Below are 72089 nucleotides of genomic sequence, written 5' to 3' on the forward strand. Positions count from 1 at the left end.
AATGAATCCCAAAAAAACCCCAGCTATTTCTTATCAAAAATAATAGACACAAAAAGGCAAAGAGAGTCCCAGCTAAATAAAAGCTGAGAGATTTTGTAACTAGCAGATCCACCCTACAAGAAACACTAAATGAAGTTCTTCAGATTAAAAACGAGTCACCCCCTGGGGCCAGCCCAGTGGTGGTGCTTGAAATTAAATGCTCTTCTTTGGCTGCCAGGGGTGCATGGGTTAGGATCCAGGGTGCAGACCCACACACCACTCATCAAGCCATGCCGTGGCAGCATCCACACATAAGATAGAGGAAGATTGGCACAGATGTTAGCTCAGGGCCGATCTTCCACAGCAAAAAATTAACAAATACACAAAAATTTTAAAAAAGATAAAGTAAAAGAAAGTCACCCCTGAAAAACCCAAACACAAAAAAACAAACAGCACCAGTAAAAATAAGCACGTGATTATAAAAGATAGTACAAATGCATATTTCTTCTCCTTTCTTTTCTGAACTGATTTAACAAGCAATTGTATAAAACAATATGTATATAATTGTAGAGTTAGGCCTAAAACATATAGAAATGTAACGTATTTGATAATAGTAATACAACACAGTTGGATGGGATCAAAACTATATTGAAGTAAAGAAATGACACCAGTTGGTAATTAGAATCCATAGTAAAATAAAGAGAGCCAGATATGATAAATACGAAGGTTAATATAGCAAGCTCTGTAAACATGCATTTGCTCTCCCCTTCAAAAAAAATTTGGAAAAATTAGTAGCCAAAATCTCATGACTTTAGAGTTGAGAGGTACAGGCCAGAAAAAAAACAAACAAAAATGAAAAAGAAAATAGTAAAAAAATAAAAGAAAAACTCAAAGAACACTGATCACAATTTTTCTCTATCCCCAATTGCTCATTCATGCAGAAGGGACTTACTGACTTGGCTAATTCCAGATTCCAGCTCTTCCACCAGCCAAAGCATGAATGACTATGGAGATTGGCTCGTGTTTTCTATACGGAAGGTTGATTGAAGCACAGCCACTGAAATCAGAAAAGAAGCATCTTACCCACAGTGGAAAATCGTTCTTTTAGGGCTATTCTGAGGAACTGAGATGTAAGTGAGATTTCTTCTGGCACACTATTTTCACACCTCAAACCCCAATGGGTGCTTCTGTGCACACAGAGCAAAGGCAACTAACTCTGCCTGGATTAGGGCTGGAAGGCTTCCCGGACAAGACGACACACGAGTCAAGTGTGGAAGGATGCACAAGAGCCAAGCAGGATGGAAATACTCTTTCTAGGCATGCGAGCACAACGGGCAAAACATCAGAGACATGAACAAACATATGCAAAAGATAAGATATGGGATTGGCAGACTAGTTTGTCTTTGCACATTCCTCAAATTTAGAATATCAACACCAAATTAATGATCCTTTAAGCTGGAGACTGACATTATCAGATTTAAATTGTAGAAGATCATACAAGCAGCATTATCAGGCCTAAAATGGAAGATGGAAGAAAAGTCATTCAGGAGCCTGTGACAATGATCCCGATGACTTGATGCCATGCTCCCAAAGCTCCACACCCTGTGCAGGAGTGATCCTGCCGGTGTTTACCTAGAGCCTCCTGTCTCTGGTGACTAGGAGCAACCTGGGCTTGATAACTTGGGAAATGCAAATAAATCTTCATTTCATTAAGTTTGTGTATCCTATGTTATATGAGTTATATATTATGTATTATTTCTGTTGACGGTTTAGTACTACAAAAAAATTAAATGTTATTTTACATTTCAATTACTGACTATTAATAGAGTTCAAATTTTTTATTTAAATTAAACCTATTAAAAAGAAATACGAGAGACTAAGTGGAAAAGTACACCTACCACAATTAGTGCAAGGAAAACAAAAATCTATCTTCAAGAATAATTCTACTAATGTAAATAAGAAAGAGCTTCAGGCTTACCAACAAATTTTTTCATGTTTGAGTCCTTTATGTGACTCACCTTCCAGCTTAGCTACTGAGAATTATGTGAATGATTCTTACAATTTATGGAGTGATTTTACTGAATAAATTCAGATATAGAAATATAATGGACTTAGAATTTTCTGTTATTTCCTACATCCCAAGCAAAAAGAACAGCTGCTAATAAAAAATTTTCAAAGTTTTGTTTTAAAATGTTTGTAGTAATACGCAGAAATTCATTTCAAATAATGCTGGAAATACAATTCATGGATATTTAACAATCTGTAAGAGCGGTTGTTGCTCTAGAAAATTATGTTTCATAACATTTAGAAGATTTCTGCTTGATGCTTGTTTCCAGTTTGTTTCTTTCTTTGTTATAGTGTAAATATTTTGGAAAAGAACACATTTCATAAATTGTTTGTATTCCTTAATTTAGAGACACTAATGTATTCATTGTAAAATATGTCATAACTAAAGAAAGACCAAGACACTTTAATTTTTATAATTTCCAGTGAAAACTCTTGTAATTTATGTTATCAGAAATTTACTATTGTGTTTCAATAAACTACTATTTACATGCAGCCATTAAGATACCACTAAAATGTTAATATCTGTCTAAATTTTAGAGTCCATAGTAAATCCTTTGTTGAATCTTGCTATGAAAACACATTAATTTAGGATTCAACTATTATACAGTAGGTTATAAAAAGTAGAGTAGGTTGTAAAAATTGAATGTGAGCACATAGGAGAGAGCTGTACAAATCACAATTAGAAAGCCAGGTTCAATTTGTCTATTGCATAAAATAATGGAGCAGTAATTCAAGCTATGCAGATTCCACTCCAAAAACTAAAAAGAACAGAATTTTTTTTCAAGTGGAAGCAAAATGTATAGCTTTTGAAACATAGTCTTAAGAAAATATTTCGAACAATGGCTTGAACATTAATATATTTAGGTAGCATGTTTTTTTAGTTTCAGAAATACAAAAGGACATCTGTTTTATCAAAGAAAGGTAACTGTAAGGTTTAAGGAACATGGCTAAATAGATTAATTGTGTGTGCTGAATAGAGTTGATTGGTCCTTGACATCTGGTCTCAAAATTATATTTTTGAACAAATCTAAGATTTTCTCCCCCTTCAGTATGTATTCAGAAGGGATCATTGGTTAGATAAAAAATGTCTTTCATACAAGATGTGTTGTATGTCAAGATTTTAATATACAAATCTTGTATATTCGATATGATCCACCAGTATAACTATTATTAAGATTCCTTTGGGAAAAGACACTACTGAAGTCAGCAGTGGTCATGAGGACAAGTCTTATTCTCATGATGTGTTTTGTTGTTATAGATCCAATTATATTTGTTCACAGATTTGCTAGAGGCTAGTCTTATTTATCCCCAAATTGTTATTTGCTCAGAAAAGGACGAAGTCCTGTTAACCGTGACACATTTCAACCAGAATGGCCACCGTTTTTGCCTTATTCAGTACAAGGTTCTATTTACTGATTTCCTCCTTCTTTAAAAAAAGAAAAGGAAAAGAGAATATAGACTATAAATGTATGTTAATATTAACTAGTAAACATCCAGCTCTCAACAATAACTGATATTTTTAAATTGATGCATTATGTTCTAAACATAATCAAGAAATAGTTGAGAAAATCTGAACCCATCATATGGAATGAATTTTAAATAGCCCTATACAGTTATCATAAATCTGTATGTATAGACAGACATTAAGAATTGCTAATTTATTCCAATGTGTAACTGATTAAAGCAACATTCACTCATAATTACTGTATTTTTAGATTATCTTTTTCTAGCACATTTTTTTCATCACATTCCAGAGGCAAGGAAAGGATAAACTGCCATTCCTATGAACCAAAAAGTTGAAGTGAAGTACTTACTTCCTTTAAACTAACATGGGTTGTGAATTGTATTATGTATATAACGTTCATCTATGAACTCAAGCCTTTTAAATAGTAACAAGTGCAGCAACAGTTCATACAGACACTACCTCATCTCCAGAATGCTGAGATAAATGGTCTATCCATTTTCCCGATCTCTACTTTGGCTCTACCGACCACGCTTTCTCAGCTTGAAGTAGCTGGACAGTGACTTTGTCCTAATTGTGCTTAGACATCCTCTTTCACCCCTCTGGCTCTACCCTGTTTGCTTCTATAGCTTCTACAGTCCACACCAGGACACAGCAGATTTGTCATGTTCTTGGTTTAGTGCCAACCTAGTGATAACAAAGGGTATCCTGTATACATGTTATTCAACAGGCATTGGACATACCACTCTTCCTACATGGGTCTCAGCCCAGATCCACTTTCTGCAGGACACCTTCTCCTCCAGGAAGAGACAATTGAGTGGGCTTCCTATAGTTGCCATGACAACCTATACTTAACCCCATCTAAGCCAGCAATATAGTGTCTAATAACTGTAACCATACTTTATTGTCGCATCTTCAATGAAGAGCCTGGGTATTTTATCATTACATGGCTAGTGACTTGCACAGTATATGGACTGGAGCAGTTCTGAGCAAATATTTGTAGATGATTTCATGAATAGAGTGAAATAACACAACCACTAATCTCAAAATGTTTAGCCTCTGGAGTTGACAGACAAGATCGATAACAGTGGTGAGTCCCGATGGAAATATGCACAGATAGGAGCACAAAGACTGGGCACCTAACTCAGTCTGAGGGACACAAGGAAAGCTTCTTGGAGGAGAGAAGGCGTGCACTGAATCTTGAAGGATTAATGAGCTACTCAGGCTGAGAAAACAGCAAAGTTTCCAGGTAGAAGGGTAATAACTGAAAAGGCATGGAAGCTGAGAAATCACAGAGAGTGGGCGAACTTGAGATGTTCAAATATGCCTTTTTGCCCTATGTCAAGCAGTTTGAATGTAGCCCTTCAATCAGGGGGGAATCATAATGTTATTTTTAGTCACAGAATGCTATTATCAGATTTTATGTTAATTAATTTTAATGAAATGTATTTAGCCAGCAAGGTTGAAGCCTGTGTTGGAGGGAGGATGAGATGAGGATGGGGAGATCACATTTTAAGCAGATAAGCAGGTACCAGAGGCCAAGTGGGAAATAATCAGGGTCTTGTAGTAAGATGGTGGTGTTAGCAAGCTTGATCTACTTGATGCAAAATAAAAGGCCAAACAGGTGGTGTTAGAGAAAGAACTTGAATAAGCGATAAGCTAGCAGATTGGAAGATGGTGGACTATTTTGCTGAAAAAAACCATCTTAAAGGGAACTGATTTGGAAATAAATCATATAAGGCAAACAGGATTGGGGAGGGGGCACAGAAATGTCAGGTGATGGATGATGGCAGAATGTTGGATGCCTCTCCATAGCAGGTCTCCTGAATGCAACATTCCTGAGGAATCTAAGAAAACTTCAGTTACCTTCTTATCTGAGGCAAAAGGAACAGTTTGGGCAGAGGACATAAATTTCCTGCTAACAAGTTATTTTTTCTACTGGTCATAGATTAATTTGTCTATGTGCAGTTCTAAGCACTTTTCAAAAGCACATTGTGAGAATAAGATGGGGAGGAGGAGCATTTGGCTTTAAGGGCTGAAGTTCTGAGTCTTCTGTGTAGGGGTTACTGTCTTTCATATTTCTTTGTGGGTTGCATGTGCAAATTCAGGGGGCTTCTAGGTGTTGCATGTGGTGGATTTTTACTCTGTGACGTGTAAAGCTTACAATCAGTCATTTTAGCTTCTCAAGTCTCCTGCAAGATGCTTATTCAGGTAGGGAGCAAGCTACTCTCTTATCAGCCATCCTCCTGCTGCTCTGTAAGGGGAGCTCAGAAGCTTTGGTTACTTTGTTTCCCACGTTAACCTTGTGGGTACAGGCACGGTTTCATCCTAATCCAGGGAAACTTTGGATCATTCAACCTCAACTTCCATAGCATGAGGAACCAATGATATTAAAATGAAGTCAAATGGTGGCACTGGGAATCAAGATACTAAAATGAAAGAATTGATATTAACCTGTAATCAGATACAATAACTACAAGTCTGAACACTTACCCCTCCCCCCAAAATTTGTGGATCCTAGGTCAAGAGTACAAAGCAAGGTCTGTATACCCCATGTCCAAATATTTAAAAGTTTTAAATCAAGGTACAAAACCATTAAATACAGTATATCTTGACTTCTGCCTTGGAAACATACCTTCGTAATGACCTAGAAGACCAGGTTTAAGATTGAAATTCTAGCAGTCTTTCAAGTTCCATGCTGGAACCTGACAGCCCAAGGAGATCTTATCCCACCTATGACTCCATCCTACGTGGTGTAAGGCCTCAAGCATTCACATGTGGACATCCAATCTCTATCCAATCCCCATTCCCCCAAGAAAGACCCCTTTGGATCATCACTTGGGCCTCGGAGGTCTACCCTCTGGAGGACTGATCTGGGAAAGAGGACTGCACAAGCCCTGAAAGATGACTCAGGGCCAAATGGGGTGAGGTTTTGGGATTCCAGGTACTCAGCACAGGGTCTGCAAGTGGGCTACAGTCTCTAAGGGGTCACATCCCTTTACCCTGCAGACCTCTCGTCCTGACCCTGCACATCACTTGTACTGTGGAGTAGTCTTGGAATTGGTTCAAATGGAGTGTTTTAACGTAGAGAACTTCTTAATAGTATTACATGGATTTCAGAGAATACGTTTCTCTTTCTGGCTGTTCATGTCCTATTTTCTGTCCTATTAAATCCTGGAGGTGAGGCTAAGTGTTCTCTTTGAATATGTGTTCCCTGTTAATGCTTTCTACAACATTCCTTAATCAAAAAGACTGCATCTCATAAGAGTGCCGGCCACGGCTGGCATGAAAAGGGTGGAAAACTAGCCTCTTTTAAGCAGGTAAATATGATCTTGCAGTCTGTGTTTGTCCTTTTAATTCATTCCTGAGATTCACTACCAAATGCCACAGCTGCATAAACTGGGGTTAAAAGCCCTCTGTGTGCTTTCTCATTGTGTTTTTCTCATTTAACTGTCTTCTAGTCAATTACATGTGTGTTACATTAGCCCAAAGATTTTTGTTTCTATTCTGGTCTCCACTATTAATTATCTAGATGACCTTGGACAAGTTACTTAATCACTCTGTTTCTACCTTGTTCTCTTATTATCTCCTTTAGCCATTTGAAAGAGCTACTGTGCTAGCGGAAAGTGAGGAATAAAACCTTACTTTTAGAAGTTGGATGAGGTATGTACAAACGCTGTGAAAATTATAATACATTATGCAAAAAAAAAGATTATTTTAAAAGAAGAGTTATTTCTATTGTGAAGAATGTAAATCAGAGATTGTAAAAATCAAAATTGATGTTCCATACTTTATGTTAGTTTTTTAAATTTTTATTATTTATTTATTTTTTTTTTGACGAAGATTAGCCCTGAGCTAACTACCACCAATCCTATTCTTTTTGCTGAGGAAGACTGGCCCTGAGCTAACATCCATGCCCATCTTCTTCTACTTTATACCTGGGACGCCTACCACAGCATAGCGTTTGCCAAGTGGTGCCATGTCCACACCCAGGATCCAAATCGGCGAACCCTGTGCCGCAGAGAAGCAGGACGTGCGAACTTAAACCACTGCGCCACTGGGTCGGCCCCCTATGTTAGTTTTCATGACATATTATACGGAACTTTATGTACTATCATATTAACTATTTCATCAATATTGATTCAACTTATCAGAGAGCTAAGTAGACAAAGTTAGCTATAACTATCCTAATCTATCTAAAAATATAAAAACTCTGTAGGTACATAACACGTGATGTCATTTAAATTTTACTTATGTAATCTCTTCTCCTTTTCCTAAAATACGTTTTTTACAGTTTCTGAAATTCTTGCTAATGGTGATTTCATGTTGTTTGAAATTAAAGGGAAGAATCTTGCTTGATAGAAGTGGGGCCAGGGGTGAAGCAAAAGTTCCAAAATGTAATTCTCAAACATTTCAAGAAGCAAGATCACACTTTGTCAAGAAAAGAAAAGAGCTTGCACCAATAAGACTCATGATAACACTTATACTTTTAATATATATATTGATTTAAAAAAAACAGAGAGGCAAAAAAATATTTTTGTGAGGTCTGAATTTAACACGGTCACTGAGATGAACCATATATAATTGAATGAAAGAATGACATAATTAAAGAAAATTTTTTCACCTATAATTAAGCTCATCTCTCATTGAATTCACAAATGGCCCTGGTGGGAAACCTTGTTCTTACTATTTTTCTTTTTTTAGGGTAAATGTTCAATCTTTCATGATTTCTCTCAAATAGCCTTTCTCCTTGTGTGGCATCCTGGTATAGTGAGAAGTTTCTGCAAAATCATAGTGGTGTTGAAGGGTATCTGGTCTAAATGTTGTCATCTGATGTCTCCCTCAGATAGTCAGTGATGAAGAAAGCTCATCTCACCTGGCTTTGCGCATTGGTCTCTGTCCCGTAAGCATCTACTGGGAAGGGCCTGTGGCTAGTGTACTTGAATGTTCTCTTGGAAGGAAAAACACACCAGGATTACTCACAGGGAGCTTGGCCATTACCCACTGCTGACTCTACTTATTTAAAAGCCACATATAGTATTTACCGTGTACCGGGTACTATTCTAAATGTGCTACAGTTATAATCAATTTAGTTTAATAACAGCCCTAAAAGGAAGGCACTATTGATAATCTCACAGAGATGACAGAATGGAAATCCAGTGAGGTTCAGTAATTTACCCAAAGTCACACAGCTAGTAAGAGGCAAGGCTGGATTTAAACCCAAGAAGTCAGTCTCTTGCGTCCACGTTTAGTGCTCTGCTATGATGGCTCTAGGCTTCTTTTCACAACCTTCTGGTACTGCTAAACCAGAGACTCCACTGTGTTCTTCCTCTCACTATGGCTTAGACCCCAGACCAACGCCTCTGTTACAGGGACACCTCTCCTCCACCTTCAGCTGAGCCCTAGGCTGGACCACCCGCTCAATCCTCAGATACCTAAATGTGACGCAAAAATTTGTGTGTTTATTCAATACCACATGCAGTCTGTTTGGAAACAGGACACTTGTCTCAGGTCTTCTTTCTGCCCAAACATATCTTGTTCTCACTGCTGTTGTAATGCAGTTGCTTTCATGAGCTACAAAGAGTAAATAGGACAGTCTCTCTCTATTTTAGGCTTCCCCTTCCACCCACAAGGAAGGGTAATGGGTAGCTGGCTGCAGCTAGAACTCTTCTAGCACAGACTTCACCCAGTATCATCTCCTTCAATCCTCTCATTTAGGTTTACCTTCTCAGGAGTTTTAAGGACTCCATGCTCCTTCTTCTTGGGAAGAAACATTCCTTATATTCATATTCTTCAAATAATGACTTATATTAAGCTTTGTTGTTGAAGATTTTGAAATTTAAAACGAAAACTCTCTCTACAAATAGTCTATTTTGGGGACCTATTATTTTTCAATTGATTCAAAAAATCTAATTGAAATTCAAAGATGAGCAATTCTCTGCTTTTAGTTCTAGCCAACTCTTTCAATAGCATTTACTCAGTGGGTGGGGGAATGTGAAATTATGAGAATAAAAATGTGGCTTTATATCTCAGATATCTCTATAACGCTATTGCATATTACATGTCTCTTTTAAATGTATTTGTATGTTATTGTTCAAAAAGCATGTTTTGTAGTTGAGAGGCGTTGGTACTACATGAATGCAATGTTATTCCTTTAGTTTAGGGGCAATGTTTGATGGACGTAGATACTAGAAGCCTCCTTATAATAACCCATTGCTCAGAGAGTCTGGCTCACAGGTATGGAAAACTGGAATGTCTGGGCCTGAGTGGTACAAGGCGGTTTCACACTGTGGGCAATTTGGCTCCTGTAACAAAGGACAAAATGAGGGCAAATGATCGCATCCTTAAAGAAAAGGTAGAAGGAGAATGAACTAAAGTTTATTTTTTTCTACAATTAAGAAGCTATATTTTCGGATCAGGTGCTCTAAAATTAGCCAATACATACATTAGAAAACTAATTGACTTGGCCAAGAAAGAATGTAGAAATCATAGTTTTGTATTGTCAGAAGGACCCTGGAAAGTGACAGCAGAGACAATAGCAGCAACAATTTGATGGCACTTCTCCAAAGATCTTGCTTTCCTGTTTAGAGCTCTCAGAAGGTTCCAAATGGTATGAATGCTTTATTAACATTGAGACCTCACGAGGTGGCTTCTTTCTGTGGATAAAAAACAAAAGCACTCAGGGATTCCAGTTCCACTCACATCTGTAGCTTCTGCTTTTGTCTAAATTTGATATTTTTGACAATGCACCCTTCAGCATAAAGCTTCAACAGCTTGTGTAATTATTAACATGAGTGCTGCAAACCTTTTGTACTGTACTTAGAGTTGCCAACCTTCACTGTCAGGAAAATCATGGAAAATTAAATTAGGACAATAGATGAAATAATGGATGTGAGGGAGTGAAATCCCTAAGTGCTTTGGTCATGCTGCTAATGAAGAAAGACTTCTCCCTCCACTTTCCTCTCAGTTGTGAATGTCAGAGCTCAGCCATAAAAGTGTACCTTACATGCTATTTTCTTTTTTATATAAGCAGCTAATGATTTCTTGAGTGGCTCCTTTAAAATGGTTTCTTTTAATACGGTGTTTCAAAACCACTGTTGCATTAACAGAACTGCTTTAAAATAAGCCTAGTTTCAAATTAAAAAACAAAAAAGGAGGAATAGAGAGAAGGAGGAAGATGAAAAGGAAGCTATCAGATCTGGCCTGTCTTTAGAGCATGTGTCTAAAAGCATTTTTATATGGCCTTCTATCAAAATCACACAAAGTGACCCAAACACAACTATGGTCCTACAAGAACCTATTGCACCGGGCAATATATTACTGATTCAGTCAGGAATGAAAACAGAGCTTCCAACAGGAACACTGCAGGAAATAATTCACGTCACATTAAGCATGAGGATCAACGACTACTATAGTTCTTGTAGAGCTTGCCTTATTTACTTTTCTAATTTTGTGTGACCCTTTGTATCAACTTTATCAGTTTCTAATTAATCGTGAAATAGCATAAACATAAGGGGAAATGTTATCATTTTAGAATTAAATGTGAACCATCAATGAAAGACAAATGAATTCAGTCGGTTGTTAATATTAATAATAAAGCCAGACACATAAATGGAGATTTCAAAGAAAATAATATGGAAAAATAGTTGAGGAAAGGGATAATATTCAAGTTTGCGAAAAACAGACCCATTCCTGTCCATCACCAGCATGAATTGAATTAACATAATGTCCTACTAAGTGTCCTTGATACTACTTCCAGGGGGCTTACATACATCCACATACACACACACACACACACACACACACACACAGACTCACACACATTTATAGTCATCATGAAATCCTGCTAACAATGCATAGTGGCACAGGAATGTTGTACTGAGAACTCAAGTACCATAATTATTGTTGACGTCAAAGATGCAATTTCTTGAAATGAACACTAATCCTTGGTTGCTCTGAAAAATAACAACAAAAAATATGTTCTTCATTCAATGTATATCGTAGTATCCCACCCTGGAAATTTTAGTACATATTAAAAACTCTGAAAAAGAATACTTTATGTTTGAGTGCAAAGCATGTTTTGTATCAGATAAGTGTTTAAGTAGGCTTTCCAAATAAGTGATTAGCTGAGGGGATATTTTAGATTTTGTGAAATTCAGAGTACTTCTTCATTATGAACCTTTGTCTCAGACATTTCAGAATGTCTACCATACCTGGCCTTTATCCACCCAAGGCCTTTAGCACCAGACACCTCTCTCCTCGGTCGCTGTGACAAACACAACAGTCCCCACAAATGTCCAAAGCTTTCTTTAGAAGGTGGTGTCATCCCTCTGGAGAAGCAATGCTCCAGAAAAATTTGCAAAATACTTTCATTTGGGTTTCAGTTCTTTATTCCAAACGATATGAAATCTATAGTGAGTAAAGACTCTGGAGCTGTTAGGCAGCTTTTCTTGGCAGAAGTTGACTGCAATGTGGCACGTCTATTGCTCCAATCAGGGTCTCTGACTACACTTAATCTGAGATCCTCAAATTCAGGAGGAAGACTGGATCTCTGTCTGCTGGTTATAGCAAAACCCCTGGGAATTCTTATTTGTTGTTATTGTTCCATGCTCCTGTGTGGTACAACCAGTGAGGATATTTGACCTTGTTCTTTAGCTCCACTATGTGCTACTGTTCTAACACACAGTGAAGTGCCCTCCAATTAAGGGGAGTGATTACTCCTATCCAGGAGTGCCCTTTTGCTTTTGCCTCCTTCCTCTCCCTGATTCCTGGCAATCAGTGAAGTGGATGCTAAATTCAGAAACACGTCAGCTGTGACATACTTGACCCAGCTCTCTTTTCTTCCCAGCTGCTAGTTTACACACCAAAACATAAATGAGAAGCATGGTTGAACAATATACCAGAGGCTATGGGTAAAGCAGCAAATTCAAAACTTAAAATAGTTATACTTGTTTCCCTGAGGCTGGACACATAATACATGTAACCATTATTTCTAACAACATTGCAAATTTCTCTATAAATTTCAGGGTCATATCATAAGTACACAAGTATAAGAGTAACACCATTTAGTTTATCTGAAGCAAAGGATATCTTCCATAGAATGACTGAATAAGAGCAATTCTGTGTGGTCTCAACATTCACCAGGCATCAGGGAAGTGTGTGTGCTGGGGGATGGGGCAGGAGAAATACTGTGTTCTATACCTGCTATATTCTACATACCTAGATTTTCACCATTTCTCAACATTTAGAAAAATTTCCCTAAGGAAATGTAATTCACCATTCTTTGTACATCAATATTAAAATGCAGGATGCTCTTACTAAGGAGGCCCATGCACCCCAAATATGTCTTAGATTTAGATTTCTTACTAGCTTTTTCAAGACTGACCTGCTCTCTAAGGCTACTTCTCTTCTGTTATGAGGATATTAGTTTGTTTCCCTGTCCTACTTCTTTCTTGATCTTGAGCTTGTTCTTCCCTTAATAAAATTATTTATATCAATAGGGAAACTGACTATAAATCAGTCTGGCATAAGAAGTGGTGCAATCTTGAATTCCAACACATTACAACTTCAAAGTCAAGAGCCTTCAAATTTTACATCACCCCTGTGTTTCTCAGTGTCCAAGATATTCCATTGTTACCTTTGACTTTATTCAATAAAGACTCTAATTCCTTTTCCCTTGGCACTGATCTGAGTTCTCCAAAATAATAGTAATTACTAATATCTGTCAATGAATCATAAGCATAAACGGTAAGAGAATCAAAAATGTTTATTTGTGGTCTTAAGAATTGCAATTCAGGAGACAGATTCCAGGAGAAACTCAAATGTGCTCCAAGGAGAACAAGAGAGGCAAGGATTTATTAAGGCAAAAGAGGTAAATTCCAGCACAGTTACATAGATTGTTTTGCCTGATTTGTGATTGGTGCTGGCAACAACTGTTACTTCTTGGCTATATGTGATTGGTTGCTAAGGCAGTCTTTAAGGCAGAAAGTTCTTATCTATGGGAGTAAGCATATTTCTTGGAAAGAGATCAGATGGTAACAGTGAAGAACAGTTCACAAGCTTACATTCCACCTGAGTAGAGACGTTCACAAGCTCCACTTCTCTAATGGCCTCTCTGCTCCAGTTCAGGTGCCCTTCATGTGTGTGACTCCATTTTGTGATCATCTTCCACATATCCAACAAGGACTGTATCATTTGTCTTGTCACCTGCCCAAGGCCATCTGCAATTCGAGTGAAGAGGCTGATGTCAGATTTAATACTGGTTGGATCATCTTACTACCTCTTCTCTTTTGTTCAGTTGTCTGCCTTCCATTTCCACAGCTATTTAACTACATATCAAATTCTGGAACCCATGGTGCTGGCATATCTGCTATCTCCCATCAGCCATCTTATCACAGCATTTTCAGTGGGAAGTCATCTGTAAAACTTAACCATGTCATATTGCCAGACAACTGATTAAAACCCATGTTTTCCAATGCTAGATAACTTATATTCCATAGTGGAGGAACTTTGACTTAGTTCTATGGCATCATTTGGTTCGGGCACAGCCAGAATGATGTCTAGACCAGAATGTCCACTTTATTCCTTAAACTAACACTAGCAATATGCCAGTTCCTAGGAGAAGGTAAGGAAATTGTACAGGCAAACTCCTAATTACTTCACCAAGCATAATTTCCAAGTTTTGAAGGATGTGCAAAAGAGTTCTTATGTTACATTCATGACTTGTATTGCATCTTTCTTGAGCCCCAACTCTGCCAGAATACTTAGCTCCTCAGAGGTTTGGCACCTTAGGTAGTCTACATAACTACACTTTTCCAGTGCAACTAACATCTCCCTTATTTGGGTCAATTCAATATTCTTGCCCTTCTCCAGCCTGTTCAGTTTCTTTTCCACTTCCTGTTATGATATAGACTTTGTGAATTGTTAAGATGTCTCTCTACTTGCCTGCTGAAAAGTTAGTGTGCCACAGTTTATGAATGCTGACAGAAGATACAGGATTCCTGGATCAGAGAGAAAAGACTTTATTATTCATAGCACAACAAATTTCATGCTTGTGTTTGTTCCCTTGACCCTCAAGTCCCAGGGCCCAATGTGGAGGAATCCAGGTGAATGCTGTACACAGAGTGGAATTGTGTCACTGCTGAAGAACCTCAGGCTTGGGGAACACAAATCCTTTATAATAGGCTGTACACCTGCTTGCCCTCTGCCCTGGAGAGAGACCTTATCTTTATTATATTGGACAATAAGCATATTTGGTGTTTAGTCCAGATGTAGGCACTACAAGGATCACTGAAAAGATAGTCCAGAGCAAATACCATCAAGGCATCTGCTAGCAAGACATAGAGAAATGCAAAAGACCCATGGAAACTTGTCTCCCAAAAGACTGTCCTTGAACTAGCCCTTCAATACTTCTTTCTGTAGCCCTTCCCTGCTTAAAGATGGGGAAATTATTTGGATTCTGTAAATAACAAATATCATTCTGCCCAGATTTCCTGACAATTAGTATATTCCTATTTGATGTTTCTCCAAAAAAAAGTTACTTTTTTTCACATCCTTAAGGAATGGCAAATAATTTTGGAAACGTTTTATATATGCCAAATAAATTAATAGGAGTGAATAATGAGTAAATGAGATGAAATGACTCTAAGATCCTAGAAGGCAAGATCATATCTGCTTTGATCACAATGACTATCTAGTTTGTACCAAAGTGCCTGGACGCTGAAAACAATAAGGCGCATAGGATGGGCTTTAAATACTATAAAACTCCACCTAACAACCCCTTTATCCGCATTCAACAACTTCTAAAATGTAATAGTTTCAATGTCACTTCTTTCTAAGAAATTTTAATTTCTACTATGATTAGTTCTTCCAGTTTACAGAAGTATTTTGTTTATTTTGTTTATATCTTATTTAATTTTTTACTGCTTTACTACTTAATTGCATTACGGTCACTAATCTTGTTCTGTATAACTGATTCTATGATGTTTATTGAGACGCTTAAATAAAGCCGACCAGCCAAAAACCATCAAAAGCAAATTTATGGTCAAGGTAATTTAGAACTTCCAGTTTGATACAGCAAAGGAGAAAACACACATCTCATATTTTTATAAATATAATTTGAGGAAACAACAATGATAGCCTATTGCATACATTAAACTAATATATTAATCCAGAAAATTTAAATCACATGAAATCTCGCAAACATTAAAGAAATGATACTAATTCAAGAAAAACCCTTTCAGAAAATAAAGAAGGAGGCTATGAAGGCTGGTTGAAACCTCATACCACAGAAAGATGACAGAGAAATGAAGCATTACGCGACAGAGAGAGAAAATAAATGAATCACAACCAAGGGGGTTTGTCCCAGGATTTCAAGATTGGTTTATTATTTGAAAAATCAATCAGTGAAATTCATCACATTAAGAGGATAAGGGATAAAACACATCTTAACAATGTGGAAAAAGTTACTGACAAAATTCAACACTCTTTCTTGATAAAAGCTTTCAGCAAACTAAGAATATAAGAGAACTTCCATAATTAGAAAATATCTACAAAAATCCTACAGCTAATACCATACTTAATGGTACAATACTACCATAAAGTGAGGAAGATGTTTGCCATCACTGATTCTATTCAAAATTGCTTTAAAAGTATTGGCCAATGCAATAATGCAAAAATAAAAAATTAATTACATAAAGATTAGAAAGGAAAAATTGAAAGTCTTTATTCACATGTTGAACGATTGTCTGCTTAGAAAATCCTTAGAAATCTACCAGGAAAACTACCATAATAAGCTAATTTAGTAAGGTTACAAAGGCAATACACAATTTTAGTCATAGTTCTAAATACTAACATAGAAGATTTACTCAAGACCTATTAAATATACTCATTTTACTCAGGACAATTTAAAGATAGATTTATAATAGCCAAAAATTTTAAGCAATGCAAATGTCTGACAACAGGGAATGAAAATGTATTGTGTTTTATTCATAACAATGGATCAACACTCAGCATGAACAACAAATGAATTTAGAGACATATATTGCAACATGCATGCATCTCAAAGGTGTTATGTTAAACAAAAGAAGAAAGCATAAAAGATTACATTCTGAATGATTCCATTTATAGGAAGTCAAGTTCAGACAAATTAACATATGGTGATAGAAATCAGAGAGTGGTTGCCCCAGATGGTGGAAAGGTGGTAGAAATTGGCTGGAATGGGGAATGAGGGAACGTCCTTTGGTGATGGAAAAGTTAAAGTGACAGTTACAAAACTGTATAAAACTTCCACAACTCATTGAACTGAACTCTTAATATTCATGCATTTTATTGAAGGTAAATTATAGCTCATTTTAACAAAGGAATAAATCTCTGAGTTGGTGGAAGTTTAAGTGACTCATTCAGTGCCAGAACTAGAATCCATCATTCTAACTCTATTTTCCAGAACAGTTTGAACAAACTACAAATTTATTACGCTCATTACCGTGGGATTTAAAATATGAAATATTAGCACATATGTTAAATGGCAATATCATCCTTCAAAAGATGTCAAGTGGCTGTACTTGATTACTTTATTACTTGTCTAATAAGAGGATAAGTGCTGTGATTTCAGAACAGAAGTCACCATGGATGAAAAAATCTGAAATAGCTTCATGCTGGAATAGGACCTGCAGTTGAGCTTTGAAAGTTAAGCATGTATTTCAGTTACTATCCAAGCTTTTAACTATTGTTACTGTTATATAGATTTTACTTGTTATAAACATAAGTTTGCCATTTAAATTGGTCAAAAATGAACAAAGCTGGTCCACCCTAGATTAAAGAGAGTTTATCTCATAAAATTTCAGTGAATGACAAGAAATATTGTTAGAAAGACTTGAAATAAAAATCTCAGCTTTCAATACTTGACTGCAAGTGATGCCAACACACTGTCTGCTAGCGTCCACGAAAGTACCATGATTAAAAATGTAGCACAAACCTGCAGGTGCCCAGAAATAACTTGACTCTCTTGATAGCTATATAGAGAAAACATAAAAGGTGAACAATAACACAAACATGAACGCCTTCGGTTTGTTCAGATGCAGAACGCTGCATGAGATTTCACTATTTCTCTTTTCCTGACGTCTGACTGTTATTATAGTATTACGTTTAACAACTGACTAAACACAAAACTCACAAGCTGACGGATGATAGGTAGTAATTGTTGAAGCAAAGCTTCAGAGCAACATGTTTTACAGGGTACAGTATCCAATTTCCTGAACTGACAGTTTTCAGTGTCTTAATAGCTAGAGGATAGTAAATTGTGCACTTCATGAGCATTTTTGGCACAAACTTTTAGAAGCAATTTTCAAGGGCGTCATCTAGGATGAATGATATGGTACTTAGTGCAGCGTTGGAGTAAAGCCTTAAACAATCCCCGTGCGCAGAATATGATATGATATGACCCTAATTGCAGCTTCTGTGCAAGGAGAGCAAGAGACGCTCATGTTACATGACATATAGTTTACCCTTGTAACAAGAGAAAAGAACTTGCAGCCACTGAACCCTTCTAAATGATAAGGCCCATATTTACTTAAAAGCTTAACTTCGTATGACAGGAGTTTTTGAATTATTTTTCTTATTGCTAACCAAAGAAAGCTTCGTATCACGCAAAAGTATAGGTGAAACGTGTTGCAACTGAGATGAATCTCAATCCTCGCTTTTGCCTTAAACTCACTCAGCCATGGGGCTGCGGTGCTGAAGGACTCATTTTTCGTACACATTCTCTCTAGGAAGCTTTTCCCTTTACTAACCACTTCAGCCTCCAAGGAGAATTTCTTTAAAAGAGTGTAAATTGTGGGTCATAAACCCATCTTAGCTTGTCAGATGTATAATTCAGAGCCAATGGGCTCAATTTTTTCTTTGAGCTAACAACAACAGTATATTAATACTTGATCATAGAATAACTCTCTCTTTTACTTAACTTCCAGTTTATGTTACACAAAAGTAGCTCCCTTGCAAGACTACTTTCTATGCAACATGAAATACCTTGAGAAATATAGGCATTTGGTAATCTTTAGAATGAGGTGATATGCGTGGTTAAGAATTGAGCATCTGGAGCAATACAACTAACTTAAAATCCTAGGTCTGCCAGATGTTACGTCTGTGATTTTGAGCAAAGTTATTTAACCTTTCTGTGCCTCCATTTCCTCATTTGTAAAATTAAAATACGATTAGTATATATGCCACAAGCTACTAAAAAATTGCATATACTAGCATATGTAAAGCACGTTCAAGTGAGACTATCACACAGGAAGAAGTAATAAACCTGCGCATTTTTTAACTAATATTTAGACTTTTTCTCATGTGTCGTGTATCAGACAGGTTGTCATGGAAATTGAAATTTAAGAAATAGAGTAAGTAATAATGCTCACTTTTATTACGTTAATATTATAGATTGGTGTTGCTATTATAATAGTACGCAAATGGCAAAAATGTAAACTGCAATGCCATTGATAATTGATCCTAAAATTCTAAAAGTAGTTTTGAAACAAATTAAGCTGTAAATTAAGACATAGAGAATGGGGTAAGGGAAGGGGACCAGAAACCAGGAGGTATTTCTTATCACTTAGAAACCCTCACTCACTCTAAGAGTCTAGAAAGCATCACAAGAATCTGTGCAAAGATTTTTTGATAGAGTGCTGATGCTTTTCATTCCCTTACAGAAGGAAGGAGAGGTACTGGTAGTAAAAACATCAAGGAAAGTCCCTTGGACAGCTCGTTAGAGTCTCCCCTAGAATTACCAGGATATACTGGATGGGTACATAAAGGATGGCTAAAGAATCTCAAGATATGAGGGTATGGCTATCAGCCTGAGACAGCTGGGCAGAGAGAGCAGTGGCTCACACTTGGAAAGTAACCCCCCTTCCAACAATGGCAAGGTAAAACATGTAACATTGTGTCTCTCGTGTGTGGGCCAAACAGGGAAGTCAACCTACACTCATTTAAAGTAGGATTTAACCAAAGAGAATTTCTGTCAGAGAGTGTGAGGAAAACCCTTGAGAACAAGAAGCTGAGGAAGATGGAAGAGCCAGTTAAAAGCGAGAAATCTTCTATCTCGTAGGTGTTTTAGTCAGAGAGATCCAGCAAGAAACTTCTGAAGATTTTATGAATTCACCAAAGGCCACAGAGTGAGCTTCAAATACGAGCCATTTCAAAGAGCCAAAGCCATCTTAAGATAGTTTCAGTTAGTTGAGAACATTCCTTTTCCTCTCTCTAGGTATTCCAACCCTAGAGGGTTCACTCACTGCACTGAGTGAATGGGTGAGTACGGGATAAGGTCAACCACATGTCCTTCTAAAAGTCAGGCAGCCCACCAGCAAGATCTAGATGAACAGAGGGTTTGGGGAAAGACTTGCTCTTGAATAAAGATTGATGTGTTAAATACATTGGACTCAACATTCTACCTTTGGAATCAAGACTTCATTTTGTGAATAAAATAATGCTGGGTGAGGCCAGCCCAGTGGTGCAGCGGTTAAGTTCCCACATTCCACTTCTCGGCGGGCAGGGGTTCGCGCGTTCAGATCCCGGGTGCGAACATGGCACCCCTTGGCAGGCCATGCTGTGGTAGCCGTCCCGCATAGAAAGCAGAGGAAGATGGGCATGGATATTAGCTCAGGGCCAGTCTTCCTCAGCAAAAAGAGGAGGATTGGCAGTAGTTAGCTCAGGGCTAATCTTCCTCAAAAAACAAACAAACAAAAATAATGCTGGGATTCTTTATTACCTAAGAGTCACAGAAAAATTGTTAAGCTTGCCAGAGTTATCATTTAGTGGCAGAAGAAAAATGTTTCCCCAACTGAGGGGCAGTGGGAGACAAAATTATAGTTGCCTTTTGGTTACGTCATACTGCTTGCACTTGTCCAAATCTACCAGTCCCACTAATATTAATAGTATTGTTTGTCAGACAGAAATGTTCCTTGGCTTTCCTTTTTCCTCTTTTCCTACCCACATGATCCTGATTTTTTTAAGGAAATATACACCTCTCCCATTCTTAGCCATGTTATTATTGTGAAAGCTATTCTATTCTCAGCTCCAAGAATGTGCCATCATTGGCTTAAACCATTCAGTATATCATATCTCTCTGATCACTAAGAAACAGGGACAATTCGGGATTGGAGTTTTAAGGAGGTGCACCTATGCCACAGGTGTTCAGTTAAAGAGACCCAGCTCTTTCCTCCAGCTAACTGATGACATGGGAGAATGTGGAGTACAAAACGGCTGTAGTCACTTAACTAACACAGTGGAGAGCCCTTAGCTGGGTGACATGGGATGTGAGGATAAAGGCGACCAAAGAAGGCAGGCCTTTGTTTGAGCTACTGTATAGAGGTTAAGTGAAGCTGGTTCTCTCGACTCTTTAGTTGATTGAGCAGTAAATTTTATTTCTTGTTTAATTCAATTTAAGTTATTTTTGTGTCATTGTATCATAAAATGTCCTGATAAAGAATTTTATATTTTTTGTACCTCAATATGAACTTAATAATTTTTTATAACAAATATATTCTAGCAAGTCTAATTTTTTTTGGCCAAATGGATACTATTAAAGTAAAAGCCTAGTTTCTCAGTGTACATTTGGATGTATATGTCTTGAATTATCTATTTCACTGCAAATACTCCAGTTATATTAGAGCAATACCTTTTACATAAATTTTTAAGAATTAAAACAAGAACATTATGATTTTAGTCTCGTCAATAATCTTGCATAAAATCAACTCTCTGAGAAAAAGTGAGAAGAGAAGCAGCCATGTTCATAATAAATTAAAATTTGGCTTATGTTAAACTAACTCAAATAAACTTTAAAAAGCAAAAACAAATTTGTGCAGATTAAATATATCTGCAAAACTATGGAGAGTTGAAGGGAGAACCTACTTTGACTCCACCCTCCCCCAAGTCTTGTATATTTTACAGCTGTTAGATTTGTCACTTGCATCCTCTAGTCATTTATTTCTTCTTCATTACAAATTAACATAATTGGTAAATGTTTCTCAATTTTGACCTCAGACTTGATCTCTAAAGGTACTGTTTTCTCAATCATAATATGCAACAAATTAATATTAATCCTCAGAAATTGTACTGTATTTCCTTACACCTTCTTTTCAGCCCTATTTCTGACCCCCAGCTCCTACAGCTTCAGAAAAATAACACATTTTCTACTCTGCTCTGATAGTTGTTTTGTTCTGCTCTGCTTTCTGGAGCAAATATTAGGCTGCAGCTTATGGGCCTTGAGGGGTAACTTCTTCCAATTTCATGTCTGAATAAATAATGTTGTATAGAGAACTTTAGCTTTTTTTAAGATTAACTTTTATATAGACCATATTTCAATGGAAAGATATGAATAATATAGCAACCCCCCACTAGTTTAATGAATCCATAAAAATGGCAATATCCTTTTTCTTAGGCTAGTAAGGTGTAAATAACTGTATTTGAGAGAGTGTATTCTTAGGTTATTTACAAGGATTCTTATTTATCAGGAAACTGAAATTCATTCAAACTTGTAAAGCAAAATGACCTATACATACCAATATCATTAGCTGGGAAAATGGTATAGTGAGTTATTTTCCTGTCACAGCCCACAAGCTGGGGGGAGATGAGGTGCAGAAACGTCTGATTAGGAGATTGTTCAAGAAAAGGATTTGTGAAATGGCCTTTGTTTAAAACAATATAGCTACTTGCACAGAAGTTTTAAAAATATATTGTTTCAATTTTCATCCCTCTGTATTTCAATATTTAGACATGAAAGTAAATCTAAAACATAGCTAAATTAAATATTGGAGAACTCTTTGCTCTCTCTCCTTAAAGTCAAAGTTATCAATTCCTGGTTAAAAAATAGCCCAGGTTCATGACTGAAGAACAGACTGATGGAAGTCAGAATTTTAGCTGGTCTGATATTTAGAAGGTGATAAATGATCCCATGGGTCATGACATCAATATGGCTTTCAGGACCACCCAATATTGGGCTGCCTCTGACAAGAAGTAATCAAATAGTTGCCACTATTTCTGGGGTTTTTTGTCATCTCCATATAGATTCTACAGTTGATGTCATATTTTCTAATTTTGAAACTTCTAACCAAGAATCTTTCAATCGTCACATGCAATGTTCCCCATAATAAAAATTAATAGATATCAAATAATTGGCTACAACACGTTTATTAATCAAATGGTATTTTTCATTTCTTCTATTATAACATTAAAAATAAAATACTGATAATAAGAAAAAGGTTAAATTATTAATGGTAAATTAAATCTAATGTCCTCAATGTTTATCCATGTAGTAGCATGTGACAGGATTTCCTTCCTTTTTAAGACCAAGTAATATTCCATTGTATACATACCACGTTTTTTATCCATGTGAATATAATTTATACTACTTAAATGTACAGTTAAAAATGGTTAAGGTCATGAATTTTACGTGATGTATTTTTTACCACGATAAAAGACTCAAAAAATAAATTAATTAGTTAAATCTAAAAATAAAGAAGAAAGTCCTTAATAGTAAAATGGCAGAAATGTGAACAGCAGTTACTTTATTCACACACAAAAATAAAGGATAGCATCATAAAAATGTTAAAACTTATAGATAACTCTTTCAGTTTCTTCTTAAAGAGGTGCTATTGTTACACAATGAGATAATATATGCAAGTCCTTAGCAGAGTGACTGGCCTGTTAAAGCTGTCCATCAAGATCAGATGGTATTGTTAGAAATAGGAATAGGAAGAGAAGGAGAATGAAAAGAAAACATAGAGTGTTATACTCACACAAGCAAAGATTTAAAAAGTCATGCTGATCATTGTAGAAAAGCATGAATCCTAAAACATTGCTGGAAAGATGAAAATTTGCATATCATTCTTAGAAATTAATTTGGTAATGTGTTCCCAAACCCTTAAAGAAGTTCCTTCCCCTTCACCTAGAAATCCCACTGCAAAGAATCAGTCTTAAAGAATTACAAAATATGTAAGAAAATGTTCATTGCTATTGCATTTATATCATTAAAAACCTTAGAAGACAATTATATCCTATTAAGAATAAAAATCTTTTATTTCACTTTTTTATACCTAATGCAGTCTAGCTGTCTGTCCAGGAAAAAATAAAAAAGAATGAATGGAGATAGTGATCAAATCATGGATCTTGCCATTTATTCATATTTAATGATGGTGGTCCCTTAGTGTATTTAATAATATTACTTCTTAGTATGTCAAAACAACTGATTAAAATTGGATTGAGTATAATTTAAAATAAAAATAAAGAGAAAAAAACAACTAAATGAAATATAGTAACAGTTCAATAAGGGGTGCCAGAATTACGGAAGATTTATTTTCTAAATGGTTATAAATTTTTAACATTTTAACCAGGAGGATGAGTTTGGTACTTTATTTTTCCAAAAACAAATAATTTCACAAAGGTACATGTGATATTTCTAATTAATTAATTATCTCTTATGAGCTCCAAAACTTAAAAGCTTAGAGCCATGAGAGAGATCTTCTTATTTTAATCTAAGTAATTATTTAATGAAGTTTTCACTCTGCTTCTAATTATTTAAAGGGTAAGTACTGTGCTATGCTATTTCTTAAGGGAAATTAAAAACAAAATCCATGACTTGCTGATTTTGTGTTTTCCTGATAAAATCATTATCATTTTTCAAATCATGTTGGTGGTTTTTAATAGAACGGTTGGGCAATTTCATATTCACTCATTCAACATTTATTGATTTCCTTGGTGCCAGAAACTCCTCAAGGTGCAGATGATGAGTTAAGTCCTCAGGCGAGTCAAGGAAATTCGTAAATAAATTGATAAATATGTTGGATGTGTTATAATATAGGTATAAAGTACTTTGGGAATCCACAGTAATTATTATTTAGCCTAGATTGAGTGAGACGGGCTGTGAGTTTTTAATAGAACCTGGTAGGATGTGAGGCAGGCTTTAAAATTTTAGTTGAACATTTTAGGAAAAGGAAGTTGAAAGAACAATCCATGCTGAGGAAAGAACATGAAATTGTACATATTATAAAATTATATATACGAATTATATATGTCTGTACACATATAATACAATGAAATACAACGTCATTTCTATTGAGTAGTCGGGCTGGTATGACTGGAACATAAAGCAGGTGGTTGGGAAAGATGATGGATAGATGTGGTCACAGATGGATTTAAACCAAGTAGTTGGAAATTTGAAGGCAAAATTTTTTGCATGGTATATTTAGAAGTCCAGATATTATTCTGCATGCCAAAGTTATCCAGCAATCCAACAAATACTTTTTCTGAAGAAGAAGAAGAAGAATTAGAAAATTTGGTTGATGATGAAAAATTGGAGACTGATATAGAGATGAGAAGAAACTAGAAGCACAGATACCATTTAGAAGGCAGCCATGAGAACTGTAATAAATATATGAGGTCCTGAACCAAGTTATGTTGGCAAGCATAGGATGAAGAAGGTATTTCTAAGGTACGTAGGGTTCAGTCTCTGGCTTTATGGAGGTGGTAAATGATTTAGAAAAAATAAGAATGTTTCTGAGGGTATCTGACCCTATTTTAAGCTTTGGGTGGATGATTGTGTTTGTAATTCAGAAATGAAATACTAGATGAAGATTATGTTTCTGTTGGCTCACTAACAATGATATAGATAGATAGATAAACTAGCAAATTTACTTTCTGTAAGATACATTTGTAAACAGAATATAATTGTTGCTCAGACTTAACATGCTCATTATATTCACCTAGACTTGAATTGTTTACATCTGCAATGTAAAAAGTTCAGCTAATATTCAAACTGAGAATTAAAAGGGGAAAATATTGAATAAATTACTGATCCAACAATAGTATTAAGATTTGCAATTGAAAACTGAATGACCATTTTTCATTTGCCCAATTTGATTGGAGGTTTATTATGTGAAGCTGGCTTTGAAATACAGAGAGAATGAAGCATTCTAATACTTAGGCAATAGGTTAGAATTATAAGATTTTAAGACATAATTTGATATTTTGTACTCTCTGGAGCAGAATATTTCCTTTGCTTTTAAGATTTAGTTTTTTGACTAATCCATCAAGTATTCAATGGAGGACAAGAACCTACCAAAAACAAAACCTTAGTAAATATTTAGTTATAGAACAACCTCTCGTCTTTATAACTATTATTTCATTTTTTCTGCTTCTGGTGATTTGTTTGTAAACTATGAGAAATGGCTGTAAACAAATGAAGCAAGTTTTCTTTTTGGCTTGTGCAGCTGGAGAAATTAAATTTGGTGAGACATATGCATAAATGACAAATGGTATATGTATATGCGAAATAGATTTTGAGAATACATAGGCATAGCACTTTACAAACCGGATGGCCCTTTCCTCTGTTTTGTATGTGGGATGCCTCAGCAGCACGGCTGATGAATGCAGTAGGTCCAAGCCTGGGATCCGAACCCGTGAAGCTGGGCTGGAGAAGCGAGTGGGCGGAACTTTACCCACCCAGCCACGGGGCCAGGCCCCTGAATAGCCTTCTTAAAAAACTTACTAAAGAAGACCTATAAAGAAATATGACTTAATTTGTGACTAGGGAATAAAATCTAGTCAAACTTGATTAGTTTTAAGGAATTGGGTAAGTAGATTTGACTACCAAATGCTAATTATTAATACTAAAAAAGAAGTGCACACTTGAGCGGAAATAGGCCAGGCAGAGTGAAGTAGGGAAGGGAACTTTGATCTTGAAGCTAAGGGTCAAGTTTATTTTCAGAGGGCACACTGGACTTTACTTTCTATAGGCATAATTCAAGTAAAACAGCTAAGTGATATTGTTTTAATACCCATGATATAATTAGCATCATTCTAGACTCAACAGTAGTGAAGTATTACCATTTTTAAATGATTTAAATTCTCAGGATAATAAGAAATAATGTGAGGTGCCAGCGAAAAATACCCTCTTATTTACTTGAAAAGGTTATACAGTCTCTTTCCTTTAAACTTTCACCACTTTCTAACTGATTTTCCATGGAATTATCATTGCTTTCCCCAAGTAACGCCTCCATATAAAAGGACAAATCCATAACGAATGTATCTTTGAAAAGCATTGTTAGAAAATGTGGACAAGCATTGAGACAATTTGTATGTTATCCAACTAATGAGGAGCAATTGTGTAAAAATATATGGAAATGCTTCTCCAAATCCAGTTATCATCAATATTTGGGACTATGTGCTGAGACCATGGCACTGGGACAGAAATGAGGATGTCAGTGGAAGAAAACAAGTTTTCTACTTAAATGAGATTCCAGGATTTTTTTAAAATATGGAATATATGCTTTTAAAAGTATAAAAATTTTACAAGGCCAAAAAAATATGCAATTAAACAAAAAATTACCAATTAAGTAGAAATACATACACTGAAATGCACCAATAGGAGACAATTTGAATACACCTTTTCAATATTAATGAAATGTTTAATTAAAGGATATTTATATAAAAAGAACACAGCCTTACTTTTTCCAATTATTTGCAATATCCCAAAGGATGTAGCCACATACAGTTGCCCAATAAATGGGCTTAAATTACATTTATGAACATATTTTGTGTCTAATCAGCATACAATTATTTTCAAACTGATCCTGAAACTTTTAAAGATATTTGAGACCTATTTTCTTTTTTTTTTTCAAGATTTTATTTTTTTTCCTTTTTCTCCCCAAAGCCCCCCGGTACATAGTTGTATATTCTTTGTTGTGGGTCCTTCTAGTTGTGGCATGTGGGACGCCGCCCCAGTGTGGCCCGACGAGCAGCTCATGTCTGCGCCCAGGATTCGAACCAATGAAACACTGGGCTGCCTGCAGTGGAGCACGCGAACCCAACCACTCGGCCATGGGGTCAGCCCCGAGACCTATTTTCTTTTATGATTCAAATATTCCCCTGGCCCCCAAAAACATCTTACTTAGATTCTTAATTTACTTAGCAAATCCTTTCCTAATATGTAAAAGAAAGTAAGCATCATCCCAACACTTATCAAAATTAGCAAAAATCAAATTTTAGAGTTCAAATGTATAATATTTCCTTCTAGGATCTGAACCTGCTTACTAAGGAAATGCAGAGAAAAGGGGCACTGATAGTGAGGTTTATATTCAGGGAGAGCTTCTGCATGGAGCGAGTTTAGACTGGATTTCTAAGGAGATTGCAGTGGTAAATAAATACAGTTCCCAAGATCTGGCGGGAGGAGGCAAAAATGAAAGAACCAAGGACCTGCAGAGTTTGTATTTTGTAGATCAGTATCTCACTAGCCTCTTAAAATGGAAGTTCTTGAATTAATCGCACCAACTGAGGCACGTGTTACAGTCCTAGTGTGGAGATCCCTGGGAATCCACGCTCAAAACTAAGATACAGTATATTCACTTCAATTTCAGTGTAAATGCTTGGTATCCCCACGAAAGAAGGAAAAAATTACAAAATAAAGCGTCTAAAGATATTTAAAATACTGAAAAATTTTGGACTCACTGGATAAAGATTGAAAAAGGTAAAGTGAGAGCAGCCATTCCACAAGCACCTACTATGTGTCAGACACCGTGCAGGTGCTTTGTGTATATTGTGGTATTTATGCCTTATAACAATTTGTGAGGTTGGTTTGATTGTCTTCATTGCTCAGAAGATACTGAAGTTTCAAGGTTGAACAACCTTCCCAAACTGACCCAAAGAAGCAGCACTGGAATCTCCATCTGAGTCTGTCTCCTGAAGCTTGCTGGTTCCTCTCCACAACTTGTTGCAAATACTGCATTTTACACGTTACCTTTGCTTACTTAATTAATTACTTTGTTACTTTCTACATGAAAAATGACTAGCCATTATATTGATACCATTTATGTGTAGTGATTCACAGTATGACATGTGTAATTTTTATTACAAATCTTATTTTGGATTTTTATTTAAAATTCCAGCAATCTTTTAGCTGATAACATTTCTTAGGACAGAATGGTTGTAAATAGGGGTGAACTAGATACGTTATTAACAAGAAACATTATTAGTCATCCATCTCACACGTTTTAGTTCACATAGCTTGAAACATTCTTTACCTCCAGGTACTTTACACTCAGCGTGAAATTATTCAATCACTTTGAAAACATCAAAGAAGTAAAGAATTGCTCCCAATCTGCAACTTACAACCCTGTCCCTTGATCAGTGAGGGAAGGTCAAAGGGGCTAATGCATTCACCACATACAGGAAAGGGCGTAATGAAGGGGATGTGCTTAATCCTCAGAGCCAGATAATCGTTAGCAGTGGTGATAGATAAAGTCGGATATGCAATAGCTACAGGGTGAGTGCTACATTTATTCAAATAACGCAAGGAGTAATATGGCTCTGAGCCGGTAACCCGAATGAAGGATAAAACGCCTAATCCCATAAACTCTGATGATCATGGTCAAATCACATACAGCTATACAATTCTAATTTTTGTGCTTTCATGTTTTTATTTAGTATTGGTATTTCATGTGAAACAGCATCTAGATAGGATATTTTCAGTTAGCAATTATGTATAATGTCATTCAATAAATATTTATCGAGTACATTCTATGGACACGTGAAGTTTAAATTACATTGGTATTAAGTTAACTTTAAAAAGTACTATGTTTGCTTTCAAAATCTAGTTTTGCTATTCCCTACCAAAATGTACAAATAACCACATTTATAAAGTATGCTGATCTATTAAAACTATATTATTGACATTACAACTTAAAACTGCAATTAAAAAAGTAATAGCACTGTGAAAAATTCTCTTTGAAGTTCTGTGAAAGACAACCTACATTTTCTGTTCCTTTTTAATATCGAGAATTTCATATTAGTTAATATATTATTCAATAATACACTGCTAAATAAATTGGATTTCAAACTGCCATTGCACAGTAAAATTGCAACTGATATATTTTCTTTTATTTCAAAAATACATATCTGGTTTACATAAAAGTCCTTTTTAAAATCTAATGTATATCATATTGTATAATGAGATTATCTGTACTTTGAATTGAATAAATGATCAGTAAATCTCTTTCAGACAATGTATAAATATTTAATAACATAAAGATGGTCAATAATTTAAATTCAAAGAGATTTGTACATTGATATTCCAGATAAAATGCTATTAAGCCAAATGATTTCCCACAGGTTCAGTTTTCTCTATGACCCTATGTGTTACACCTCCAAGTAATATATTTACAAGGATAAGAGAGGAACCAGGCCTGCTCAGTAGGTGAAGCAAATTAACTGAATGTTACAGATTACTTCTAGTTCAACAATGATGGGAACACACTTCCCGCTACTTAAGGTCGAGCCCTGCCTTAGGCAAAATCATGAAATAGGCCCGGATAATCACTATCCCTCTTCCGTGCTCCTACAGCTCTCCTGGCCTGTGTCATTGACCCTTGTTTCCATTCCCGCGGGGGGGACGGCTCTTCCTTGTGCATTTTGGGTGCACAGCGCCTAACCAGGGAAACCTCCTTTGGGCAACGTTTTATACTTCAAGCTTATTACTCTCCTCTGTGTCAAAACTACTATGCATTAGATACTAGTTGTTAGCTGGAATGCAAGTCGATAACTAAATGATAATAACACAGTTATTAAATGGTGACAAAATGATAGGGTTTCCTCTTCTGATGATATTGATGGTCTAGGTGCAAATACTTTTTAGAATGCAAGAAATGACTCGAGCAGTGAAATATTAAGTGACAGTATGAAAATATCTTCAGAAAGGTGAGCCTTTCCCTATGTCTCTAGATCATAAGATCTATCTATACACCAGTCTGTTCAAAATCATCTCAATTCATATTCTCCAAAATTCAAGATTCTATTTAATCCCTAGGTGTCTTGACATTGAAACGATGAGCCAATATAATGAGATTCAACAGCTGTATTATTAAATATGTATTTATGTAGCTTTATATAAATTTTGAAAATTTGGCTTCCAAATTAAGAATAAGATAGAATTCTGAGGTCTTTGTTATTTTTAATTGTTTTTTCATTTTTATTGAGATATGATTGACGTATAACACTGTATTAGTTTAGCATATACAACATAATGATTTGACATATGTATATATTGTGAAATTATTCCCACAATAAATTTAGTGAACATGTATCACCTCACATAGTTACAGCTTTTTCCCTCATGATAAGAACTTTTACAATCTACTCTCTTAGCAGTGTCCAAATACACAATACAGTATTGTTAACTATAGTCACCATGCCGTTCATTACACCCCAGAACTTATCTATCTTATAACTTGGTATTGGTTATTTTTAACCATTTTTTAAAATTTTTAGCATTAACGCAATGAATATAATACAAGAAATCCATGCAGTTCAATATGTTCATTGATGGTTTTATAGATACAACCAAATTACAATATAATTGGGCCTGAAATTTATATTTCATAGAAAATATATTCCTAAGATAATATTTTATAATGTTAGAAAATGTATTTTTTATTATTAATTTCTAAGAACATAGGGTGGAGGTATGGATTGAGAAATACATTTTACAGAGACCAGTATCATTATAAATTCCCTAGTACTTTCCTACATCTGATGCTAGGAAAACACATGGTTAAGTTTCTTGTAATAATCATAATTTAATATCCCATGTTTGTCCAACTTCTTCAGTTATTCTTGATAGATAAAATTGAGACCAAATCAAATTTTTTAACCAATACAATGGGACCTTTTTCTTCTCTTTAGGAAAACAAATTGGTAAAAGTCTAATTCACTATATAGATCTTAAATAATGTTATTTTTAAAATTAGAAATGGTTGCATCCAATAGACTCTCTCTATATTCCTGATTTACAAACCTAGTAACTAAGGTGTTAAACATTTCCCCTTTGCCGTTGAGACTGTACACATCCCGTAGTACACGCCCTCAATCTTCACTTGTCAAGATAAGGGTAATCAATCTCAATTCCCCATAAAATGTAATTTCCATTAGAGACAAGCAATAAACACTACCAATTTCTTGGTAGCACTGGACTTCTACAAAATAATCCCCTTTAAAAGAGACCAGGGGAAAAATACTTCATTTTACCACTGAGATACTGGTAGGTAGAAGCAGAAAAGTCAATTCATCATCTTATCTTACTGCCATACCTATAATTAATGTTTGTTTAGTTTTTGTTTTTTAAAAAAATGGCTAAAATAGAAGTCAGTGAAACCGATTGTTCCTGAAGGAAAGGAATGGCAGCATCCACAAAGAAGAGACCATTTACTATTTGAACCCCATTCCACGTCATGTGGCATGCATCCCAACATCCCCAAAGAAGGGGGACGCTGTCAATCAATTCAAAACCTGGTCATTAATCTCTTATTATGTAAAAAACTGGGTAGAATAAAAGTTATGGCCTCCATCCTCCAGAAGTTTATATTTTACTAGAGTGTAAAAAACATTACAATTCAAGGCAATGTATTTTCCTATTTTCCAAAATTCCAACAAGCAAGATGTACATCGAAAAATTCAATGCTGCTAACATAGAGACATATTGACATTTATGATTGTTCACTGTGTTTATTGCTGGTGACTTTTCTAAAACATAAGTCTGGTTATCACTTCCTTGTTGCAATTTTTCAGAGGTTCTGCATTGTTTTCAGGATAAACTTCCAAGGATGTTATCAAATGACCTTTACTTAAACATTTACTTAATTTTAACACAACTGTAATTCCGGTGTCCTCTCAGTGTCCTCTTTCCCTTTATTCTGGATCTGCAGACATCTTGCTCTCCCTCTCACTCAATCTCTTCTCCCCAGCACTGTTCTTTTCACCCTAGTAATTTATATATCTTGCAGTACTCATCTTACATGAAGAGGGCTCTGACTCTCTTTCAGACCTCCACCAAGGATTTATCTGTCTTCCAAAATTCCTCCATTATATGTTTCATATTGTGCGTTTGGTGTTGTTGTGGCCTGTTCGTTGGCAATAGCTCCTCCTATCTTGTTAATTTCTTAATGACAAGGTTGTATTTTAATCATTATCATATTATGCAATGCCTAATGTGATACTTATCATATTTGCATGCAATAAATTTGTGCTTATTGAATGAAAACTCAAACTTTGTAGAAATGCCAAAAAAAGATACTAACAACAAATAGATTTAAACTTTGTGTCAGATATTGACATTGGTATTATTTAATACAGATTTTAAAGATAGAGATTTATCCTATAGTTTATTTTCAGTGTCTTGATTTCTACCCATTTGTTCCAATGTTCTCATTTAAAATGAATTCCATTGTTACTAAAATAGTAAGAGTTTTGCAAAAATGTTTAATTGTGTAATTTTAAAATAAACTCATCAACACATACGTGAAAATATTTCTTTCAATAGAATGTGTAATGTGAATGTTATATACTACTGTTAAGTTTTCGATTATTTTTGTATTAGTTCAGCATTCACCATCAACATTATAAAAACGAACAAAATGCAAGATTATCATAAACCAGCTACTATTGAATATTATAGAAATGGTGAAAATCAAGATGGTCTCAGATTTAGGAAGTAGAATATATAGCAAAGTGCTGAGGAAAAAAATGAAACACAGTTTCTGGGATCTTAGAGAACAACATACATAGTTTGTTAAATCTTACAATGTTCTATTGAAACTTTTCTATTTAAATATTTCTCTTTTCCATTAAATATATACCCTTTAATGTCTTAAATCTTATATCTTTTTCATTTTTTTATTGCTAGGACAATAGGTTGTAAACAATGAGTCTTCAAATAGTATTAATTATGTTAATCAAAATTCTGTATATGTATATTCTGATAGTAGCATTATATCAAAAAAGTAAGAAAAAAGTCAATTCAATTGTAGCAATAATATATTCGTATTATGAGGGAATTCATATATCAAAGCCCTAAAGAATAAGTTCACCCCAACAAGTTGCATCATTCAATATTTATAAATAATTTTCAAATTCATTACATATTTCAAATGTTCGCTGAACAAAATTTATTCTGAAAAATTTTATGTATTTGACTTTAAGTTATTCTTAAGGCCTTTAAACTTAAATAACTTTGTTTCCTTCTGATAATTGTCTTAAAAATTAAAGATGCTATTTCCCAATTTGTATTATCAAATTATGAGCCCAAAAGCATTTTTAAAGGAAAGAAATAACTTTTTAAAAAGATCATGTAAAGCAAATTCCATTATTTAAAATCTAAAACAATATCTTTTGGATACCATGTAAATAATTTTATAACAGTTTATCATTTTAATAATAGAACTACCATTTAATAGTCTTATCAAAAGTAGGAAATGCAATTCAATTATTCTTGAGACCACTATGTAAAAGAAAAAATGCAGGCACATGTACATATGTGCACATATATTAATGTAGTTGCACAATATTTATACTAATATAGTATAGTAGTATCATATATACACAAATGATAGATGTGTGTGTGTGTGTGTGAGAGAGAGGGAGAGAGATGCCATATAACCAGCTTTCATGTCACTAAAATGTAAAGCTGCAGAACGGCTTCTCCTTATAATTTCCAGTGTAAAATTATGCTAAGGGATATTTTTTCAAATCTCCCACCTTTTGAAGTTCCTTTAGTTCAAGATTTTTGAGACATTTTAGTAACGTAAGAACTCTATATATTCACAAAACGATTCCACTTTAAAAAATTTAGAAGATTAAAACAATTGTAAAAAATCTTTTTGTCTTATTTCCAAAGTCTGAAATACGTCTGGCTTATTTCCCACATTAGAACAAGCAGCTCCTAGTTTATTTAAGTGGGAGGCACAGATTTGTTGTGTACCCTTGCCAGCGTTTCAGGATACAAGCTCTTCGATACCATGGCATATGATCTGTGGCATTTCCTTCAAGGAAGCTTCTTCGTGCGGTACAATAGACCTGGCTTAAAGATAACTTCATGTATTAGAGCTAAGATTTCTTCAAAGAGCCCTAATGTTTAGAAGATGAGAGAAAATGAAGATGTTCTTTTTCTTTTGAAGGCACTATTGAGTATTCATATCAGGTGGCTTAAGTCTATTTTGCAAATCATTAAATGTCACCATGACTGTTCAAAGCCAGTTCAATTATATATTACCAAATTATCATTATAATTTTCTATATCTTCCTCTTCTGCATAAGCAAGGATTACTGATACCTTAAGATTCCACAAAAAAGATTTCTGGTTCATTAAAAAGGTGCTAAGTGAAAAGCAAAACATTGCCTAGGAGAATTAAAATCACTTAACAACTGTTCTTTATATTATTGCCTATTTTATTTATGTCTTATTTTTCCAGTTACTGAGTCTCTCTCTTCCTCCATCTCTCCCTCTCCACCCTCCCATCACTTGGATGGAATTTATTTCCAGTGAAATCCGAAGGTTATTATGTAATTTCTCCCCCATAATATTATTTCCTTGTGTGAATTCAAAACCCACTCACTATACTTCTGAAATGGACCCCAAACATGGCTCCTACTTGCAACACTTTATAATCTCGCATTAAGTCAAATATGATATTTTCTAAAGAAAGCACACTAGTACTGATGGGATATCTTCAATGCCAGGCTTTGTCATCTTTGCTAGAGTCTTCTTCTTCAATATCATCATCATCCTCATCAATCAACCACCGTTCCTTTAGCACCCACCATGGTGGAAGCCAGGCACTCAGTGTTCACAAGGGTTATAAAAGCTACTTTATTCAATTCACAAAGGACTCCTAAGAAGAAAACAGCATAACTTGAATTCTGCTGAAAGGGAAAATGCAGATTAGAGAGATTAACTAATCTAATTAGTTAATCCTAAAATTAAGGGATGGTTAATATTTGAATCTGTATTTGTGTGTCTTCAACATTGAGTTTTTCCTACTATTCCATTCTCAAACAAGGCATTTGAAAGCTCCATTTAAAAATATACCCTTTAAATGTTTTCATCAATTGTGTCTACTAATTCAAACATTATACTTCTAAGGATAACTAATTTATAACCCATATACTCCATGAGACTACAAAGGAAAAAAAAAAGAACATTTCCTTTTTCCAGATTCCCAAAGCAATACCATCCACACCTATGTTATAAAACTTGATAAAATATCAACTTGTAATTTTTTTCTAGTGTCCTGGATACTCAGTAAGACTAGAACATCAGAGTACGTAACAGAGAATTCCCTAACATCTTAGGAGATAAACTCTTCTGTGCTGTATGACTGTGGCCCCCATAGAATAAGCCTTAAATCTGGGTCCTTAGCTTTCTTAGCTCTGCTCTATCGATCTCTTACTTTCGTCAAGTCTGTAGAGAATCTGGGAATCACTGGAGAGCCGCAACAGCCATTTAATTGTGCGGCTCAGCACTTGCCTATCTCACCTTTAAATAACTGACCAGATTTCAAACATTTGAGAGCATGGACTAAGCGGTTTTCTTCTTCATTTCCTTTCCTTCCTTCCTTGTTTTCTTTCTTTTCTCCCTCCTTTCTTTTTTTCCCCTCTTTTTCTTTCTTTATTTCTGTCTCCCTTTCTTTCTTTCTTTTTTTCCTTCTTTCTATTTATTTTTAATGTCCCTGTATCTAGTCCATCTGCCTTCCCCTCTAACCAAGCTCAACATATGTACTAATCTCAAAACTTGGCTCACAGCAGTTATGTCTTCACGGATTAATTGATTCAACATAAGCAGCAGTAGAGCTGAACTAAAGTTTATATGTTGTTCCATTTTAAAATGGACCACTTTGGTATATGCTCACCAATAAGCCCAAATTTGGTTTCAAACTAAGCATCCAAATTCAACCTATTCAGAACCTTAATCATGTCCTATACATTGTCCAACAAATAGTATGGTCTAATAATTATTTATTGAAAGTAGAGAAATAGGTAAAAATATAAATATTTTAAACCTTGCTCATTCAACAATGTATTTAATTATTTTTCTGTATGTGCAATATATATAAGCACATATATACACCGGCTTGAAAGTAAACATTCGTGTTTGTGGTCCCGCCATCATTATATATTTTATGTCAGTGACCATTGAGCTAGGAAAGCAAAAATGTGTATATTTACCTTAAAGATAAGATAAGGTGGATAAGACACTGCAGCTTGAGTATAATAAAAAAGAATAAGCACAACATGTGAGGAACAGCAAGAAAGTTGGCTTCTCTGGAAAAACTATATGAGGAGATAAATTCAAAATATGAGATAAATATTGAGAGGGGGTTTCCCATTTGATATATTTCTAATTTGATAGTTCAGTAGTAAATATTCATTAGTAGGAGAATAACATATAGAAGACAATGAGTGTATAAAAGATTAGTTCCCAAAATAAACAGAAGAACAATAGAAGAGAGAAGAGACTGAAAATTGTTATCTGTCAGTAAGACATGGAAATCCAGCCACTGGTGATAATGAGATGCTGATAGAATTGACTACATAAAATGAAAAACATGAGTGAACCCAAAGCTAATTTGGCAGCATTGTCAAACTTAATTTGTTTCTACTCCTTTTTTCATATTTTTTTCTTTTTCTTATCTCCTCCAACACAATAACCTTTGTTTCTGTATAGTAGAATTGCAAGAAGAATAAATGATATATTACTTCTCATAGCACATATACTTTCAAAGGCTGGACTTTCATAGGGTTTTGTTTTCATAAATTATTTAGAGGATAAGAGTTTTTATGCCATTACATCAGACTTAAATCCTTGTGTTAAGACTGTGGAAATATTTAAGAAAGATAAAGGTCTGCATTCCCTTTCTATATTTCAAACAAATACAGCATTGTAGACATTCCATTTTCTCTACTTCCTAAGCGTTTTGTTCATGTAATGGATCAATAGGGCTATCTCTAGAAATTCCTATCAATGTATGAAGTGACTGTGATGAAAATTTCCTCTTGCTAATAATGTGCCAACAAAACTGTCAATGAGCTAATGATACAAAGAGATAATAGTGATGGCAAAGATTAGCACAAAAAGACTATTATAAAATTGGAATCTATAACTTATATTCAGCCTCAGGACATATGGATTAGTGAAGAACACTGCAGATAATACCAAAATGAACACAGTTTCCCTGAATAGAATCATTAATATCTGCAAATAAGAAAAATCCTATGTCTGAAACAGTCAAGAACTTACAGTATAGGCTGAATTGTGTAGTATGTGGGACTGGATGAAATCATGTCTCCTTCCCTCGGATAATCTACTTATTTGCCTTCTGGCATGCCTTTCTTCCATTGATGTCATAGAAAGTGTTGGTTCTACCAACACTGTCATTGCATTTTAAAAGAGGAAGAAGTTCTTGATTCACATGGGTGATTTACAAAATTGTATATAAATTTAAGTTGAATATGTGAGAGGCTATTCTCTCAGAATTAAAATGAAATGAATCAAAAATGCAACCACCTGCATTTAAACCACACTTATCCAGGCTCAACACTGCCTTGCCCTCAGTAAGCAATGTAGCAGACAGTAGGAAAAATACTATTGATCTTGGAAACAAACATATAAGGAGATAGCATGGATTAAGATGCCCAGACATATCTGCACATCTGTGTGACACGAGGGGAGAGCCTTGGCTCTTTGTCAGGGAGCAGAAAATGAGGTCTTCTGAATTCAGTCAGGAAAGAACATAGGCTTGGAAGAAGAGGGGGAGGAAGATGGCTCCATGCTGAATTTCTCTACTTCGTGATTTTTGCCTTGGACAAACTTTCCTGCTTACGAGGTAACTAAACCTGCACTGCACAGATGCCACAGACTATTATAAGTGATCAATATTAGGTTTTGATAGAAATACAGATCAGACTTACATAATCATAAGTCCTGTTGTTTTAGAGTGGTATCTAATAACATGTTACTCATGGAAAGTCCTATAAGATTCAGCGTAAATGTTTGCTTCGCTGGGTGATCTTTCTTGATCCCTAGATGATATCATTTTTGTCACTTTTGTTTCCTATAATGCTATGTTCATTTCCTATTAGAATATTTACCACAAGTTTGTGTAGTCATTTATTTAATGTATGTCTTTAATGATAAAGCCTAAAATCTGTGAGGACAAAGACAGTTACTTTTATTTCACTGCTGTATTCCAGTACTTAGTAGAGAACCTGGTACGTAATTGGTGCTCAACTAATAGCTAATGATACAACACTATGATACGACTCAATTAAACTTTAATCAAAAATAAATGTCAGATAATACTTGGAAATAAGAAGCATCGTTATTGAATGTTTTTCTTCTTCTCAGTGAGTATTACAATGACCTTGATTCAGCATTTTTCTCATGAAAATTAATGATGTTTCTGCTGCCTCAATTCTCTTTATAAGTTCTTTGTTGTTTCTATGAAGATGTATTATTTTAGAGTTGCGTCTCATTCTCGAAACACATTTCTTTATATTAATTAATTTTTCGGCTTTCAAAGTCTCTCGAAAGTTGGAATTCTACCTGCCTATTTTTGCAGAGCATTTTTATGACACTTGTATTTGACCTATTGGTATCTTTTGGTCTCCTGTCTTATCAAAACCAATTATCAATGATGGAATTTGGAGAGAGTTGTTTTATCAGTACATGTTAGTGGAGCGTATCAAACTTTCCCAACATTTTGTAATAAAAACTAACAGGCCTGGAAATGATGCAATCATGGTTTGCGAGTCACTTTTCGGCTATGCAACTTGGAATAAGTTTGTGAACTCACTAGGCCACTTCTCTCATATGTAAAGTGAGGTTCAATAAACTTATACATAAAGGATTGAGCCCAATGCCTGGCACACTGTAGGAATTCAGATGTGGGTATGTGTATGTGTGTGTATGTGTGCGTGTCAACACATACATATATATCGATGCATGTATGTATATATAAATTCTAGGCAATGTATCGCTTGGAACCCTTTTCAAAGAATTGAATACCTGAAATCAATTTCGAGCTGAAGCCTAGCTTATTCATTCATTTATTTACACATTCATTCTATAAACATGTTGATTGCCTGCAATTTTCCTTAGTTATTATGCATACAGCAATAAATAGGTCACCTTTTTGCATTGAGAAGCTCACAGTTTTGGATGTATTCAGACATGGAAGCAAATTAATATAATATCATGATATGTCACTAGAGTGGAAATAAAACTGAGTACTGGGGAAGTGTGTATCTGGAAAACTAGTATTGTACCAGTCAAGTCATAAATATTGGGCATCTTACGTCTGGAGGTGACTCAGAGGCAGTTAGTCAAAGCAACAGGACCAAGCAAATGTTTATTGAAAACAATAATTGTATAATCACGTTTTCCTAGCCTGTAAGTTGCCTCCTAGTTGTACGCAAACAGTTATGTAAAATTAATTTTGATCTTTATTTAAGAATAAATGATTTGTGAGTGTGTACATGTGAACATATGGGAGGGTATGTTGTTATATAACACTGGCAAATGTCTATATCAGAGCGAAAATATCAATGGTGTTAGTTATGTAAACTTATTTTCAAAACATACCTATGGAAATTAAAATGTCATGAAATAGATGTTCGTTTGTTACCAGCTCTTAGTTAATATCAGTCTTGATATTGGTTCCCCTAAAGTGAACCCTGCCTATATGGTTAAAACTAAAAGCACACATTCCCAGTCCCCTGGTTCTTTAGTTACACTCACATGTAAATGTTTGTCTCTTTAGCTTCTCACTCTCTGAGCTTTACAACCAAATGGAAGTTACAAATTGTTAAAGTTCAGAAGACCCCATGCTGGGGTCCCACCAAAGTTGTGGCTAATCCCAGAACCTTGAAGTTCTTTTACAGAGAAACCAATGTCCAGAGAATATCAAGAAACCGGAGCTTCTCAGTCCTGACTCCTTGGCTTCCTGATGTCAGAGTCTACCTTTCACCATGGAGATAAACAGCCAAGGACACTCATCTGAGAAATCCTTTGTCTCCTCCACTGGAAGCAGCTCCGGAGACAGGCTAATGGGAAAATGCTGACCAAGAAGGCCATGGCCCACCCCCCCATCTAAAACCCCAAATAAAAACCCCTAATGGTTTCTTAATGGGAAGCTAGGAATTTTTGAGTCACTAGCCTGTGCTTTGCTCCCTCCGCCTGGCAAAGTGAAGGTTTCCTTTTCCACTCAAGACTCTATTCTCATTATTTGGATTGGCATTGGGATCAGAGACCAAACTTTTGGTAACAACTTCACTTGTGCATGATGTGTGTATGTGTCCATCAGTACTATGAAGAGCTTGGGGTGTCCTAAGACTCCTTCAGACATGTGGGTATTGTCTAGACCTAGAGATAAGCACTCTACTTTCAACATATCCTTCAGTAGCTGCAGTGCGGAATGAGTCCATCTCTGCCAACCTACTTGAAGTGAAATCTATATATCTCAGTGGTGCTGGGGAGGTCATTGATCATTTCTAGAATTCACATCTTCAGCCTGAATGAATACCTCAAAAAAAATTCTATTCAATAATTCTACTAAGAAACAGGATGCTTACAGAGTGCTAAGCAACAATATTATAAAACCAAAGATTATCAAAAAATTATTTTAGGGATTCAAAGTAAACCCTTACATAAAATCACTGTTCTAGCTTTTAGCCTCTGTGTATGATAAGATAGTGAACAAGATGAAAACTCCAGTTGCACATGAACGGGAGAAACTATTTCTCTATGACTATTTTTCACAATATTTTCCATGATTACCTTTTTCATTATACATCTACATAAGGAGAGCATAATGGGTTACACTATAGCACATATTTATAGGAAGAAAATATTCAAGATTCAGAGTTTAAAAATAATCCATTTATTATCTTACTAAGCATGTAATTAGGACCTGCCATTATGATAAGCGTTGGATATAAAAAGACTGAGGAAGGGCTCAGTGCACGGGGTAACAGCAAAGCTGACAATTAAACACAGTGAAAATACTGGATGCTGGAAAATTTTTGAGTTTTTACGCAATAAATATGTTCAGATTTTGGTATTAGAAAGATAAGTCTGGCATGAGGATAGTAGATAAAGTAATATTAAAATAATAAAATGACTAAAGTGTAGGAAGATAACACTGACTAATAAAAGGAAAACAGAAAGAAGCTAGAGGCAGCCAACCAGGTGAAGAACTCAGTCAGGGTTCTTTGGACCAGCCTGGAGGCAACCACAAAGACACTGCAGGGCTCTCTAGGACTGAATTCTCTGCAGGAGGCACTGGATACACTACTCAGAACTAGGGCAGAAAGTGTAAGGGAAAATAAATGCAGCTACTTGAGTTTCCTTCCTGTATAGTCAGTATGAGGAGGGAGAGAAGAGAATGCGAGACACAGAGAACAGCACAGAACCCCAGAAAATATTCCTATGAGTCAGAGTCCTAAAGAGTTACAAGATACGAATCTCTGCTCCTTCCCCCTAGGCATTCACATCCTCACCACATCCTTCTTCAAGCCATGGCTAAGTTTACTATTTCTCCAGACAGTTAAACTCTTGAAGATAAAAACTATAATTATCAACTCTTACTGCTCTCAAAGAATGAAGAAATGCTCAAATGCTCAGGCTAAAATTAGAAGTTGTTATTTTAAGAACGTGAAGAAAAGGAAAGAAGCCAAGAGTCTCAGCAGCCACAAAGCCAGATCTTCTAGAGAATCAGAAACCTATTCTTTGCCTCTAAGGATGAAGCAATAAGTGTAATAAGCTGCTGGGAAATGCTGGTGCTCTGTGTAAGCATTCGTCTTTCCATCTCTACTTCTCTCTCAGTCCTTTTATTCCTATCTTGTACTCTATCAGAGAGAGGGAGGAAGGAAAGCTTAGGAGGGCATCTATTCTCAGGCATCCTTACCACAGGATCACTTAGGGCAGGTGCCACCCTCCACCAAAGACCCCAACCACGCCTGTCTGTGTCTGGGTTCCAATAGCTGGGAGCTGCTTCCTCCCTGACTGCTTCTGGCTCAATGTGGGAACAGCCCTAAGGGAATGGATTCTTTTTTGTTTTCCCTACCCCATGCTGATCCTTTTGTAAATAGTCTTTTGATTAAATTCTCCTTACTTGATCCAAAGGCTTGTGCCAGGAGCCTAATGAAAATATGGGGCATATGATTCTAGGACACTCACTTAAGCTTTAATAAAAGTAATTCAGTTCTCATCTGTTTTACATACTAGTTTATGAGGAGTTCCAAAACTAATTTTAAGAGTATGGTATGTTCTACAGCAAGCATTTAGTTAGCAGTCACATATTTATCCTAATACGCTTGTTAATGTACACACGCGTGAGGATATTTTCTCTAACTATGGTTGTAAGCTGCCTGAGGTGGGGCACCGAATCTCACTGGTAGCTGTAGAATGGAGCTCAAATATTTGTTCTCTGAATGAATGAATCAATGGATAGATGGCCTGGAAGTTAATTTTTCCAAGGTGAAAGATTTTTTAAAAGATCTGACTTTTAGAGTTAACAGAACATAAAAAAGAGTTTGCTGATTACTCATTTTCACTAAAATCTTGTTCGCATCCTATAGGTTTTGTTCTATTTAAACAAAATTTCTGTTTTTCAACATCTAAGAGAAGCCATTAATTGCTCTTTTATTTTCCTTTTTCCTTGCCTTACCTTACTTGTTAAACCAAGACCACACCTCTCTGAGGGAAGAGGGATAACCTATTTGGAATCAGAATTTGCATTGACGATTGGTAATGAATATCCTCCTCAAGCCCAAAATTAAGGTCTGAGCAAGGGCACTGCGTTGAGGCTTCTCTATCCCATTCCTAGATTGCATTGTTATTGATGCCCTTTCTTTAACATGAAACATCAGCTCCGATTAAGGGACACTTTAATCAGAGCAACGTTTCATTAAAAAGGAAAAAAATCCAGTAATACAAAAATATCTTACCAACGTTAGGAATGAACTAGTCTTTTGTGTCTAGGGACAAAATCTCCTTAACTAACTTCAATTAAAAGATAACACTTCTGTCCTTAATTTACTTTTACCTTTCCATGCTTATTTAGTCATGTTTGAATGGCTTTTACTAAAATTCATATGCTGCTTTTCCCAGACTGTTAGCCCCTTGAGGGGACTGACAAAGGCCTTTATAACTAGCAGAGTACCTTGCAGAGAGTTAACTTAAACAAAATCTTGAGGTCAGATAAATTGCAGATTGCCCTTAGGAGACTGAAGACGTTGGAGGCCAGCTATTGCATTTAAATAACCGGCTGCCTTTAATCCACTCTAGTAGTGGAATGGAGATTCTCAGACAGAGGCAGAGATTGGGAAAACGAGACTGTTTTTGATTAGATGAAATAATTTTCATAGGATGGAAATCTATCTCTAGCACTTTTCTACTCTCCACTTTGGTTTCTGCCAAAAGAAAATAGTAGCGGGAAACTCAGACACAGGCAATTGAAGAGGTAACTCTATAATAAGCTTTTTGATTGGGAATGACAGGGCACAAAAATCGCAGAGGACTATGAGCAGTCAATGAAGCAAGGGAGAACTGAATATACGCCACAGCCCAGAGCACGGAGCACGTGGCAAGATGGCTTACCAAAGACCATTTTTATCAGAGCCGCAAATAAAATCGAGATTTAGAGCAAATTGGTTATAACGTTATTAATTAATAGTACTAAGTAATAATATTTTGGATTTTTAAAAACCATTTTGAGATCAGTTAACCAATATTTACTGTTTGAGGTATCAGGATAATCATTTTTCATTAAAAAGAAGTTCTGTGCATCATTTTTGTCTAACAGCCAATTCAGAAAAGCAGTTGGCTTAAACCTGTGAGTTTAATTTGTGAACATTAAATGCATTGACTTAACTACCCTTTGGTTACATAATGCTTTAAAAAATCTTATTATGTATTAAATGGTAACAATTTTCTTCAAAGTTTTCCCTTTTCAACTTAAAACACTAAAGTGATAGCAGTAATTTCGTATCTATGAGCATTATCTGCTAAGTAAACTGAAATAATTCATGATATATAACAACTAAAAATATCTTATAAAATATAACTATTGTCAAAATATTTGAAGAATAGAATCAAGATGCATTTGCAATACATTCAATATATTATAATTGAGAAAGAAAGATAAAAACTTAGAAGATACACAGTGATCAAAAGTGAGTATATGAATTTTCAGACATAGTGAGTAGGGCTAGTTCAAAAAAATCTTACAATTTCTTCTCAAATTTAGTTAACATGTTGCTCTTCTGTGTATGTGAAATATAAGGAATTCTTATGAAAGATAATTAAGGAAACTTTAAATTAGAAGAGTAAAAAATTTTATTTGCAAAAGGTCAGTGACGCAACATGACTGTTAGTGGTAAACGGCTTGAATTTGCTAACTCATATTTTAAAAGGATTTTATATGCTTCTGCTGTCATGGTCTATGCAGTATTTTCCCTCCTTTAAATGATTTCATTATTCTTCCAACACATAATTATAATATCTTTTCTTTAGCTGGGCTCCTTGGCGGCTGCAAGGCATAATCGTGTCTATTGTGAATGCTACCAAGGCTCCTTGTGGACATTTGCGACCTGTCATTGAACCTGCTGGACTGCAAGCTTGCCTCACATGAGCCTTAAGGCCACAAATCACTCAGTTCTTACTTATCATTTACAAATTATTTACAAACAACTTAGTTCTTTTTGAACTGACAAGATTCTATTTTTCCTTTTGAAAACAAGAGTCATATTAGATTTCTAAACAGCACAAAACTACTTGAAAAGCATAATTTCCTAGTCACTTCCATGTATTTAACACTCTGAGATCTACTTTGGAGCAACCGTTTTAGATGTATTGTCTGTGATTTGGATCCGTAAAGATTCATCTCCAGGAGTATTATTTAGCATGTGCTCTAAAAAAGCCCTTCTCAACGTACAGATCTCAGAAGGCAGTGATATTTCAACGGCAACAGGAATACAAATTGAAAGGAACCAAGATGATGGCTATTTTATTTATCAGTATTAATTCATTTTATTTCTCCAAGTAAAGATGACCAGAAAACTACCATCTCTTCCTCCATCAATTATTTTTTTAAATGAAAGGATAATATTAATTTATAAATTTAGGCAGAAAATAATTATTCTTAGTGGAATGGATTTCGCTTACGAAAACTTGCTTCACTGTCTGTAGTTTGTGAATATCTTATCTCTGTCAGGTAAAATCTTCATCTTAAATCTAGCTGCTGTCAGCAGCTAAAGACTAGGAAAAACACTAGGGCTTTTCTGACACTGCAGAGAGCCTCATGTTCCTATTGCAAGATGCTGAAATCTTTAATAGAACTGAAAAATCGAGTGATAGAACAAATTTCAGCAAAAGAGTACCTCTAATACTAAGTACAAAGATCAGTATTGTTGTAATATTTGAAGAATACAATCAAGATGCATTTGTTATATATTCAGTATATTATATTTTGGAAGAAAAGTTAAAAACACAGAAGATACATGGTAATTAGAGAATGACTATATGAGCAACATATCTAGGCAGTAGGTGGGCGAAGTCCTGCCATCATGACCATTAGACCATGAGAACAAGCAAGTGCAATATGGTTTGAAGGAGCTGATGGATGGAGCGGGAGCAATGGATTTGTTACAGAAGCCTTCAGACTAGAGATAAACTTAATTTAGGATTAGAGAAATGCTTCCTTGTACGTCCCCATGGAAAAATCGCTGTTGGTACCCTGAAAATGTGACGTAAAATGAATTCCAGAAAGAAGAGCCATGAGTAAACCCCTAAAGCTATAAAGGAGTAAGACATATTTGAGAAAAGTAGAAGTGGTACATGGTCTTTCCCAGGAATTAACAATTTGTGCAACTGAAACTTTCGGTGGTCTACTCAAGCCAATGGCAGGTCAGGCAAGTGCTTATGAACTTGATGGCCTGTCAAGCTTTCTTTTGCTGTTTTTGTATGTTTTATCCTCATCATAACAAACTGATTGTGAGAAAAATAATTAAAATAAGTTAATTAACTGTGATATTGAGAAAAAAATGAGTGAGCTTTAAACAGCTTGCAGGAGCCCAGGGCTCCTCTTTCCATTCAAGCACCCTCATAAGCCACACCCTGATCAGCAAACTGCGCTCAACTCTAAATTCTAGCATGAAAACAAAAACAGAAAACACATGTCAAGAAATAAACAATAAATAAATAATTAAGAACTGGAGCCATATGTTTCTGAGGAAAGATCTTAAAAATGGAAAATACTTTACAAATGTTTCCTTCTCTCTCACTTTTCAAAGATTCTATTTCCTCTCAGTTGACAACACCTAAAAGCAGAGGAAGCTATCGTTGAGATGCTTGACCACCGCAAGAAGGCAGATCAGTATTCTCCTTGGGGCACCTCCAACTGATGACGTTCTGCATATATGACAGCACTTCTAAACCTCCAGGCCCCTTTGGTTGTGTCTATAGATTCCACGATGCCCTTTCGTGAGGAAGCAGAATCGGAGTAAAGGTCAACATGGAGTTATTTACTACCTGAGAATAATATAGAAGGAACAAAAATGGCATTGATATAAATGCTTCAAAGGGTAATTCTATAAAAGGATTAGATCAGCTATCTCCATTAATGACAGAAAAAACAATAGGCAAACTGCAAAGTTAGGTACTCTGATTACCTTAAAGAATATTGCATGACCATGAGCAATATGAAAACAAAAAGTGTTGCTTTAAAAAAACTGAGTCATTACAAAATTTGTAAATGTTTTGCTAGCTTGAAAAATTAAATATAAAAGAACTAAACTAAATAATTTCAAACATTCATATTAAAATGTTTGATAGCTTAAAATATTCTGATTATACTGTATTATTCTTACTATATAGAGTTTTTATATCATTCTTATTACAGAGTTTTTTATATCATTCTTATTATACAAAATATATATTCTTATTATATAATTTTTATACCAATTATCTCTGAGTAAATAGATTTGTTACAAGTTTATAAATATGGTTACCTACCTGTTGACTATCTATGCATATAAAATAATCCTACTACATTCATGGATTGATATCACGAAAAAAATTCCCTTTTATGTTTAATATAAAATAGACATTCTTGTCTGTCTCCCTCTTCTCTTTTTTGTTGATTCATTTTATGGTTAAATCCTCAAAAGGGCAATGAATGACAACCAAATTGATTTTTAGTTTCAAATCTGTTAAATAAAACACCTGGTACCATGTGCAGGTGCCGGTGTCTGGGGAAATTTCTACTGTTTTAGAGGTCATTGTAAGTACCACATGAGGTATGAAACAAAGCTGATGGGGAGTTTTTAGGTAGGTTATACATTTTCCACATGATATCTTTTTGAATATAGCTCGCTTTATGTCTTGTCTGTTTACCCCTTTCTCCCCACCCCCAGGTGGCCTGTGCTTCAATCAAAATCCTCCAGCTCTGACCCTGAGCTGCTTCCTTAGCTAACTGCAGGACTTAGCAAATAATAATGGCAACAAAGAAAGTGCCTAAATTGTGAAAGAAGACAAAATAACTTCTGCTTTGTGATGCATTTGCGCTTAATTACATGAGACTATTAAACCTTGACAACAGCATTCACACCATACACATCTGTGGTGACATTCTATCTGTAACAGTATAGAATATCACCTAACTGTGGTTCATGAGAACGACTCCAAGTCATCCAAAAAGCATTAAATTTCATTCTCTTTCCTCTGCTGAGGAAGCATGGAAGCACAGAGTGCAAGTTCTACTATTTTTCCAAAGGCTAGTATTTTAGTGCTTAACTCTGTGCCATGAGATGTAAATATTTTCTAAGTATTGTGGATTGTTAAGATCATATTACATTATTAAACCTTCGTGCTTAAAAGTATTTGGAAGGATATTTGGTAAAATTTTGTGGTTAATAGTATTCTGAAGGATATTTGCAATTTCTGTGTACTTTGTAAAATTACTAGCAGAATTACATATCAGAGTTTTTAAAAATATGAATTCCCCTAGTTATTATCTTGGAAAGGTCCCCTGTAGACAATAGCAGATAAAACAGGCACTTACTCTTGCGTTTATCAAACGTTTGTGGAGGCCCTTCTTTGCTCCAGGAACTTGAAATGATAGGTTTTAAACGTGAATAAATCACAAACTTTGTCTTACCTGCACAGGTCCCTGGAGTGGTGGCGGGGAAGGCGTTAGCATGAAAATGCATAATTAAAATAAAACTGAGGATTCGGTGAGTTCTTCTTTGTAAAGCATTTAAAGTGGCAACTGGCACATAACAACTGTAAGTCCTATGTTTAATTACTAGATAAAAGAAATACTCTTACCTTTAAAAAATAATAATAAAAATAAAATGTGAAAAGATCTCAGGAAAACACACAAGGCATATATGAAAATTATCAACTACTAAGTTACCATGCTTCTTAAACACGTTTTGGTGATGAATTAACCCTAATTGAACAGAAATTACCTTATAATAAACACCTCCACACTTCTCAATTGAATATCTTTTTCCTCTCTTGTGGATTTGTCCCACTGACCTGTTGAGAGTTACCAAAAATAATACTGAAACCTGCTATATACCTCAACAGCTAAAATATTCTATGTCCTTTTCTAATATTTCATATAATAGTAATAATAACATTTAAATATTTTATTATATAAATTTTATGGCTGAAATGGCGAAAAATGAGGTGTTCAAGAAAACATTCTGGGGCTGGCCCCATGGCCCAGTGGTTGAGTTTGCCCGCTCCAGCATGGCAGCCCAGGATTTCGCTGGTTTGGATCCTGGGCGCAGACATGGCATCACTCATCAGGTCACGCTGAGGTGGCCTCCCACGTGTCACAACTAGAAGGACCCACAACTAAAATATACAACCATGTACTTGGGGGGTTTGGGGAGAAAAACAGAAAAAAAAATAGAACATTCTAATGTTTTTTATTTGTTAATTTATTTTGTCAATACTAACTATTTTCAGATATTAACAAATGATAAATAAATGAAAAGTAATAAAATATGTTGGAGCATATGAGGAAGCCATTTAGGTTAAAACTAATTCAGCCTGATCTTGTTTTTCCAAAAGGACCTGAAGTGGCCTGTTGAGCATGCGTTGTACATCTGCTTGAAACATTTACTATGGCCCAGAGACAAGAATGATGCCCTTAAAGATAGGAATGTAACTTCCCCCATATTGGCATTTCTTTAACGATAAGCATCTCTCCTAAACTGAGGATTAATTACTGACCTGCTGTGCTCACCTTCTGACCACTGACCTGCTGAACACCAATATGCTGTGCCAGCTAAGCATCTCATGACAATTGTAAAAGGGACATTCCTATCATATGTGATATATGGTCTTTGTTCCAAGAGGGTAAATAACCACTCTGTACACCCCACTTCTTTGGTGCCCTTCTTTGCTTGGGGAAGGAAGGCCTTAGGCTAGTCCTCAGATCTGGCTCATAATAAATTCACCTTTATTTACAGATTGATTATGGATTATTTGCCTCCACACAAATGACAATTATTATGGCACACCATGGATCAAAGAATTTCCCAATTGTGGAAAAGCTAATTTGTGACTCAGAAATCATTTAATACTTTAACAATTAGCTTTAAGATAGATGAGTTTCATATAGAACATTTTCTGTTTCCATTTAGTAGTTTAATTTATATATAAGAATACTTATAACTGTGCCACATTTCCATTATTTAGTTTAAATACATTTTTAAGAATATTCATTACTGAAAGGATATTTGTTAATATTTCCTTTGGAGGCATTTTTATGTGAAATAACACTTCTAAAACTATTTTACATATATATAAACTATAAAAAAACAACGAAAATCCTAGGTCCAGTAACTTCTATTTGCTAATTAAAACTGGGAATGGAAACTGAAAATCTTCATTGTGTGCTGCTTTCTAATAATTACCATTAATGTAATTATTTTCTTGTTTAAAGCTTATCTAAATTTGTTCATTAGCCAGCATGTTTAATTATAGACCTCAAAGAATGAAAAAAATCAATTTTATCACATTTTTTTACTGATCTCAGGGACTATGGCTAGTTATTCATTACCATCTGTGTTCATAGCCCTGTACAGTATGGCATGTGGGTCAAACTAATTACTATGCAAATACCAAGATCATCCTTGCATTAATTCCCCAGTGACACTGAAATCTTGTCTGGCTTAAAAAATAACACGAATAATTTTATTCGTGAAATTAATGATACAGATTTTTACTGAAGTTGGAATTCATAGTCGGCTAATAGTCTCTCTTTTTAAAATGGACACATTTTAAATAGGACAGTTAACTTTAATTTTCTCAAAATTAAGCAATATAAAAATACAGAAAATGTGTTAGGTGGCCTACTCTATTCAGTATGCAAAGTAAAGTTGGAAAATATTCAGTTATAGAAATAGTTACAACAGGAAGTAAGGAAATGGTACAATAAAAATTGTTTTGTGAGTATTCCCTCAAAATAGACTAGAACTTACTAAATGGAGATCATATTCAGTTTAATTTAATATTGATAAATATATTAGTAAAAATAACTTGAAGAAGATTTGATAACTCTTTCCGCTTTTGAATATGAAGTAAAGGTAGACCCTCGCATTTAACCAATTTCATTGACTCTTTTTATCTCAGGCTCTTGTCGATTTCTTGACTTCTATCATCCAGTCTGTTCCCCAGTGTCTATACTTCAACTTGTTTCTTCAGCTTGTTAGTTTCTCCATTTCTTTTGCCCTTAAAACAGAATTATTTTTCCTATGAGTTTAAAATATATTTTAAGTTGATTGGTGACATTTTCCTGCTAACTCTAATTTTTCTTTAGATTATCCATACAGGTGCCTTTCTTTGTTTATAAAGCGCTATAATAGGTGCTTTGTACATAAATAAGAAAGACATAGATTCAGTCAGTCTGACAGGACTTATAATCTTGTACTGAAAGTAGACAATTCTCCACTATATTAGAGCTTCCATTTTACCATGACATTTCTCTCATTATCACACCAAAACTGTATTTCAACTGCTGAGACTCATTGATTCAGCCATTCAACATCCAATGAGAACCAGTCTAGCCCTTTAGAATATGATGCTGAAGAGAGACATAATTCCTTCCCTCATGAAGTTTACATTCTAATGGTAAAACAGATAAAACCAAACATTAAAGAAATAAATATATATATTCCCAAAGATGCCCTTTTGTGTGGTAACGGGAAGTGCCACGAGGAAAAGTTAAACAGGATAAGATTTCTGAAAAGGCTTCATTCACTACGAATATTTGATTACGTTAAAAGGTAAAAGCATTATGGATCGTTATTTTTTTCTTTCCACTCTGAATTACTTCATTATTAACAAAAATCAGGATCTTTTAAGCAATTACATGTTTTTCAATTTTCTTTGTAAATTCTCCATTGTTTCAATTAAAGTGTATGTTCAACTTAAACTATTATATCATAGCTTTTGGAATAAACCTCAAAGCTTTTCCCATGGCTACAGGGTCTACCATGATGTCCATCCTCCCCAGTCCCCCTCTCCTTGTTCCACACACACACCTGTCCATCTGTAACAACTCCTGGATGTTCCCACAGATACACCACGTACGCAACTCCTTTTGTCTCAAGGCTTTAGCACTTGCTTGTTTTATTTTCCTGGAATGCTATCCTTTGAAGTATTTGTATTACTCTCCTGGAACATCCACCTCCATTTATTTCAGGTCTTTGTGACTGCCATGTTGTTATATCTAAAGTAGTATTCTTGTCACACTCTATGCCCATACACTGCTATTTTTTTTTCATACCACTTGCAGCTACCTAATATTACATATCTATTGTTACTTCTTTCATTAAAATACACACTCTGCTAAGCCAGGAACAGAATCTTATTCATTGCTATTTTCTCTCTGCCTGGCATATAATGTGTATGTAATAAATATTTGCTGAATAAAGGAATTAATGAATGGAGATTCAAGGACTTTTGTAACAACTCTCATTATTTCTTCTGTCTCCTGCTGTGGTCTTAGGTGTCCATCTTAAATCTCCCTTTGTAATTGTCAGCTCAGGCTCCCATAACAAATTACCTTAGACAGAATTTTATTTCCTCACGGTTCTGGATGCTGGGGCTCTCAGATCAGGGTGCCAGCAGGGCTGGCTTCTGGTGAGAGCTCCCTTCCTGGCTTAGAGACGGCCACCTTCTTGCTGTGTCCTCATATGGTGGACAGAGTGAGCTCCTTTGTGTCTCTTCAATTTTAAGGACACTAATCCCTTAAGGGCCCCGTGTTTATGACTTCATTTTACCTTAATTACTTCCTTATATGCCCTATCTCCAAGTGTAGTCACATTGAGGGTTAGAAACTCAACATACAAGTTGGAGGGAGTAGGATACCATTCAGTCCATGGCACATTTCAGTCTGTTTCTTAGGCTGAAAATATCCCATATTATCATTCTTAGTAATTTACAGAAGTTCTTTCCAAATGGCAATTTAAAGCTATTATATTTAAACGCAAATTTAAAAACAAATCAAGGGGCCAGCCTCCTGGTCCAGTGGTTAACGTCGTGTGCTCTGCTTCAGTGGCCCAGGGTTTCACCAGTTCGAATCCTGGGTGATGACCTAGTGCTGCTCATCCAAGCCATGCTGAGGCAGCAGCCCACATAGTAGAACTAGGAGGACCTGCAACTGTGTACTGGGGGGCTTTGGGGCGGAGAAGAAAAAAGGAAAGATTGGTAACAGGTGTTAGGACAGGGCCAATCTTTAAAAGAAAAAAAATCATAACACACTTTTCATGCTATTCTTAAACAAGTTAGTGACAAATTTAACTGAATCTTGCCTAAATAATAACTTCAGAATCTTCTATGGAAGAAAAGAAATCTGAAAGTATCTTGCCTTTTCATAAACACATGCTAAAAAATTCAGATAATGGTTCTTTTATAAATTGTAGATTTTGTAGGTTTTCAATCTTACAATATTTTCTTTAAAATTATGAATAGGTGGAGAAGACACAGTCTTTATAAATCAAGTTTTCTATAAAGTATATAAAAATATTTTTCTCTTAAAATACAGTAGAAGGAAAATATTTTGCATATTTTATTTTGAAATAAATTTAAAATTAAACAGAATATGTAGCTAATAATATTTAACTAATAGCAATTAACCAAAAATGTTGAAATAAGCAAGACTAATTGGAAATGCCTTACTCATAGTGAACTGTTTCGTCATGATCTAGTATAAAAAAACCAACATATTTATTTTCAACAAAATCCATAAATAATAGTACTAAAGTGAAAAAAGATGCAGTGAGTTATAATACATTTCCAACACAATATTACCTGTTCTTTGGGTTGGAGGTTTTTTCCCTAATTTAGTAGTTTTTTTTCTCTTCCTATTCAAAAAATCAAATTCTGTTAAATTATTAATTATTTACAATCATGAGTGTTACACATATATTCCTTCAAGCTCAGGTAATAAGAACTCGTATTTTTAGTCAGTGTAATTCAACCTTGTATTACCTCAGAAATGTCACTCACTTGACACTTAATCATGTCAAAACAGTGGAATGCATGTCATGTCTTTCGTGTAGCAAAGGTTCCTGCAGTAACAACACAGAACCAGTGTGACATTTTTCTTATTAGCCATCATTTCATGTCTATGTAATTGAAGGGCATTTCTTAAACGTAAACTTTCAGTTCATTTTTGGTATTTTAGATTGACTGTGCTCCTAGAAAAATTTATATATATTTAGATACTTTTACATTTATTTCCTACTAATCTCTAAATTGCTTGATCACTGTATCTGCATTGGGTGTCATTAAAGACCGCACGTGTTGGAAGAGAACTTGACTGTAAACTCTGCAAGCACAGGGATTGTATTTATGTGTCCAAGGTTTTATTCCCAGGCCGGACACACAGTAGATTCTTAGTGAATATTATTGAACAAACATATGAATGGATATAACCCACCTCTCCCAAACTTTCCTGCATAGTTCATAACATGAGTCTTTTAAGGAATATTCTCTTTACCATTCTATTTCAATAACACTTAAATTTAAATATCAATACGAATGTTGGGAAAGAAATGGCAGAGTTCGTGTCAGGTGAAGTGAGTCTGTAAGACCGTGGTTGAAGAAGATTTGGAAGGGACAATAAGAGACACGGTTTTATCTACAGTATGTATTTACCTATACTATGGGGTTAGTGAAGTGTATCTTGTCTAATGAACTACATCAGTTTAGAATATTTTGCTTTCAAGTAAGAGAATTCCAATCCAGATAGGCTGGAAGAGTAAAAGGGAAATCGGGGCGTATGTATTGGAATAGCTTAAATAAAGAATGACCCTGTAGCACAGTTTACCGAATTTTGTTTGCTTCTGTGATAGATAAGCTAGATCGTCCCTAAATTGACAAGATGACTTCAACAGCCTCAAAGGGCTGTACTCTTCCTCGTTCCTCTTCAGGAGATATTTACGTTTCTGAGACATAAATATGTCTCTGAGACAGGGAAAAGGCAGAACCAAAAGCTGCCTTCAAAATCAGAACGTGTCCTCCAATGCAATTTGAGCGACACTCACGTCACTTAGAGCTTTGTTGCAGTGCGGGCTCAGAAATCAAGTGAGTTTAGCTGGGACAAAGAATTACCAATTTCTAAGCAGGAAACATCTTTTTGCCTTACTTTTTACACTTGAAAATGAGGATAATAAGAGGACATACAATATAGTTTTATCCTGAATTTTAACTTAGATAATAAATGCAAACTGCTTAGTAAATTGCCCGACACAAGACAAATGCATAATAAATGTTCAAAATAACAATAATTATAATAATAATTGTTATTATCATTACATGTATATATTGTTCTACAATGGGCATACATTACCTTTGTAATTAGCAAGATAAACATCATAATACCCATCTCTAGAGTATTATTGCCAGGATTGAATACAGCAATAATCCGTGTGTTTATTTCCATTATAACAGTTGTTTTCTAAGATTGTCGTCCTTTGTTTAGTTGACACTAGACAGTTCACTAAAGTTCTTTGGAGACAGTGTCTCTGTTGTATTCATCTTTATAACCCCAATGGCAGTGACAACATTTGCTATATAGTAGATCCTGGGTAAATGTTTATTGAAAACAAGAAGAGAAGGAAAGAGAAATAAAAGAAAGGATGGAGGGAGAGAGAAAAGGTTGTTGAAAGAGAAAAGTGGTTGAAAGACATGAGGATGAAGATGATTACCCCGAGGGAGCTGCCTCTGAAAGGCCGTGGGAGGTGTCTGTATCCATTTTCCGTGCTGTCACTTGATTACACGTCTTCTTGGTGTACTCAAAAGGCAGACTTGTAAGGGACTACTGGGCAGAAATGGCAGGTAGGCAGTTATGTCTCAACTTGAAAACAAATAAATAAAACAAACCAGAAACAACCATAAAAGCAAAGTAAGAAAGTAAGGGCTATCTGACAGCAGAATGGGCAGCTTGTTGCCAGACACTTAGAGATCTGGGGACTGCTCTGAGAAACTTTTCTAAAGGAGTTTGATTTATCAGAAAGCCCTCTGTTCTGATGAGAATTAAGGTGCTCTTCACATCTGAGATTATGTGGGATCTATAACTTGTCATATTTGGAAATTAAATATGTATTGAACAATACTTTAAGTGCAGTATACTTTATTTAACATAGAGCACCCATGCCTGTTTTCTGGTATCTGTGCTCTCCTTTTCCACTACTCATCCTGCCATCACAGCTCAAGTGGAGAGAATGTGAAGCAGTTTAATGGATGTCAACACCGCATATTTGAATGCAATAAAATTGCACTTTTAATTTTTATATAATCAAAATCCTTTTTGAGTAAGACAAATATTTGAATATAATACCTAAAAACCAAAACCAAATTCATTTTTTTAGGGACAAATCATTGCTATTAGAATTTTTTAAATGCTAGAAGGGACATCACAAAATAAAATGCAAAAATATTGAATGCTTGCCTTCTTATTTTTTAAAAAATAAAGGGTAGCTGATCCAAGAACGCTGCACCCTCTCTGTATTTGAGCAACAAAGACTACAGTTCACATTTGCTCTACATGAGGCAATGAATAAAAGATTACAGATAAAAGAAAACCAGTAAATCATCATTTGCATTGTATTGATGTTTACTGAGGTATAAAATCCCCTAGAATTTAGATGTGCTATCACATTGTTATGGAGAAGGTGCTCTCTTCAAATAACGTGGGATTCAAAACACACATTTGTGTGTGAGGATTGATCTGAGATGAGTGCAATGACAAATTCCTGGGAAAAAAATAAAAATATTGCTGTGTTCTATTATACCATGAGAGATGCAGAATTTCCTATATTTTAAGGCTTTATTTTTCCTTCTTATTTTATTATTTTTAGAAAACACATGTGCCAATAATCACTGATTTCTAAGAACAGTATTTAAATAGCAAAATGTGAAAATAAAATAAGTAAATCTTCTTGATTTATTAAGAAATTAAATACATGGATTTAATTCTTTTTGATTTTAATGAATTGCAATTTTAAAATAAACTATTCCCAGTAATACTTTTCCCAGATGTTGATGTTGAAATCTCAATAGAACATTGTAAAAAATTGGATCAGAGTTAATAAATGCAACAGTGATTTAAAAATCTACTAGCATGATACCAATTTATAGTATCTTCTAATGCTTTTCTCTCAATCCAACGTGGAAAAGCAGCTTACAATTGGTGTGTGACATTGCTACCTTGGTCTGTTTAACACTTAAATTATAAATATTTATTGGGGGAAAAAAGAGACTGTTAAGATGAAGTTGAGAGTGGGGCAGTGGAAATTTTAAAGGCATAACCTCAAGTCAAATTATCCATTTGAGTTTTGGGGAATTGCCAGGCATGGGAATAGTTTATATTGACTGGGAAGCATATGAAGCAAGGGACAGTATGTAGATTTAGACAAGGAAAATAATAAGAATAGTAGAGTAATTAGGGATTTCATAGAATCATAGGATTTGAGAGAGGTCATAATGAAATTTTTTGCATTATTATTATTAACACATTTATTGAATTATAATATACAAAAAGTAATATATCTTAAGGGTGCGGCTTAATGAACTTTTATAAATATATACAAATTAGTAATTGTCACTAGGATCAGGATAAGTACACCTCAGAATCATTCCTGTTCCCCTATCAGTGGCTAATTTTCCCAAAATATAACACCTGTCAACCTTCAAAAACAGAAACCAGTTTAAGAAGTAAAGTATTTATTTGGGATCAAAGAATTGCAATTCAGGGAGCACAGTTCAGGTAGAAACTCAAATAGAGTCCCACCAGGGAGTAAAAGTCAGGGGCTTTTAAAGGCAAAGAAAGGAGGTTGTATTACAAAGAATTTTCACTGGAGTTGGAAGCAGAGAGCTAATCTTGGCTAAACATTGATTGACTATTGATTCCATCTTCAGAAATCCACAATCCTCAGTCTTTGTTATCAGGATGCCCATTCTCCTGCTGACTTCTCAAACAATTGCTTGTAAAGCAATTGTCATCACTTTGGCCTGGTCCAAAGGTTTGGCCCAGCCCAAGGTTCAAGACAGCAAGCCTGTTTCTCTGGAAAGGCCCCTCTGACTCCATTTAAAATGGTTCCACTATAGTCAATATTGACACCCCTATTCTGAATTCTGTCACCTTAGATTATTTTACTCTGTTTTTAAATTCCATAATTTTACCTACTCAATAATATCTTTGAAACTTATCCATGTTATTTTAAGTAACATAATTCATTCCTTTTCATGCCGAATAATAATCCATTTTAAGAAGATACTACTATTTATTCAATCTTCATTCTATGGACATTTAAGCTGCTTGAATTTGTTAGCTATTGTATCTAGAGCTGGGACAAACATTCTTGCACCTTGTATCATTGGATATAAACATGCATCTGTCTTTGATATATATATAGGAGTGGAATTGTTGGGTCATAAGGTAGATAAATCTTTAGCTTTAGTACAGCCACTATAAGTGTTTCTGTAGCTTTTGTGACAATTTTTACCCCCACCAACATTGTGGGTATTTTAGTGGCTCCAATCTTTGCCAATGTTTGTTATTGTTTGTTACGTTTGGTTTAAATTTCCATTTTCCTGATGACTAACGATGTTGTATATTTTTTCATATACTTACTGATCATTTACAAATACTCATAGGTAAAGTGCCTGTTAAGAATTTTCCCTATTTTTCAAAATTAATCTTCCTTTTTTAAAATTTGATGTATAGAAGTTCTTTACACAGTATATATATTTTTTAAACTGGTGAGAAATTGAAGGCTATAGATGTTAAGGGATTTGGAGAAATCACAGATGTAAAAATGGAAGACCCAAAACTGTGGCACAATTCTTCTGCATTGCAATACAATGCCCTTTCTAATAAGCCACTTAAGGGAAAAATGAAAGTTTTATAGTACCAAACATATGTCGAAAGAACATCACTGCTATATTCTTGATATATAGCAGGCCTGAACACAATCTTAATCACTTTAACTGCCTCTATGTTCCCGGAGGAATTCAGTCTCTAAAAACACACTGAACATCAGCATGAAAGTCAAGAGGAAAATGAAATTACTCTTAAGAAGGATTTTTTTCTATTCAAGTGATCTAAAGCAATGCAAATCATCCCCCAATTAATAAGGCGATAAAATATATCACAAATTCAACTAGAAAAAGGAATATTTAAAAATAAAAAGTTCTCTGGTCAAAGGATGAGGAAAGCAAGAAAAAAAATGGATGTTTTCTAGTGTTAGTAAGAATTTTTAGTGGGCAGAGAGTACGGGGAAGCAGAGTTGAATATTAGTGATGTAAAAACGTGTAAGGGAATTAAACTAAGAAAACTGGGCATACACATTGAAAAAATTTGTTGTTGGGATGCAGAAACACAAGCCTATGATAATCAATCTACTGGAAATTACCAAATGGAGGTAGAATTTGCCAACTTTCACAAGAGGCAGAGAAAGGAATTCTAATTAAAACCTGTAAACTGTGGGCTGTAATCACATTCTTTAGAAAACAATTGGGTTAACAAAAGAAAATATTTCCATTGAAATACAAATTGATATTGGTTATTTTGAATATTATTATACTTTCATTGAGTAAACTGAAGCAGATTTATATTTTCAGGTGTTAATCATTAAATAAAACTAAATGTTATTATTGTAAAATTATTACTTTGTTTTATGACCTTGTGAAATTAACTTTTTAATCAAGTTTCTTGATCTAAAAGTAAATAATCTATTCAAAGAAAATGGAATTGGTAGATTTAAATAACATCCCTACATTTGTGGGATTTTCTTCGGTGCTTTAACAGAGTATTATGAAATGTCAAATTAAAGCTATGACTACTTTTCCAATAATTATTGAATACCTGATCAATTTCTATCGTTAGGTATTTTGCCTGAAGATCAATTAAATACAGACAGAGAGGCCATAGTTAACCATCAACATTTGTCAATTGTTCATCTTATCATCAGGGTAGCAGTTCTCTTGATTATGCTGTAAAATACTAAGAAAAAATGCATTCTCTTATTTTCCGAAGTATAATTATAAAGCAGATTGTAATTGGACACATTTTAAAGTTTGCAATTTACAATATATTAAAAAACAAGCATCACTTATTATTCACAAGTAATCAGAATGATATCTTATAACAGAGCTTAAAAAGAGTGGTTGTCACCAATGTTCTTAAACTCAGAAATTAGAGTCGGATACAATTACATTTCATCCCAATTACTCAGTAAAATACGATATAATGAAGGTGTCTTGATATATATCAAGTGAAAATAACCCTTAAAAACCGTTAGTATGACTATTACAAAAAACACAGAAAATAGGAAATGTTGGCAAGGATGTGGAGAATATGGATCCCTGTCTCTTGCTAGTGAGACTGGAAAATGGTGCATCCACTGTAGCTAATGGTGAAGTGAGTCCTAAAAAAATTAAATATAGAATCACCATATGATCTAGTAATTTTGCTTCTGGGTATATACCACCCCCCAATTGAAAGCAGCAATTCAAACAGATAATTTGCACACCTGTGTTCACTGTCGCACTATTTACAATACCCAAAAGATAGAAGTAACCCAAGTGTTTGTGGATGGATTTTTAGATAAAATGAGGTGTATACATTCAATTGAATAATATTAAGCCTTAGAAAGGAAGGAAATTTTGACACAGGCTACAAAATGGACAAATCTATTTTTCTTTTTCTAAGTAGGAAATTTTTTCTTTTTTAAAGATTGACACCTGAGCTAACAATTGTTGCCAATCTTTTTTTCTTCTTCTTCTTCTCCCCAAAGCCCCCCAGAACATAGTTGTGTATTCTGGTTGTGTGCACCTCTGGTTATGTTGTGTGAGACGCCACCTCACATGGCCTGATGATCCATGCCATGTCCGCGCCCAGGATCCAAACCAGTGAACCCTGGGCCAGCGAAGCAGAGCACAGGAACTTAACCACTTGGCCACGAGGCCAGCCTAAATATGGATAAATCCTGAAGTCACTATGCTTAGTGAAGTAAGTTAGTTACCAAAGGGCAAATAAATCATGTGATTCCATTTATAGGAAGTTTCTAGAGTAGTCAAATTCATGGAGACAGAAAGTGAAATGGTGGGTGTCAGGAGCTGGAAGAGGGGAGAGCAGGGAGTTAGTGCTTGATAGGTACAGAGTTTTCTTTAGGGAAGATGAAAAACTTCCGGTGAGAGATCATGATGATGGTTGCACAACAAAGTGAATGCATTTAATACCACAGAACTGAACACTTAAAAATGGTTAAAATGGTAAATTTTTTGTTCTGCATATTTTACCACAATTTTTACAAAAAGAAAAATAAGTTGACCTTGCTCCATAGGAAATAAAATTGTCTGCATTTAATTACGATTAGCCAAGAAAATAGTTTATTATTTTAAAAGTTTTGTTGTTTTAGTAAGTTTTGCCCCAATTATTCATATTTAATTTATTTGTATTAAATGTAAAAAGGTATGCCAAATGCTTTAAAGTTTTAAATATTAATAAACATCATGTATTAGAAAAAAATCTGATTATAATAAATAGTACAATAAAAGCTGTTTAGTAGTACATGTCATTGAATAATTGGGTATTACTTATTACCTCTATTTCTCAAGATAGTTATATTTTAATACACTTTTTCTCTTTTCTATCAGTAGGAAAGATGTTCATCAAAGACTCCTTCCACTAAGAAAACGTCCCTGTAAATTTCAGACAGATGTCTCAATCTCTGATGTGATTGGTTTGCTTGGTTGGTTGGTTGTTTTTGTTTTTGTGAGGAAGATTGGCCCTGAGCTAACATCTGTTGCCAATCTTCCTGTTTGCTTGAGGACGATTGTTGCTGAGCTCACATCTGTGCCAATCTTCCTCTATTTTATGTGGGACGCTGCCACAGCATGACTTGACCAGCTGTGCTAGGTCCACGCCCAGGATCCGAACCTGAGAACCCCAGGCCAACCAAGCAGAGCACACGAACTTAACCACTATGCCACTGGATTGGCCCCTGCGTTTGTTTTTTTTGCTCAGCTTACTTCTTTCTCATGTCAAGTTTTGGTTTTGCACTTCTTTGTAATTCTTTAGGTGTTTGACAAAGTTGAAATTAAAATGGATTGATAAATGAATGAATAAACATATTAATTGAGAGAAAGTTATAACAACCAAAAAGATTTCCCTGTGATAGACATGTAGAGAGAACTGGTAGGAATTGTGTAATAAAAATCTCTCATTTATTGGGTGACTGACAGATTTTTAATATCTATAATTCTGTTGTGTATAAAGGTACGCTTTCCGGAGCAGAGATCAGAGTTACTGTAACTCACATCAATAACAGCATTGGTCGCCCATGCCCTAATGTTTCCCTTTTACTGGATGATGCTATGACAGCCAGATGGACCCTGGATGTGAGCAAAAGCGGATTCGTTCACCGCAGGAGAGGGACCAGAAAAATATGAATCTGCGAGCTCATGTACATATTGCCTCCCTCTTAAGGAGACTGAGAGAAACGTATGTAATAAGTTTATGTAAATGTAAATAAATTCTCCTCAGGAAGAGAAAGGGAAGTCCTCTAAATTCTATCTCTTTGGAATATAAATAAATGCCTTTGGGGAACAGATGAGTGTCTCCAGATTTACAACTCCTAAAATGTCTCCATGGTTCCAAGTTTCATCCCATTTTGATATGTAAAAACATACCTCTGGGAAGTTCAATCTTTCCAAAGTTCTCACTATCTATTTGGTCATCGTTTATATTCCAAGTTTGTCCCTTAATCCAAGTTCCAGTAAAATTTAGTCAGAAAGCTCTAACCATTCAGAGGTGTAAAACTATTTTCTCTTTTCGTGCCTCAATCTTTCTCACCCATCTTTAGGCTGAAACTTCTATATTTTATTATCCTATCCAAATGTCTCTGTACTCTGTTGCCAACTACTAACTGTAATACTTAAGACAGAAAATATTTTCAGGATTTTAGAAACCAATAAGCTTTGTAATTTAATTAAAGTTTGCAAGCTTTGAGTAAGTTGAATTCTCCCCTTACCACACACATTCTTTAGACCATGTCACCCTCTACTATTATCGTGTATTTATTTTTAAACCTCTGTTGTATGGTAAGTCATACATGACTCTTTTGGTTCAATTGTATGACTCTGTGGCATCTTTGTCCAACTATCTCTTGAATATTTGTTATATATGAAAACATGGCATAAGATTAATTAATTAGGCAAAATACAAGTAATTGCTAAGTTCATTTTAGTGTAATATTCCATTTTCATTGGGTGTAATTAATATTTTCATCTTTTATATTGTTATTAAAGCAAATTGTAGTTTTTCCTTCCTGTGAACAATCAGAACAGGGAGATCATATTTTAAAGATGTTTTGCAGGAAATAATTCTTTCAGCAAGAAATATATTTTATTGTTTCTTTATTTAAACTTAAGCAATGCAAACTAACAGCCACTCATGCATTAAACATTTTTAGCTTCCTAGTATGTATGGCATTGTGGTTGTCCGTGAAATAATGTGAGAAGACTCACCCACCAGTAGTCATACATAATTAGAAACTTATACAATTTGAGAGCCCGAAGGCATCGTAGTGATTATCTTATCAAACATTGCTATTTTGCTGATGTGAAACTGAGTTCTCAGAGAATTTAAGAGATACAGGTTAAGAAATGATCTTATGGTAATATTCTGAGTATTACTTGTTGAGATAAGCCAGCATTTCCCCCAGAATCGCTTATGTGTTTACGATCCTTTAAAGTTTCTCATTTATGATAGTTTCACATTTATGCATATGGTAGGTATATAAAGCAAAAAACTATTTTATATCTAAAAGGTTTGGGTTTTGTTTTTAACCTTCTAGTATTTCTATAGAAACATTTCAGTGGAATTACATTGGTTTAATTTTTGGTTGTTAAACAATGGGTAGCCTCCATACGTCAGGCCACACTGCTCTCCATCCCCACTCAAGAATTTTCCTTTTAAAGACCAGCACGGTCAGAAGTTCCAGCAGGCCTCAGGAGAGCCCCTCACTAGCAGGCAATTCTTCAATTCATTTGTCCATAGTCCTTAGAGTAGGTCCAACCTCATTATTCTCTGTCCTAAATCATAAGGCAGACTTTGCTTTCAGTACAACCATTTCAATATTGTCTCAGCTGAGTGTGTGTGGGGGGTGTGTGTGTGTGTGATTCTTCCTGGCATCTGGCAGAATGCCTTCAATTCTTAATTACTGTCATTGCAGAATTTGGTTAAGAATTTTTATGGCTGTCAGTGCCCACTGTCTATGTTAGTTAACGCTTTGTCTGTCTGCATTAGCAGAACCAATGCAAGGAGCATGTGAGACTGCTCAGTTCACCATCTCTTCCATTCCTGGGTGTTGGCGAGTAATTTGATCTTCTGTAAGGAAACTTTACCTTAGGACTTAGGCTGAATTTAAACCTTTGGGCTGCAAGAATACATGAAAAGCCAACTTAAAAATGGCCTCAGAATATATAAAACTGCTTTCACTAACCTACAAAGCTCACTATCCTATCTGACACCTCTGTCTCAAGATTTGCTTTGGAAAATAACCTAGCTGTCATTTGTTGCCCTGAGTGGCTGGTACAAAGAATCACCTCTAACACACCTTTCCCACCTTCTTAATTCTTCCCCTCTTAATGTTCTCCTTCTATTTAAATTATTTTCAACTCATAACTCTGTTGATTCCACAGTCAAAGGCTATTTAATGTGTTTGCCCTCAAATCCCTTTTAACTCACTTCAACTTCCTCTCTCATGCAGTGTTTCCCTGAGTCTCTCTACTTATCTTCGATTCACTGACTCATTCATTCATTTGTTCTTAATCATTTGCCAGAAAAAAGAAAACAAAAAATGGCAATAGTATGACAAAAGTCACAATGATACAATAAAAATAAATAAAATGAAAGAAAGTAAGTGGAGAGAAAAATGGGACCAAAAAGAAATGAGAAAAATAAGATAAAGACAGAAATAAAATTAAGACACAAATTGATTCAGCAAAAAACTATGTACTATAGATAATTCATACATTTCTTTCTAATATTTTAACCCCAACTTAAAGAAGAGGACATAATTAGTTACATGATTCATAGTCTCCATAAGATAAAAACAAGACTGGTCAGAAGCTGAATTCTTTCAGATAGAAACCTGGAAGTATTATTTTCCCTATTTGTCCTCACAAAAAGAACACTATAATTCAGTTAATAACATTTCAACAACATACTTATAACGAGCAGAAATATGTACAACAATAATTTTTAGAGACATTTCTTTTAAAGTGGGCCAATATCATAACACTACTTTAAAATTCAGAAAAATAAATTCCATGAAGGAGCCAAAACAAAACAGTTTAGTCAAGAAGCTTCAAACATCAGGTTTAATGCAGAGGAAGATGATGGAATCCAGGTGGAGGATGGAAAATACATGCCATCCATATCCCTCACTGGTAGCATCTCCCTTGCTGATGGTACAACTCCTAACAGATTGTTAAATCCTTTTGCCTGGGTTCACGTGTAGCCCCTGGGAGCCGCTGACAATCAAGGGGGCATGGCGTACGAGAAGAAGCCTGGATGCTGTCAGTTTACTCAAGGCACAGGTGTTCTGCATATTCTTCAGGCAATACTCCATAAATGTCATTTTCCTCTACTGACCTTGTATATATAATGAAAGGAAGTGATAAATATCTATAGAGCAGCTAGTCTAGATTGCTTTTTAGTAAGTTTCAAAAATCTTACCAGGCTTATTTGTCGATAGAAAGAGCTTTCTCTTTTTAAAATTATAGTAGCCTAAATGACAAGACATATATCTTAGTATAAAGCCACTCCAACATTGCTCCTGAGTGTAATAAGGAAGTACTTTCGATATACTACCTTAAAATCTCTCTCTTTTTTTTTTTTTGGATGGAAACGGGTGGGAGGCATTGACTGACAAATTCTAAAAGTCATATGTAAATGAAAAATGCAAAATCAATCAAGAATAGCCAAGGGAATTTTAAATAGGAAAAAGAAGAAAGCTAGAGGAATCATATTCTAGACATGAAGACCTAAAGCTCTGTTATTTGGGTCAGTATGATACTGATAAAGGAATTTAAAAATTGATCCGTGGAAAAGCATGGAGATTCTAGTACACATGTGCAAATGGTTATTTAATTATAAAAGATATTTATTTATTTAATAATAAAGGTGAATCTGAACAGTAGTGAGAAAGGAAGGTATTTTCAAGAAATGGTACTGGGTCAGTTGACTATCCACACAGAAAAAAGATTTATATTGACCTCTCCTTCAAAATGTACACAAGAATTATATGCAGATGGATTGTGGATGTAAATTAGAAGAGTAAAACAGAAAACTCTTAGTAAAAAATATAGGATGATATCTGCCACACCTTGGAGTTGGCAAATATATCTCACACTGGACAGTAGCCACAGAGGAAGAAAATGATCAATTAGACTGCATTTAAATTAAGAACTATGCTACTCATCAAAAGTCATCATTAAGGAAGTAAAGGGTAAGTTAATTGTGGGAGAATATATTCATTGTATATATGTCTGACAAAAAACACATGCAGAATTTATAAAGAATTTATAAATTTCAATAAGGAAAAGATAGACAATTGAATTTAACAATGTGGAGGAGGGGCCAGCCTGGTGGTACAGTGGTTAAATTCGCATGTTCTGTTTTGCTGGCCTGGGATTCGCCAGTTCGGATCCCTGGCATGTACATATGCACAGCTTATCAAGCCATACTGTGGCAGGCGTCTCACATATAAAATAGAGGAGGATAGGCATGAATGTTAGCTCAGGACTGACTTTCCTCAGCAAAAAAGAGGAGGATTGGTGGTGGATGTTAGCTCAGGGCTAATCTTCCTCAAAAAAAATAAATATGGAGGAGTTAAACATGCACCTCACAAAAGAGGATATCCAAATAACCAATAAATGCATTATTCATCAAGAAACTTCATTATTCACGAGGAAAATGCAAGACCAGGACTAAGCTGTGGCAGGTGAAGCGCCTAGGGTATAAAATTTCAGGAGGCGCTCACTTTTGGAGTCAAGCAATGTCAAGTATAAATTGATACAACCACTTTTTAAACTATTTTTCAGAACTGCTAATGTATATCCTCTGAGCCAGAAATTCTCCTAGGTATATGCTCAACAAAAAAAGGAGTACTATATTCACCAAAAGACAAGTACATGAATGTTTATAGGAACATTATCTGTAATAATCAGGACACTCCATAATTCTATCTCCAGAAGAATGGATAAAGCAATTATAGTATATTAATAAAATGGAATATTATACAGTGGTGAGAATTTTAAACTACAGTTGTACACAGCAAACATAGATAAATCTTATAATGTAGATTGATGGAAGCTTGACACATAGAAATATATACTGAACCATTATAGTCATATACATTTCAAAAACGAGTGATATGATCTGTACTCAAAATATTGGTCACCCTTGAACGGGGATATTGCTAGAAGGGGCCAGAGTGGGTTCTGGGATGCTGCTAATATTCTGTTTGTTGATACGAGTGGTAACTACAAAGATGTGTTCACTTTGTGGAAATTCATTGATTTATACATTTATCTTTAATTTGGTTTTTAGTTTCATATATTTAATTAAATTTTATCCCAAAAAAAACCCCCAAACGAATCATATAAGCAGCAATTACATAGGAACTAAACTGAGGGAGTCTCTGGAGGCCTGAAGGTAATGAACATTTAGAGTCTCTCTACACAAAATATCTTGACCAGTAGGGCTTAGTATGCTTGGAGGCATTTACACGGCACCGAATAGTCTCACACTCTCCGTGCATTCATAGGGCTTCATCTGCGTACCTCTTCCATAGCCATCTTTGTCATCAAATTTTCAAACTTGGTCCATCAAAGTCTCTAACCATGCTAAGCTGACAATAAACAATCAAGCAAATTAGTAGTTTAATAAAGCTGAATATTATATATTGTTTATTCATAGTCATTTTGCTTTTTGAAAATCATCTATTTTGTTGTCAAAGTGTCTAATTTAAAAATCATAGATGTTTAAAATGAGAAGGAGTAAAATAAGGGGTGTGAATTTCACTCTAAAATATAGGAAGAGGTTTATACCAAAAATATAAGGACTGCGGAAAACTGGACAAGTCAGTGTAAAACCAACTTCTTTCTATACGATAGAATGGAAAATAAGCATCTGATATATCACATAACAGTCAACGCAGAAGCAGACCATGGTTTACGCATATTCAGATGAAATCCATTCAAAATTAGGATTATTATCAGGGAAGTAATGGCCATGAAACAAACAAGGTAACGTAGGATCCCAAAACACTGCCCCTACTATTGACACAATAATTTAAAGTAGATAAACAAGACAAATTTGGACATTAAGAAAAGGAGTCACTAAGGAGTTTTTTAGAAGGAAAACCAACAGAAGTAGGAGGTCAGAATAAGGGCTCAACCAATCAGAGAACAAAGATTGGAGGGGGTAGATGTTTTGTATAAATTATGTAAATCAAGGCATGGGTGTTTGAGAAAATTAAATCATTTCTCCCCTTACCCTAGTTTCCTGCCATCATTAATACATCTGTAAATAAACTCAGGGTTAAGGAGTTTGTTTTATCTCCTCCGCCTATTGGAATTCCTAGGACTCGTTCTGAGACAGGACATGCGATAGTTCAGTTCCTTAGCAATGGTCTTTTTCTTTTTCTTATTGCAGTAACATTAGTTCATAACATTACATAAATTTCAGGTGTACATCATTATATTTTGATTCCTGTGTAGATTACATCACGTTCACCACCCAAAGACTAGTTACAATCCATCACCATACACATGTGCCTAATCACTCCTTTCACCCTCCTCCCTCCCTTTCTCCCTTTTGATAACCCCCCCTCTAATCTCTGTCTCTATGTGATTGTTTGCTGTTGTTTTTATCGTTTTTTTATGAGTGAGATCATATGGTATTTGACTTTCTTGCTCTGACTTATTTCTCTTAGCATAATACCCTCAAGGTCCATCCATGTTGTTACTAATGGCCAGATTTCATCCTTTTATATGGCTGGGTAGTATTCCATTGTGTATATACACCACATCTTCTTTATCCATTCCTCCCTGGATGGGCACCTAGGTGGATTCCAAGTCTTGGCTATTGTGAATATTGCTGTGATCAACATAGGAGTGCATAGATCTTTATACATTCGTGTTTTCATATTCTTTGGATAAACACCCAGCAGTGGAATAGCTGGATCTGTTCTTGAGTTGAATTGGGATTACAGCATTATAACAGCCTATGAGCATCATGGAATATTCTCCTGCTTTATGAGAATCAAAGAGAATGAATTCATTTGGTATAAAGGGTAAAGAAAGACATTGTCATGACAGACACCTGGGCCTGTGTAAATCAAAGAAGCCAAGAAGTCGTGATCTTGATGCTGAAATGCAAGACTCCCAGGAGATCCATTACTTGAATAAAATCAATGCTCCAAAAATGACTCTCCGTAATTAGAGAATTATCATGTGACCCATATTTACATAGGGGTAAATGTTCCATGCAATATTTTATGATGTTTGTTATCCAGAAGAAAGAATTCTTTGTCTTATCCAAATGTCTTTTCTCTTTTGTTTTCTAATAGTTTATACTATATTGTAATTGGTGACAGTAAGTTTTGAAGGCTACGACTAATTCTGTTGTATTCTCTTCATACAGCCTATTACCTGGCACATAGTAAATGCTAAATAAATATTTGTTTGACTAATATTTTTGAGTATCAAAAAGTCTTTTAGTTTGAATAATTTATTACATTCTTATGATGACAATTCGAAAGCAAATCAGTTTTCTTATTAGCTGCTATTTGTGCACTTAATATAGGATCTAGTGAAAGAACAAGCTGGTATTTATGATTAAAATGCCTATATTTGAAAGGCAAATTTTACTTTGTTTTTATTTTATTCCAGAAAGGGGCGATACATTTTTATTTTTATATATTATTTAATTATTTTTAACCACCTTCCACTTGAATAATCACATTGAGATTCATATATTTTCTAATAGCAAACTTTATAAATATTTTAACGTTCATATATGAATATCTTTAGGTGCATCTCATATATGTGTATGATTCCTGATGCAGGTAAAGCTAAAATGTAGAATCGTTTGAACAACACTCTGATAACTAAAGTCCTACTGCAATGAGATGGCACAGTGAAGATCAGGGCCAAAAACTGCTTTTGACTTCAATAGCTACTGCATGCCGTTGGGCAAACTGCCTGAAGCGGGGCGTATAGAAGGAAAGAAGGGTTTCTGAGTTCATGGGATCTGGGTCACGCCGAGAGAGGTGTTCTTATCCTTATCTTTTTATAGTTAGTTTTATTTGACTTGAATTCTCTCCAGGTTTTGTAAGCAGTGTAGTCTTCCCTTGTTCCCTCTGAGAAGTCTGAAGGGCTTTTTCCCCCTTCAGTATGTTAGCCCTAGTTGTGGAAAAGCTGCAAAGCCATGAAATTCTTAATACTGATGAGACACGTCTCTTTCACAATTTTCTGCCTGATAAATTCTTAACATTTCCTATGGGTGAAAACTAAAGGAAAGTGTGTGAGGGGGAAAAAATGATTTCACTGTTATTTTATTTTCATATAGATGGAAAATTCTTCTCTACCAGCCCATTTATATTCAGATGGTCTCAGGCCAGAATTCTCTGGGCTAATTATTTTGTTCCTGAGTGAACAATAGATATTAGAATTTTTTGGTATGCAGTGAATGAACTGTTCTGCAGTTACAGAATATATACTTGACCTATGCTTAATTGTTTTAAATATGTGCTCCCTTGCTTCCAAGAGACTAAGGGTGGGGGGGCTATGTGGAGGATGGAGTTATCCTTAGGGAAGCATGACAATTCTGCCTGAACACACTAGTGTCCGGTCCATTGACAGTCTAGGTGTAAGATAGACAAAATGAATGCTTTGGAGAGGAAGATTTATTGTAAAATGATGGCGACTGCCAAGCAGGCAAGCAAACTTCATGTACCAGCTGGTTGCATGAAGGAATGGTGATGATATGAGCCTCAGGGCTTCTTTTTTTATTTTGTTAACACAGGCTGACAGGAGCCGCAGCCTTCTCAATGGAACGCACTGAACCACAGAGGCGCATGCTAAGGGCAACTCTGTGAAGAGTACGATATCATCAGCACAAATCCATCATTCCAGAAAACACAACTCTATGCATGCCCTCTTTATGGTGGGTCACAAGTAACATCCTTTGTCTGTGTACCCGGCATTATTTTTAGTTATATAACTCACGGTAGTGAAGGAAAGAACACAGTTTACCTGAAAAGGTTAATGGTTTTCTTGGACACCTAATTTAAAACATTCATCTCTCTGGTTGGAACCATGGCTGTAAAGAGTTAGCATAAAAGCTAAAGTTATAGCTCAAAAGTTCAATAAGCTTCTAAGAGCATTTGATGCTCAAATACACTAAAAGTGTTTTTATGGAGATCAATGGGCAATTCACTCCTCAGCTGCATTTTATTTTTCCTATGAAGTAAAATGGTGGTATAGTTCCCCATAATAGTTAACACACATAAAAATCTTGGTTAAAATCTATATACTGAACAAATCTTTCAACACTGAGTGTGTACCGTGGGTGCAGGTTGATGTAGGTGATTAGAAAGGCACTTGGGCCTTTAGAGTCTCTTACGGGCCCAAAGCCCAGGAAAATGGACTTTAGCTCGTTACTGCAAATTTCAAAAAAGACATATTTAAGAGAAAAGGCAAGAGCGGTTTTCTGACAAGGGCCTTGCTTGACAGGAATCTCATTTCTAGGGCACGGCACTCAGCTTTCTAGGCTCTGAAATGTGACTGTTTGTGCACCCTGAATCAGTCAGTCCCCAGGGGCTTAAGGCAGGCTAACCACACTCAAAAGAGTCTAATTTACAAGACAACCAAGTAAGATCTAATTATTATTAAATAAAACATATAGCTATCAAGGGGACGGAATACTTCTATTTACTGATCAGCACATTCCTTCCCTACAGGCAAGTTCAATTATAATTATATGATTTCACAGTCAACATGAGAATAAAGCAAGAGCGGTTAATTGGATGTTTTATGGCCTCATGTCACAAGGCCAGAGAGCATGAAGTATTCATCTTAACACAGAGATGAAGCAACAACAGTCAGTCCCTC

This window comes from Equus caballus, chromosome 26 (assembly GCF_041296265.1).
Source record: "Equus caballus isolate H_3958 breed thoroughbred chromosome 26, TB-T2T, whole genome shotgun sequence".
In the NCBI taxonomy this organism is placed as follows: domain Eukaryota; kingdom Metazoa; phylum Chordata; class Mammalia; order Perissodactyla; family Equidae; genus Equus; species Equus caballus.